The following is a 71,793-nucleotide window of genomic DNA, read 5'->3' as shown; positions in this document are numbered from 1 at the left end:
CCTGCGTGATGATACATTGAAGAAATATAAAACTTCCTCTCCATGTTGACGGAAGACCCTAATTCAAATATCTTTGCCTTCATTCTGTATTTTTCCAACAAAACATCCTAAATTCAACGTGTTCTTATCCTTTAATACTTTTTTAAATAAAATAACTAAAAACCAGTTTTTACTATTCAAGTTTGTTTTTAAAACAGTCATATATAATTTTTATTATTATTTAAATAAATTTTAGAAAGTATTTTGTTTACATAAAAATAATATTTTCACTTGCATATTGTGACACAAGTAATACTTTATGTCAAGGTTGAATTTATAAATTTTTAAGAGAATACGAATTCATAACGTTTTATGAGAATGAAAATATAATTTAAATATAAAATACAAATAAGATATCTAAAACATATAATAATTTAAACTTGCATAGGTTCTCTATCGGTTTATCATGCGTGATAAAACCTACTCAATATTAAAATAGGCTATCAAGTTATATTAACTACAAAATTATATTTAAAATTAAGATAATATATTTTGTAGGATTTATACCAAATTTTTTTAAAAGGAGAGAAAACCATCTTTACACACGTTGTACACGTATTTAAGAAAAACACCACAATCGTTAAGGTCTCGTTTAACTTTGTTTCTGGCTTTCGAAGTTTCATTTATGACAGGGAAAGCTGCTACCATAAACACTTTGCTGTTTGGGTTAAAAGTTGTTCCGGGTATCAAACGTCAATTTAATGGCAAAAACAAATGGATTATTAAGTTAATCGTAATTTATATTTTCACTGTGTAATTAATTTTGTATTTTTTTAACATAAACAAGATATTTCATTTATCGAAGTCGTGTCAACAAACGTCTTGTCAAATACAGTCTGAATAAATAAAATCGTGACTATCAAAATAACATATAACAACGGTCACGTAGAGATAGCCTATAAAAAAAACCATTAACAAGTGAAGCAATGACGTACAAAAACTGAACACACTAATGGCTTCGTGCATCAAACATGTAGGACAGAAATTTGAAGAAGAACCAAAATGGCCAACGGAAAAAGCGATATCCCCTTAATATCAATTCCATCCGGCACCTTTATACGATAATCAGTGAACCGTCTTGAACAATGAACAGAGGAACCATGCATCGGGAAAGCAACAATCATGTATTTAGATAAAATAAAAAACCAAGAAGAAACCAAATAAAACCCTACATCGAGAGTCCAAAAATACCAGTATCCATAATACCCTTTACTAGAAAAAGGGCTGAGAGTATTTATTAAATAATCACATACGATATGTATAAAAATAAAGGTAAACTATTCTTTAGTACCCTCAATTATTATTTTTGTTCCATTTTAGTCATTTAATATTTTTTTAAAAAATATACCTTACATTATGTAACGTCCCGAATCCCAGGTTACAAGTATTAGGTAACCCGAGATAGGTCTCGGTTTAATTCCTTAGCTTGTAGGAAGCCTTAACCCAAATTCAAGAGTATTTGGGTTTGAGGTGAGCCCAATAGTGAATAAAAAGGGTGTTTTTCGTTTGCAGTCATAATTGGAGGGACCAAAGAAGCAATTTTACCCTTGTTCAAAAATAAGGCTGAAATCCTTAATTGCTTGGTGATATTACATCTGATACACCATCTTTTTCTCAACTCTCTTTTCTCTCTTCTTCCTCTTCAAATCTTCATCTTCATAGCTCTTTCTTCCTCTCCAAGAACCAAGTAAAGGTAAAAACTTGGTAGTTTCGCAACCCGTTCAGCAACCTAAAGGTAAGAATCATGATCCTTGTATCCTAAGCTTTGTATCAAGCTCACAAAACACTCATTCACCATAGTTACAAGAAACAAGTTTAGAAGAGTTTTAGGAATTAGATTGTTCGAACTCGTTTTTCAGATATTTCTAGCCTTAGAGAATGTTTTAAAACCCTCCTTAATTTTTAGCAACAATTAGTAACCATTGCATTTGGTTTTGTTTAGTGTAGGGGGTTAGAGAAGACTCCAAAGCTAAAGGAAAGGAAAAGCTTACTTTGGGTTGAGTATTTGAAGTTTCGAGTAGTATATCATCAAAGGTAACTCACTCTTGACTCAACTATATCATATGTAATTTAGATGACATGTAGTAGGTTGCATAAGCTTGAAGCATTCTCATGGTAGATTTCATGTTTAGAGTTATAAACACATTTAAAGTCCTATTTATGCTCATGTGTATCTTCATAAAACATTAATAATGTTTGGGGACCTTACTAAGGTATTTGAGATAATAGAATAGGAGTTTTTGTATATATTTTATGTTCTCTACAGGTTGAGTTTGATATTAGAGGAAAAGTATCAAAATTCGTTCTTTTTCTTGGGTAAACTCAAGAGTTTCTATGTAAGAGTATCGATACTCTTTCAAGAGTATCGATATTTTGGGTCATAGTTTCGAAACTCCTAGAAAGTATCGAAACTATGCAGTTCAGAATGTTAAAAGTATCGATACTTGTAGAAAGTATCGAAACTTTTTCAAGAGTATCAATACTCTTGGGCTAGTATCGATACTTTCAGTCTGTTTTGGACAAAAATGTCAGTTTTTAAGGGAATTAGACTCGAGGTACCCTAACACTTCAGTATATCCTCAAATAAGACTTCAAGCGAGAAAATAATTAATATCATAATAGTAGAAATACAAATAGCTAGGTTTACATAAACTAGCTTTGTTTGACGCTCGAGTTCCTTTTAGCAGAAATACGAAAGTGAGTGGATCCAAGTCAGTGCCACAGCACTACAACAACCAACTGGGCGTTAGATACCGCAAGACTCGATGGAGTAAATCGGTGGGTGTAAGTTCTGATGCAGAATTCTGGATCTCACCCAGGAGTACCCGATGGTGCTTCGACAATGCTAGAGTGGTGCGTGAGCTCCAAGATGTAGAATCCCTTAGCTGCACAATGATGCCAACCACAAATTAGCAGTCCAGTAGTTGTATACTCAGACTTATTGTAACACCCCCAACCGTATACGAGTCCGAGGTGTCACATTGAATTTCAAAACTCTGTCCTTTAAAATCCACTAAAATCTTAATTTCATCATTTAAGAAAATGAGTATTTTACATTAATAATTATAATCAAATTGTTACTTTAAAACCATCAGAGCATATTCAATTTAAAATCTTATAACTACATGCCAACTAACTCTATAAGCAAAATACATATGTTCAATATGTTTCTGATATGATAATCATAAGGAAAATACTGACTTGTCTTTATTTTTCGCTATTGCACTCTCGTTTCTCATACCTACGTGTGAAACAATCACACGCTAATATACTCTAATCTATCATTTCTTAAATCAAAAGAAATGTCTATTTCAATTTCCCTTTGAAGTGCATCGATGCATTCTACAGTGTATCGATGCATCCCTTAACATGTGTATCGATGCACTCCTTATGCATCGATACATTAATTGCATTCGATGTTTTCATTTTTAAGGGTGCATCGATGCACTTCCTGTGCATCGATACACACTGAACAATTTCTGGAAATTTACCCTTGATGCATCGGTACACATTAAATGTGCATAGATGCACATAGCCCAGAACTGTCATTTTAGCACGAAAATCGTCAACTCTTCCCTTAATTCTTCTATTTTAAGCCCTATTATGTCATTAAACTCAACTACCATTACTTGAACCAACTTATATCCATGTAAATCATCTTTAACCTCGAAATCCTATATTCCTTATGAAATTCAAGAATCATACTCAATTTCTAACATGTTCCAAATTCCATTTTATTACTTCATATCTCTTAATTAGATTGATGACAAGTCAAATTTAACTTCCAATTCAAGTTATGAACTCTATTCCAATATTTCTTCTAAAAACCTCAAATCTTTAATCCCTCCTAACTCCATCATACTTTGATTTTAAGATAACTTAAGCTTTCCTTAAGCTTAGTTATCGTCTAATAATAAAAAATCAATCTTAAATTTAACCAAAAACCCAATAATCAGAAAACTCACATTTGACTCTTGGTTTTCACGTATGAAGGAAGAAGAAAGATGAAGAGAACTCTGGAACTTCTTTTCCCTCTTCCCACGTGGTTCATTATCTTATAAGGGAAAAATAAAAATCTTCCTTATCATATGACCATTTTGCCCTTTACTTAATCTAAAAATTACTAACAACTTTTATGATTTATTTCCAAATAAATCATTAAACTAATCCATTGTTCTACTCTAGTCACCAAATTCTGAAACTTTACAATTTGATCCCTAACCTGGTATTGAGGATGTTACAAATCTCCCTCCTTTTAAAGAAAATCCGTCCTCGAATTTTCACTGAACATATCAATAAGAACATATATTCTATTGTTCTCATGTTACTTCCTTTACTTAATATTTCATTCCTTAATTTCTTCAACTACCTTTTTCCTTTATACATTTATCTAGTGTTACTTATCATATAAATAATAACCCATAACCTCAATCCATTTATGTCTTTTCTCTCCTTCGATTCTGCATTTTCCTTCGACCTTTCTAAAATCCATATAATGTCACTCATTATAGTAACATCCATTTTCATCACTCAACATCATACTTCATCTCTAACTGCCTTACAATAATAACCAAATTCATTTTCCATCATCATTTAACCAAAAACACGACCTTAGATCTTCTTCAAATGTAATTAAACATATATTTTACGGAATCAAACAATCTTTTCACATCACCATGTACATTTTCTTACTTCTATATCAAAATTATCATCTATGCTTCCATATAACCTTTATCGTATCTGATCTTTTAACTCAATCCCTTTTATTTCTTTACTCCATTATTTATTTATTCCTTATACACAAATCATACTTTTCCTTTCATGTTCACATACTCTTGTCCTATCACCTATACTCATCTCTGTGTATCAATCTTCATTGCATCCTCATAACTTTGATAACCTCATTTACTTATACAGAACTTCATTCTTTATCATTTCTTATACTTGCGTTTTCCTTCCTTAAGGTTTTATACAAATACTTATCTCATTCTCGACATCATAGCTATCTGATTAGAATACACAACTATATTCAGATTCACATCATAATTGATTAACTCAACTTTACCTTTTCTTCCAATATTATAACTCTACCACCTTTACTCTGACAGTTAGTCAATAACATTTGTCTAATCTAGGGCATAAACCCTAGTCAACCAATCACATACATCATTTCCAATCGAAATTATCTCAAAATTCGTTTACTTAACTTGTTAATTTCACCTCCATTCTCATACATCCTATAATTTCCGTTGTTCAACTAAACATTCTGACTTACTTTGTCTTATAAACTGATCATTGATATACCCATTCCTAAACTCTTCTTATCAATCCTCAGCTTTACTCAAATATACAAATCATTATTCCCTTTACTATACTACAGTATTATAATCCAAATATACAACTGTATCCAGATCCATTTTATATTTGGTTATCATATCCTAACAATATCTTATAATTTTATACTTCCAGTACATTCCCATTACATATTCTTGTTAGCCAACGCTAACTCTTTCCTTCTTAATTGCAAACCCTTATCATATAAACACTCTTGCTTATACATAATGTTATCCCTTCGTTTCAAACTCATAAGCTCTGACTTATACATCTTATACGTTTGACACTGATGCACTTATTCTTGAACTCTTTTAGCAATTCTCACTGCATCATTTGATCTTTTAACGCTCTTATGGTGACACTTGTTCACCATATTATATCTTATCCACGTAATAACAAAACTAATCTATATCGCTTTTCTGATTCAAAACAAAAAAATCTTCTATCACTATTCTAATATCATTTTAATCTTCTGAAATCAACCTTTAATCTTATAAGACACTTTCTGAGATTTCCGCTCTTCATCCTGCCTGGCCAGGGCAGGTGAATTGCTATCACCAACATATTTGTCATCTATCGATTTACTTTACTTTGACAATTTCTATAATCAATTCATATGTATTGTATTTGTCCCGAATGACCACTCCTTAAGAACCATATACATATTCCAGTGGATCAAATCTATCTCAAAAGACCCTGTAAATGTTCCAAATGATACATATATGTCCCGAAAGACCACGTAGAACCCTCGACTCTTGGCTTGCCAACTATACCTATAGCTCTCATATCGTATACCATGGGCATTATTCTTATGTTTCATATGTTTCTGTATTCATGTCATTTCTCTTGTGATCACATAACTCATATCATTTACCATGTCACATGTACATTTGAATCTATTCATATATATCATTTATCAAATCATATAAACATATATACTTTATGCATGTATCATAATAATTCTCATGTATGCATGTTCATAACTATTGTGCTATGAAAATCACCATAGGAATTAGACTTATCACAAGTCTTATTCCATTGTACCATACTTCTAATATGTTCTCACCTTGGCCTCACTAAGTTTAGATCCCCTTTTATGATTTCCTTTCTTTCGATCGAATCTTAACTTTATGATCATACCGGAACTTGTTCGTGCTCGATATCTACATGTTTATACATTGATACATATCAGTATTCCATGGATATACTCTAATCTATCATTTCTTAAATCAAAAGAAATGTCTATTTCAATTTCCATTTGAAGTGCATCGATGCATTCTACAGTGTATCGATGAATCCCTTAACATGTGCATCGATGCACTCCTTATGCATCGATGCATTAATTGCATTCGATGTTTCCATTTTTAAGGGTGCATCGATATACTTCCTGTGCATCGATACACCTTGAATAATTTCTGGAAATTTACCCTTGATGCATCGGTACACATTGAATGTGCATCGATGCACATAGCCCAGAACTGTCATTTTAGCACGAAAATCATCAACTCTTCCCTTAATTCTTCTATTTTAATCCCCTATTATATCATTAAACTCAACTACCATTACTTGAACCAACTTATATCCATGTAAATCATCTTTAACCTCAAAATCCTATATTCTTTATGAAATTCAAGAATCATACTCAATTTCTAACATGTTCCAAATTTCATTTTATTACTTCATATCTCTTAATTAGATTGATGACAAGTCAAATTTAACTTCCAATTCAAGTTATGAACTCTATTCCAAGATTTCTTCCAATAACCTCAAATCTTTAATCCCTCCTAACTCCATCATTCTTTGATTTTAAGATAACTTAAGCTTTCCTTAAGCTTAGTTATCATCTAATAATAATAAACCAATCTTAAATTTAACCAAAAACCCAATAATCAGAAAACTCACATTTGACTCTTGGTTTTCACGCGTGAAGGAAGAAGAAAGATGAAGAGAACTCTGGAACTTCTTTTCCCTCTTCCCACGTGGTTCATTATCTTATAAGGGAAAAATAAAAATATTCATTATCAAATGACCATTTTGCCCTTTACTTAATCTAATAATTACTAACAACTTTTATAATTTATTTCCAAATAAATCATTGAACTAATCCATTGTTCTACTCTAATCACCAAATTCTAAAACTTTACAATTGATCCCTAACTCGGTATTGAGGATGTTACACTTGTGCCACTTGTCATTTCATTTAGTGAATGCATATAGTATGGTATATTTTTATTAAGTGCAACAGGTTCTTAGGGAGCAGGTCGTGGGGAGCTATCGTCATCAAATATTCCAGTGCATCAGAGCAGATTTCCAAAGTTCTTTCAGAGTACATCTTGAGTCATCTTTAGAGGGCATTTACTGTTATTGTCCGTATTATAATTTCAATCGTAACTCTTTTTGGTACTCAATATTTTGTATTATTTTTGTGGATGTATTTTGAGAGCTCCCCATTAATTGTGAACCCAATTTATTACTATGTTATTATATTACATTATGGATGTTTAAATTTCAGAGATTTACAAACAGTTTTAAAAGAAAATTTTTGGGTCAATATTTCGGTAGTCCATTGTAATATTGTAATCCATGGATTTTCAGGTATAACTGGACTAGGGTGTTACACGTTAGATATTAAAAATTAATAGAACTGGTGACATAATATTTTTTTCATTAATGATGTGATATTTTTTATTGGGACACGTTAACATGATCATTAATTTTTTTTAACAACATGTGATCAATGAAACCAAAACTAAATGTTAAGTATGATTTTTTTAAATGTTAAATAAACCAAAATATAATAAGAGTAATATTTAAGGTAGTGAACATGTAGTTTACTCTCAAATTAATTTTAGATTATTTCTGGATTTGTGCGTGCATGTATGTCGTGTGCTGGGGTCAAGCTAATATTCTTTTTAAGATTCCAGTTTTTATTGGATGTCTAACTTACACTATTCACTTGTGATACCGAACATTATAAAATATTAGGATTAAATTACTTATAAAACCCCAAAAGCAAATTATAATTTATAAATTAGCCCTAAGTTATAGCATTTCCTTTTCTTTTATCATCTCAGTTTTGTCATAAATTGCTATGTCGTTTTTTTAATTTTATGTTACCGACTTTTAAAAAAAATTCAGGGTACTTTATTTTAAGGAAAACGTTCTTTTAGAAAATATTTTTTTAATTTTTTAGTGTTTGGTTCACGGAAAACAAGTCAGTCAATGTAAAACATTTTCCTAATCAATATAATTCTCTTTGTATTTTATAAAAAATGATTTACGGCTTGATTTTCAGTAAGTCATTTTTCTAACCTTTTCACTTCAAAGCATAAATGCTCAAAATAATATTATTTTATGTATTTAATGTTGATATAATATTTTAATATCATTTTAATAAAAATATTAATTATTAAAATATATATATATTAATTAATATTTTTAATATTATAATATATATTCAGTTATATTATATAATGTATATATTATATTCTTATTTTAATAATGTATAATAAGTATAAATAAATTTATATTATTATTAATCTCATAATAGAAATTTTATTTAATTATTAATAATGAATAATATTATTTATGTATTTAATATTAATATAATAATATAGTAATATTTTAATAAAAACACTTCAAATGTATTTATTAATATTTTTAAAAATGTAATATAATATTTTTATTTCAATAGAATATTTTTATTTTAGTATTTTATTTATAAATTTATAGAAATAATATTTTAATAATAATGATGGCATAAATAATATTAAATAAATTATTATATTTTTAAAAATAGTAATATTAAGTTTTTATAATTAATAATATCCTTTATTATATTTGATATTTATAATAAATAAATTTTAAAAAACTATTGATTAATAGAAAATGATTTATACATCTCTCAAACACTATAAAATATTTTTCAAAAATATAATTTATTTTACGGAAAAATGTTTTCTTATAAATGTGAAACAAACTGATCCTTAAATCGTGAGTTGGAAAAAAATAGTAAGAGATTTTGATACCACGTATGAATGAGTGGATTTCGAATACAGTTGTTGAAAATGGGTTAGTTTCAGAAAATAGGTGCTGATTAGTCAACTTCATCACATGACCCACTTTCTTGATTTAACTCGCGCGCCTTTCCCTGCGCCTTTCTTTATTGCCACCAACCCTGACTCTCTTTTTCTATATAAAAATATTCCCTATCATTTCACCCTTCTTCGGCCTGGCCACATGCCCCCTCAATTCCAGCTTCTTCTATTTTCCTTTTTTACCGCCATTACCAAACAATAATCTTCTTTTACCGCGACTGTAATAATGAGTTTTGGTAATAGCATGCAAAATCCGTCACTCACTCACTAAATCCACCAATACATGTCAGTCTACTACTCAATTTTAACATCGTTGAATTTGATTCTATTAAAAAAAATTAGGGTTTAACCTAAGTTTAAAAAAAATAAATCTAAAAAAATATGTTTAATTTGGTTTAAGTCCAAACTTATGTTTAATTTTAACTCAAATTTGAATCTATTTTATACGTACTAAGCATCTTATATTAATTTTTAAGAATAACAACATATAAACGTTAATATAATTAATAATTTATTTAAAAATTAAAATTTCAATAATTGTATTATTTTTTAAGTTAATCATGCTTTTTGGATCTACTGTTAAATAATTTATTTTATCTTATTAAAAATTCGAATCGAATTCATTTAAATTAAGTGTTAATTAAATTTTTAACTGAATGAAAGTGATATAATTTATAATTTATCTCATTTATATATAATCCTATTAGTTAGGATGATAACTTTAGATAATAAAATGAAGCATAAACAAAGAGAAAAGAAATGTTGGAAAGCACAGCAGCACCAAACCTTGGGAGTGCAGACTGTGTGCCTTGTCACGACATTAAATCCCAGTTGCAGATAAGAGGTTGAAATGACATGTTTGACGATGATTGCGCCTCGTCAGCTACAACGCAGCTAAGCTAAGCGAGACCATGAATGCCGTGCTATTATACTACACATGTTTTTCTGGCTGCCCAACCCTATTTGTCATTTCTCACCACCTTATTCCCAGAATCTCCGTTTCCTTTGACAAAAAGAAACCATCTTTCATTCGTTTCCTCAACCCACCTAACCTTAACTTAAACGAAGACTCCTACTTAATCGGCGTTATTAAAAGAAAAACTCTCGCTTATTATTTTATTGGAAAAACTATCACAAGCAGCATTAATTGCAAAAATACCTTCTAAATTGTTCGTAAGACTTGTATTATGAAACAAGGTTAAAGATTATGTTTTTTACAAAAAAACGAGTTTTATGTATTTATTATGTTATTTATCTAAAAATTAAATGAAGTTATATGAAAATTTGACGGATCTCGCGTTCCGTAAAAAATGAAGTATTTAAAATGCGAGATAATTTTACGTGTGCAGTTTGAGAGTACTTTTTTAATTAGTGATGTTTAGAGGTGGTTTGTCCAAAAAATTAATTTTTGAGAGCTTTTTTTTAATGAAAACGCCTACATAATTCATCTTTAGAGATCAACATAATATTTTATTATAAAAATAAATTTTTAAATATTAGAATATGATGGATTTATAAAATTTTGAGGATAAAATTAAATTATTAATAAAAAAATATATAATAATTTAAAATTTTGAGGAGAATAATTATTTGAAGCGCTCTCCTCGAGACATTCATGTTGGTCATAGTCAATGCAATTCTTGCATCCTATTCATAGTCATGATAGGCATTAGTCTAAGTGAAGTTATAGTGGTGGAGCGTGAGATACAACTTTCCAACTACCGTACCTAACCCTATCTTTCTATTGGAAATTTTATGCCTGTCTAGGCAAGCCCACGTGGGTAATTTTGATGTTAATTTTAATATAATACTAAAGAAATATCATCTTGAAAATGTTAATATTTTTTTTAATATTTTTGATAAATTATTACCTAAAATATTATTTTTTATTGAAAATGTTAATTTTACTACTTAATTTCCGGTAGAAAAAAAATAATGTTTTAGGTATCGTTTTACCGAAAATGTTAGACCTTTTAGGTAGCAATCAATATTAACATTTTCGGTAGAAAAAAAAATAATATTTTAGGTAGTGTTTTATAAAAAATGTTAATTTTTTTTAATATTTCTAATAATATATTTTTTAACTGTATATTAAGACTGTCGTACCGTAAACATCCCGCCCATGTGAAACCGTAGACTCCCTTTTCATCTATTTCCATTCCCATTCGTCATGCACAATAAACACAAACATCGTGAAACCGCACATATTTTTTTGTTATCCCACTTTAAAAATCCATTATTTTTCTTTCATTTTTAAACCACGTGTTAATGTACGCCTTGACGTCAATGTGTAGACTTAATGTATTAGTCTATATTGTGAGTTTGTGACCACGACAAATGATTTATTCGGCCGTATGTAAAATAAAGAGTCGTTCAGTTTAATCGTGAGAATAAAAAAGAAAAAATAGATAAAGAGAATGATTAGTTGATACATAATACTATAGGACACTTACACTACGCCTTATGTTTTTAACATATGTTTAAAAATGCGACATGTTATCTTATGATCGAAACATTAAAGGTAAATGATCGGAACTCATAAATCTGTGTATAATAGTATTACGACGTGTCTTAAATTTTATTCGAAGAGAAAAGATAATCGATATATGATGCAACGATTTTGTCCATTCCCCACGTCTCGAGTCTCGAATTGTAAGCTATTTCAACATAGAAGACTTGCTGTGGCAATTCTAGGAATATGACCAATTCGTTTCATGATGAGTCAAGAAAGATAAGGAGTAGTCGGTGTATTTTCCATTAGATATAAACAAACCGTGAATGAATTGAATTTTATTATTATTATTATTATTATTATTATTTGTGAATACTTATTATAATTAGTGCTCTATACATTAAATAAAATTTTGATTTATTTTATTAATTGAACTTTGATGTGTATTAGGTTAAATTTCTACACGATATATACTATTTATAGATATAAATATAGAGTTACTTTATTGAAAAATTATAGATTTATCTCTTTATTTATATACTTTTTTGTTCTCTCAGTCTTGTATTCTTATTTTAACTGCTTTATTTCATAATTCAAGGAATTTTGACAATAATACAGCTCTTCGTATGTGAATCTTAGCTCAATTAATATTTAAAAAGCAAAAATATAGAGTTGGGTTTTGCTAGCGGGTTTTAACTGCTATTGGGGCTTGTAATATGATCTGTCAAAACAAAATAAATGTTTATATTAATATTTAGTTTAATATTTATATATAATATACTTAAATTATTTATTATAATTAAATATATATTATATTAAGGCTAAAGCATACAAATGATCCTCGATTATAAGATGTTGTTTTATTAAGTTCCTCTATTATTAAAAGTTACAAAATAATCCTTTGACTATATAGTATTTTTTTGTTGAGTCCCTCGACCATTAAAAATTATAAAATATTTATCCGACTATTTATTAGGTTTCAAATTCATAATTTTACGTTAAATTCCTGACCTGAAATGAGTATCTATAAATTATTATTTGATAGTAAAGGCGAAAAGTAACTTAGACTTGACAATTTACAAGTCTCGTGACAGCTATCCGGTTTACATCCTTAAATAAAATACAACCCAGTTCACTAGGTATACAATCAATAAAATGGAACCATTTTACTCTTTCCCCAAATGAAATGCAACCCAACTCACTAGCTACTCAATCAATACATTGTAACCTAGGAATGAATCAAGGGAGACCGGTGTGTAAAAATAGTCGTTCTTTAAAAAAATTTAAATTATCAAAAAGAACAAGGCGTGTATTCTCTAAAAAAAAATTAAATTATCATTCATTTTAAATGTATTCTTTCTATTGGTAATGTAATTTTTGCCCCCTAAAATTTTTTAAGTTCATTTCTCTTTAATGTCTCTAAAATTTTATAAGTTGACTTCCCTTAAATTTTTTTTTTCTCTTAACATAAATCCCACCTCCATCCAAACTGTAACCTACTCTTTCTCCCAAACTAGTTTGGCCATAATATATACACCATGAGTCGAATATATTATAATCATGTTATTTAGGATGGACCTAGGCAGGAGAGTAAGTGGAGTGGTCGTCTTCCTAAAAATTTAAAATTATCATATATTATAATTTGTTTCTTACCCCTAAAATTTTATAAGTTCAAGCTTATCCCGCTGAAATTTTATAAGTTCCCCAACATAAAATACTACATCTGTCTCGTATGTTAATTTTCTTTTGAAAATTCAAGTGAATTATCACATCAATACTATTAATAATATTTCGTTGAAAAAACCAATACTATTTGTAGACACTAATTTTCGTCCATATTTTTTTATTATTTATATATATGTATATATTATATAGTTTAAAATCATTTTGAAAACTATATAATATATGGTTTTCTAAAAAGAAAACATTTTGAAAATATATATATGGTTTTTGAAAACATATATATTATATAAGTTTTGAAAACATATATATTATATAGTTTTTTTTAAAAACATTTTGAAATATATATAATATAATTTTCGAATTTTTTTTAAATATATATATATATATAATATAATTTTTAAAAAATCAGTTTGAAAAATATTTATAATATATAGTTTTTAAAATCATTTTGAAAACTATATAGTATATGATTTTGAAAACCTTTTTTAGAAAGTATATATATAATATATATTTTTAAAACATTATTTGAAAATATGTATTATATGTTTTTAATTTTTTTAAAAACCTATATAATATATATATATATATATTAAATATTCTTTTTATTTTTTATTATTATTTTTTAATTCATTACTTTTTCAGGGTCCACTGTTCGAGTATGGTCCATCAAAAGTCCAACTAGAACGGGCATGAACCAGCCCAGCAAGGGATTAGGGTTCCCAGTCTCAATCAGCACCGCATGGGGAAGTTACACAGTCAAAGGGAGAACGATAGGCCGAGATCCCCGGGATTGACCCATCTTGGGATGACCGACCAACCATGAACAGAACGACGTGAGGCTCGAAACATACGAGAACACCCCCATATCATCGGAAACAGTCCCCATCGAGGCTGTATAAATAAACACGGAGGATCATCGAGAGGGGGGCCAATATCATCAAAACCTATCAACCACGATACCAACAGTGTACACCATCGAACATCACAAAAACCATCGAAGAGCCACAAAACAAAAAACCTCACGAGAACCATCTCTCGAACCAAAAACCCACTGGCAATAGACAACATCGAACAGGAAACCGAGAATAAAACAGTGACTACAACGAACAGTACCAACGGGAAACAACACCAAACATCAACCATTGACCAGCAAACCCAACACAGAGTACACAACAGAGAACCAAATATCATCTGAGCAACAACCACAACCAAATAACACGAGAGCCGAAGCAAAACCAAAACAGAAAACTGTCGCGTATTGTGAGTACTATAAAATATACGCAAATAATGTGCAAGTATACACAATCGCTCAAGTAATATAATGATGAGTGAGTATCGTCTCCACAGGGATTGGGTGAAATCACAAAAGTCTAACCAAAACAATGCAATATTCTATCTAAGTATAGTTAGTCTTGATATATACAAATGTCACGGCAATGTATATGTGTATGCTGGTGGATGCGGATTGATGGTGTAGCAAATGGAAATGCAGTGGCAATGATGGATGTTTAATATTGAGTATGGTGAAATGTCAAGGCAATGAGAAATGGTAAAAACAGTAACTAAAAAGATAAGTAAAATAAGAAGAAAATAATCCTCACGTGACAAGCTTCCAATGAAATGAATTGTAAGGATTGGTCTAAGGTTGCTAAACTTATTTCTCAAGTATATTTAAGCTATCTTGTCTTTACTTACTCGACAGGGCTTTCCTAAGGTGTTCAAAAGAACCTAACAGAATAGGATGCCAAGGCATCTGCTCTCACTCAACGATGTTGGACAGCCTACCCTATTGATAAAGACACCCTTTTTAGTCGTTGAAATCCTATCCTAGTCTCTTCCGAGATCTAAGGGATTAAGTTATAATATTCCTAGGCCGGTTCAAAGCCCCTTGAAAATACCATAACCCATTGCTTATGAGGATCTTATCTTGCGTTTCTTCCGAATACTTACAAGTATTTTTAGTTTAGGATTCTTCCGAATACATATCTTTTATCTAAGAGATGGACATTTCCATGCCTCTTACAAGCCTAGATGGTGAAGCATTCATAAGCAAAGCAAATAAAGAACCAAAATAAACTTAAATATACCATTAAAAATAAAGTTTAAACAACCATTCAACCAACCACCACCAAATAAGTTAGTTCATGGTGGGGTTCGAAATATCTAAACACAAAGTCATGAAAATTCGTTCAAACAACCCACAAAATAATATAAAAATAGCAGCAAAAAGGGAAGTGAGAAGAAGCCTTCAACGATCCACCGGAGGTCTCCTCTCGACCACCACGAACCACCTAGCTCGCTAGCTCCTTTTGGCGCCTAGCTTGCCACTCCTTGGAGCTTTATCAATGGAGGAATATTCCAAGGAAAAAGAGAAAATAAAAATCTGAATTTTCCTGCTCTATGCGTGTGCTCACTCCTTTTTTTTCTTATCTCTCCCATGAGGTGTCATATATAATAAATAAAATATCTAGGGGTAATGATGAGTTTGTTGGGTGCAAAATACCCATCATACCCCTAGAATCACATTTTATGCATGAATCTTATCCTCCAAGTGGCAGTGGTCCATTGGCAGCTCTGGAAAACGGTTACAGCAGTCCTTTACGTGCAGAGATAACTGTCCAGTGCCAGCTGTCCTTATGCAGAAATATCTTTTTGTCTTTTTCTGCGCCAGAAATACCAAGGCATTTCAATCTGCTTTAGCAACGTGTGATGCCGCGGCATTACTTCCCAAAGAATCCTTTTCCTTGCTATTCCCTGCACACTATAGACAAACTGTATCTTTCCCTCAAACAACATCATTAAGAAATAAAATAGCACAACCACCACAAATGCAACTATATGCAACTACATGATCCTAAAATGACTAAAATGAGCTTTTAAACAAACAATAACTTAAGTGAAAAAGGCTTTAAAAGTAGCCTTTTTAGGAAGTTAACACACCCCCAAACTTAAGCTATTGCTTGTCCTCAAGCAATGGATAGCAGTTACATAAGCATAATGTCATGGCAAAGTTCGATAGTAAAACAGCAGGACAAAATTGAATTTCAACCCTCAGAACGATAGGCTTCAACATACTAGACTTATCAAGAATTCAAGTACTTTTCCCTAGGTCAAAATCCTTTGTGGTAGTGTGTGTGCGTGATTGTATCCAATCTATACTTAGTGAATTTAGACAATTTCTAATCAAGTCCCCTAGTTTTTGTCAAGGCATTTACTTATCATTAAGCACATTTTTACTCCCTTTTCTTTGATTTTTTTTAAACTGTTACGAAGGGAGTCAGCTCATCACCTACTCTCCCACACTCTAGATGAAAGGGAGCATACCTTCCATCCCCGAGCTAGTTAAGTAGAGTCATCCTGTGACTTCTTTCATTCACTCATATGCCAAGGCTTCCATTTATTAAAGAAAGTTCCAGGAAATGCCACGGCAAAGAGGAGTGTCCCTCTACAGCTATGCTTAAACATTTATTCACAGTTTCATTTCTAAGGGAGTTTGTTTTTGATTTTTTTTTAAACACCATACTATATTTCAATGCCAAGGCTAACTAAAGTTCATTCATAAAAATTTCCTAATTTTCTAAGTATAGAGAACATACAATCGTGTAAATATTTTTCACCAAGCATCAAGCCCTAGAGTGAGTTCTATCATTCTCAACAGTCATTTACATTCAGATTCTAGCCTAACAAAATTATCATCATCGGGTATCCTCAAAACATTTATCTAACTATCCTACCATTTACTGATGCCATGGCATAATACTATGCTAATGCTATCATGCATATGACCTACCAAGAACAATACCTCCCCCAAACTTAAGGGAGCTTGTCCTCGATGCTTTAAAGAAACTAAACTACTATAAACTATATGTTATGCAATGAAATGCACTAATGAAATGGATGCAAGAGAGGTACCTCAATGTTACGGATGATGGTGCTTTGGAGTGCTAGCAGCTCCTCGGTGCGCTTTCGGATAGGTACTGGGCTGGACTCGGAAGAATGGAGTAATAGTGCGCAATGCGTCCAGCTGTGGTCTTGGTGCGGCGGCCACTACGTTGTACAGAGAAGGATTGGGGCTGGGACGGGGCTGGGTGTTTCTTCGACAGGGACAGTGGGGATATTCAGGAGTCTTGGATCGGTGTGTATCAGGAGTAGGGTCATCAGCAGGAGGATCAGGTGCATCGTGCTCAGGCTCTGGAGAATGCCTCGGCATTGAATGCCGGTAAAATTTCGTATGGGAATCCAGGAAAATTCCGTTGTCCGTGGGGAATGATTTCTTGAAAGAATGATTCCACCAAAGCATCTCTATGCTTCACATATCCAAAGAAGTTACGGATGTCACCGTGTAAAGCATGCATTTGAGCTTGAGTCTGCGTCACAGCTTCCTCGAGAGCAAGTAACCTTGCCTCGACATTCGATTCTGTAGCACCTGCAGATTGCTCATGAACAGGTTCGTTAGACTTGGGATTTTCAATTCCCAACAACAGTGGAAGTCTAGCCCTAGTGATGCCCGATAATCCAGGTAAAATTTATCAAAAGCATTTTCCTCAACCTTTTTCTTACGACATAAAGCGGTAATTAAATTAGGAAACACCAAAGCACTTGCCTTTTTACCCAAACAGTCGTGAACTTGCTGAACAATGATATGACCCACATTGATCGAACGGGATACCATTATAGAATGCAAAAGCAATAAGCGTGAAAGTGATACCGTTGTGTTGTGGGAGGTGGGCATTAGTTTATGCTTGAGAAAGTGATTCCATAGCTTTGCGCGCGGCTGAAGACGTTCCCGGTTGATTGAGTATCTACTCGTCTGGCGACCATTCCACTCAGTGTTTTCGAAACAAAGGTCCTCCAAGATCCCATCGTATGTGTTGCTATCTGCTTCCTCTTCGAACTTGGCATGGTTATCCACAACATCCTGCAAATAAAAATAACGATAGCAGTGGATGTAAAACGATTTGCTTACCTCGAACGAAGATGGAGTGTTGATTGGGCTTGGAATGTTCGCATAGAACTCCTTAACTAATGAGCGTTCACCGAACCAGGATGACGGGAAACTTCTACCATTTGAGCGGCGCCACGATGTCCATAACATCGGGTCCAAAACCACCATCGGTTTCCTCGGTAAAAATAAATCCTAACTCAAAAAAGAGTTTTCGGTTCTTGAAGTTTTGGAACCGAGCCTTAGCCTCATCGTTCTCAAACTGTTGCCAAGCAGTCGTGTCGGTTGGAACTAGTCTTGAGCGCACCATTTTCAGTGTTTTTGAAGTAAGAAAAATGAAAAATGAAGAGCTTTTGAAAGCTTTAAAAACTTGGATGTATTTCGGCTATGGAGAAAACAAAGAAAGAAGATGAATGAAAGAAGAGAAAAGGTAAAGTTAAAATGAAAGAGAAAAATTAATAATGAAGATAAAGAAAAAGTTAAAATTTGGGAGGAAAAGGGGTGATAGGACGGTTAAGAGAGAAATTAGTGGGCGGGGGTTGTGCGTATATGGAAGGAAAAACTGCCAAAAAGCAATGATGATGATGGGACAAAACTGTGGAAAGAGAAAAGTAAATGTCAGAAATTAAATTAAATAAAAAGAAACAAATCACAAGAATATCTCTCCAATTAATGCTTTGTCATTTCCTCCCTTTGGTAACTGCTCCTTGTACGGTTTGCAGCAGTGTGGTCCCTACAAATCAGATCAAAAATTAATTACAAAATAAAATAAAATAAAACTAAAGAAAAAACTTGAATGTTAAATTTTATTTATGCACAGACACAAATTCAATGCCGAGGCATCAAATTTTGGTTCTCCTCTGGGCATGCTTCAGTATCGTGCAGCCGTAACACGTCCTTGTTGTGCGGTGGTGGAATTCCATTGTAGGCTTTCAGACGCTGGCCATTGACCTTGAAGATCTTCCATTGTCTATTCTCTTGATGTCACAGCTCCATGGGGATAGACATAATGCACCTCAAATGGCCCTGACCATCGAGATTTTAGCTTCCCAGGAAAGAGTTAAGTCTGGAGTTGTAAAGCAGACTTGTGCCCACATGAAAATGTCGTGGCATCAGTTTTTCGCCACTTCTTGGTTTTCTCCTTGTATATCCGAGCATTCTCATATGCTTGTGCTCTAAACTCTTCCATTTCATTAAGTTCTAATAATCTCTGCTCCCCAGCTAGTTGAGCATCGAAATTCAATCGCTTGATAGCCCAATAAGCTTTATGTTCAAGCTCAACCGGGAGATGACAAGCTTTACCATATACTAACTTGAAGGGTGACATCCCCAAAGGAGTTTTGAATACTGTTCTGTACGCCCAAAGTGCTTCATCCAACTTTGGCGACCAATCCTTTCGCTTTGGGTTCACCACTTTCTCTAAAATTTGCTTGATCTCTCGATTAGATATCTCAGCCTGGCCATTTGTCTGCGGATGATATGCCGTGGCAATCTTGTGTCGAACTCCATATCTCAACAATGCCTTGGCAATCAACTTGTTATCAAAATGGGTTCCTTCATCACTGATGATAGCACAAGGTACTCCAAACCGAGTGAAAATATACTTGTGCAAAAACTTGAGTACGGTCTTGGAGTCTTTGAAGTTGCTATTGCTTCCACCCACTTTGACACATAATCCACAGCAAGCAATATATAATTCCTTCAGAAGATGGAATGGTCCCATGAAGTCGATGCCCCACACATCAAACAGCTCTATCTCCAAAATATTTTGCAGCGGCATCTCATGTCGTCTGGAGATGTTTCCAGTCCGTTGGCATCGATCACATCCTTTGTAAAATGCTTGGGCATCTCTAAACAAAGTTGGCCAATAAAAGCCTGATTGCAGGACCTTAGCAGCAGTCCTTGTTCCACCAAAATGGCCTTCACTTGGGGCCGAATGATAATGGTACAAAATATCACTTTGCTCCTCTTCAGGTACACATCGTCTAATGAGCTGATCGGCACAATGTTTGAACAGATATGGCTCATCCCAAAAATAGTGCCTTACATCGTGCTTGAACTTCTTTTTAACCTGACTATTCAAATCAAAAGGCACAATTCCACTAACAAGAAAATTAACAAGGTCAGCGTATCACGGGATTGCCGCGGCATATAAAATTTTCTCATCAGGAAATTCCTCTTGGATATCTACAGTGTCATGGCATTCAGAATTGTTCTCTAGCCTAGATAAGTGATCATCAACTTGATTTTCAGTTCCTTTTCTATCTACCACCTCTAAGTCAAATTCTTGCAAAAGTAAGATCCACCTAATAAGTCTAGGCTTGGCATCCTTTTTGTTCACTAAGTATTTTATAGCCGAATGATCAGTGTGAACAATAACTTTAGTGCCTATTAGGTAAGGTGTAAATTTATCAAAAGCAAATACCACGGCAAGTAATTCTTTCTCAGTGGTGGTGTAGTTCAATTGTGCTTCATTTAAAGTACGGCTAGAGTAATAAATAACATGAAAAATTTTACCTCGGCATTTCCCCAAAACAGCTCCTACGTCATAGTCGCTTGCATCACACATCAGCTCAAATGGTGATGTCCAGTCGGGAGGGACTACAATGGGTGCCGAGATCAGTTGTCGTTTCAGCTCAGTAAATGCGCCAAGGCATAATTCGACAAACACAAAGGGTTGGTTTTGTTGAAGCAATGTGCACAAGGGTTTAGAAATCTTGGAGAAGTCTTTGATAAACCTTCTATAGAATCTAATATGTCCAAGAAATCTTCTTATTCCCTTGACCGTAGTTGGTGGTGGCAACTTTTCAATCACTTCAATTTTCGCCTTGTCTACCTCAATACCCTTGTGTGAAATTTTGTGGCCTAATACAATGCCTTCAGTCACCATGAAGTGATACTTTCCCCAGTTTAAGACCAACTCAGCCTCCTCGCATCTCTTGAGAACTTTTGCTAAATTGCCGAGGCATCGTTCAAAATCATCCCCATAAACAGAAAAATCGTCCATGAAGATCTCCAGAAAATCCTCAACCATATCTGAAAATATAGCTTGCATACAACGCTGAAACGTTACCGGGGCATTACAGAGTCCAAAAGGCATCCTCCTAAAGGCAAAAGTACCATAGGGACAAGTAAATGTAGTCTTCTCTTGGTTCTCTGGTGCGATGGCAATTTGATTGTACCCCGAGTACCCATCCAAAAAGCAATAGAATGCTTTGCCGGCCAATCGATCCAACATTTGGTCGATGAAAGGTAGAGGAAAGTGGTCCTTCTTCGTAGCTTTATTGAGTTTTCGATAGTCCATGCATATCCTCCATCCAGTCATAGTGCGAGTGGGTAATAGCTCATTATCCTCATTCGTAACCACCGTCGTGCCTCCTTTATTCGGAACGCATTGGACAGGGCTCACCCATGAGCTATTGGAGATAGGGTAGATCACTCCAGCATCAAGCCATTTCAGAATTTCTTTCATCACCACTTGCTTCATAACAGGGTTGAGTATTCTTTGTGGTTCAATTGAATTGCCGTGGCAATCTTCTAGTAGAATCTTGTGTATGCAGATCGTGGGACTAATGCCTTTCAAATCGGCCATAGTCCAACCAATTGCTTTCTTATGCTGCATCAAAACACTTAACAAACTTTGCTCTTGGTTAGCAGTAAGGTTAGCGGAAATAATCACCGGTAAAGTCTCATCGCTACCTAAGTAAACATATTTAAGATGCCCTGGCAAAGTCTTAAGTTCTAGATTGGGTGCATGCAATAATAAAGGCTTAGGAGAAATGAATTCATCAAAATTCAGAGGTTCAAAATTCATACTTGATCTAACTTGTACTAAGCTAGATTGCTCCTCCAAAATTGGAAAGTCGTCGGACTCCACTAAGCTTTCATCATCCACCCAATATTCATATTCTGCTAGCTGAATGAAGTTGTTCTGGCAAAGATGTTCAGTCTCTTCTTCAATCACTGAGTTCAATTCAGAAATGCCTTGGCATTCTTCAGTGTCATCAACATATTTGAGCGTTCTAAAAACATTGACAGTCACACACTGCTCAGCCACTCTCATGGTGAGTTCACCTTTTTCACAGTCTATCAAGATACGTCCAGTGGCTAGGAAAGGTCTTCCCAGAATGATTGGTGCCTTGGCATCAACTTCACAGTCCAGAATAAAGAAGTCGACTGGAAACACAAACTTGTCCACCCTTACTATGACATCCTCGACTCTCCCTTCAGGTTTAACATAGGATTTGTCGGCAAGTTGTAAAATAACTGAGGTGGGTCTTGCATCTCCTATGCCAAGCTTCAAGAATATCGATTTTGGCATTAAGTTGACACTTGAACCAAGATCACATAAAGCCTTTCTAACAAAATTAGCTCCAATTGAACAAGGAATAATGAAGCTGCCCGGATCATTTCTCTTTGGCGGCAACTTACTCAATGAAGAACAAAATTCTGTTGCCGTGGCAACAGTCTCTACTTTCCTCTTCTTGGTATAGATGTGGAGCTGATCAAGAATGTCTACGAACTTCTTGAACTGAACTTCATCATTGTGCTTCTTCAATCTTTGCGGGAAGGGTGGGGGAGGTCTAGCTTACTTAGCTGTAGGAATAGAATTTTCTTTTGCCTTGGCATCAAAATCTGGTACCTTGGCAGAATCCTCCTCCTTGTCCTTCTCAGAAACTCTATCATCTTGTAATTCAGCTTCAGTAGTGGGATTAGAATCATATTGTTGTGGCCCACTATCCTTGACTTGTCGATTGATTTGTGTTCCACTCCTAAGAGTTAACACATTGCAATGTTCTTTTCCAGGCCCTTTAGTGACTTCAGTATCACTTGGCAAACGTCCTTGCTGACGCTCTTGCAATGTCGTAGCAATCTGACCAACTTGACCTTCCAAAGCTCTCAGAGACGAGCTATGGCTTTGAAGTAAGGCGCCTTGACAATGAAGTAAAGCTCCTTGATTCTTAATTGAAGTAGAATGGTCTTGCAGCATTGTCTTCGTAGTAGATATGAATTCTTGAATTGTAGCTTCTAAGGAACTTATGCTTGCTGAAGATGAAGCTCCTTTGTTAGTATTATGCCATGGCATAGCATTTTGGTAACTTTGAGGCTCATTGTGATTTTGCTGCCTAGTAGGTTGATTAGCATTGTGGGCTCTTTGATTTCCCCATGAAAAATTAGGATGCTGACGTCATCCAGCATTATAAGTGTTTGAGTAAGGATTGTTGCTGCCTCGATTGTAATTGCCTACAAAGTTGATGGACTCATGGTTGGTTGGGCATTCTCTCTCGTGATGATTGCCTTGGCATAACAGACATGCCAGACTAGTTGTTTTCACTTCCTTCACATCAGTGGAACATTGTAAGTTCTTCAATATATTAGTAATAGCGGAGAGTTGAGCGGACACCGAATCTTTGGCATCTAACTCGAATGCTCCAGGTGCTCTCCTCCCACTCTCGAGTCTTGAGGAAGGAAATTGATAATCATTGTTAGCAATTCTGTCCAAGATAGCAAACGCCTCCGTAGGTGATTTATCCAGTAATGTCCCATTTGCCGAGGCATCCAGTAACTTCCTCGTGGGTGCATTGACTCTATTATAGAACATGACTACTTGAGTCCAATCATGAAAACCATTATTTGAACACTTTCGAAGCAAACTCTTGTAACGATCCCAACACTCATACATGGATTCGTCGTCGCCCTGGAGAAAAGATGATACTTCATTCCTTAGCTGCGTATTCATATTCGGTGGGTTGTACCTCAATAAGAAGCTCTTGCAAAGGTCGGCCCATGATTCCATCGAACCTGCTGGTACACCACTCAACCAAGCCCTTGCTCGGTCTCGCAATGAATACGGAAAAAGCTTTAATTTCAGAAAATCCTCATGCACTCCTTCTTGGCGGAAAGAATCACAAACTTCCAGAAAATTGCGAATGTGCTGCCTGGCATCTTCAGTTGGCATACCCCCAAACTGCCCAATGGAATTCAACATGTTGAACATGACTGGTTTCAGCTCGAAATGTGTAGCTTGAATTTCGGGTGCCACAATCCCAGGATTCAGATCATCCAGCATCGGATTTAAATGATCTCGAATAACACGAGGCCTGATAGCAGGTTCAACATTGTTTAATGCCTCGGCATTCTGATTTCCGTCATCTTGACCAATGCCTTGGTTTCCAATCTGATACATATTTCTTTGAGCACGTCTTCTTCTTCTAAAGAGTCTTTCAATCTCAGGTTCTATTGGTTCCAAAGGCTCTTCAGAATTTCTTCTAGGCATACACTAAATAAACCTGAAAAATAAAACAAAAATATCAAGTAAACTATACAAAAATAAAAATGCAAAACAAAATAAAATGCTCTGGCAAAATTAAATAACTTCAGGCTGCCAATCCCCGGCAACGGCGCCAAAAACTTGTCGCGTGTTGTGAGTACTATAAAATATACGCAAATAATGTGCAAGTATACACAATCGCTCAATTAATATAATGATGAGTGAGTATCGTCTCCACAGGGATTGGGTGAAATCACAAAAGTCTAACCAAAGCAATGCAATATTCTATCTAAGTATAGTTAGTCTTGATATATACAAATGTCACGGCAATGGATATGTGTATGCTGGTGGATGCGGATTGATGGTGTGATGGTGTAGCAAATGGAAATGCAGTGGCAATGATGGATGTTTAATATTGAGTACGGTGAAATGTCAAGGCAATGAGAAATGGTAAAAACAGTAACTAAAAAGATAAGTAAAATAAGAAGAAAATAATCCTCACGTGACAAGCTTCCAATGAAAATGAATGGTAAGGATTGTCTAAGGTTGCTAAACTTATTTCTCAGTATATTAAGCTATCTTGTCTTTACTTACTCGACAGGGCTTTCCTAAGGTGTTCAAAAGAACCTAACAGAATAGGATGCCAAGGCATTTGCTCTCACTCAACGATGTTGGACAGCCTACCCTATTGATAAAGACACCCTTTTTAGTCGTTGAAATCCTATCCTAGTCTCTTCCGAGATCTAAGGGATTAAGTTATAATATTCCTAGGCCGGTTCAAAGCCCCTTGAAAATACCATAACCCATTGCTTATGAGGATCTTATCTTGCGTTTCTTCCGAATACTTACAAGTATTTTTAGTTTAGGATTCTTCCGAATACCTATCCTTCATCTAAGAGATGGATATTTCCATGCCTCTTACAAGCCTAGATGGTGAAGCATTCATAAGCAAAGCAAATAAAGAACCAAATAAACTTAAATACCATTAAAATAAAGTTTAAACAACCATTCAACCAACCACCACCAAATAAGTTAGTTCATGGTGGGATTCGAAATATCCAAACACAAAGTCATGAAAATTCGTTCCAACAACCCACAAAATAATATAAAAATAGCAGCAAAAAGGGAAGTGATAAGAAGCCTTCGACGCGCCACCGGAGGTCTCCTCTCGGCCACCACGAACCACCTAGCTCGCTAGCTCCTTTCGACGCCTAGCTTGCCACTCATTGGAGCTTTATCAATGGAGGAATATTCCAAGGAAAAAGAGAAAATAAAAATCTGAATTTTCCTACTCTATGCGTGTGCTCACTCCTTTTTTTTCTTCTCTCTCCCATGAGGTATCATATATAATAAATAAAATATCTAGGGGTAATGATGAGTTTGTTGGGTGCAAAATACCCCTCATACCCCTAGAATCACATTTTGTGCATAAATCTTATCCTCCAAGTGGCAGTGGTCCATTGGCAGCTCTGGCAGACGGTTACGGCAGTCCTTCACGTGCAGAGATAGCTGTCCAATGCCAGCTGTCCTTATGCAGAAATATCTTTTTGTCTTTTTCTCCGCCAGAAATGCCAAGGCATTTCAATCTGCTTTAGCAACGTGTGATGCCGCGGCATTACTTCCCAAAGAATCCTTTTCCTTGCTATTCCCTGCACACCATAGACAAAATGCACCTTTCCCTCAAACAACATCATTAAGAAATAAAATAGCACAACCACCACAAATACAACTATATGCAACTACATGATCCTAAAATGACTAAAATGAGCTTTTAAACAAACAATAACTTAAGTGAAAAAGGTTTTAAAAGTAGTCTTTTTAGGAAGTTAACAAAAACCAAAAGAAAAACAACCAGCAATGAGCAAAACACACATGCAAAAAGAGTAAAAGCAGTAAACAACCAAGGCTACGGAGCAGGAGGAGCAACTGGGAACTCGAACGGTCGCAAAAAAAAGAAAAGAAAGAAAAAAGGTAAAAATTGAAGGTTGTTTCCTAGATCTACGCCGGTGAGGACGTTGTTTGGGTATTTGGAGGTCATTTTGGGTTGAACATTGTTTGGGCCACCAGAGTGGTGGCCGGATATCGCTTGGGAGAGGAAGCCTTGAGAGAATTGGGAGAGGGGTAGAGAAGATACATTTTGAGGAAATGTTGAAAATGAGCTGAAAATGGGTCTTTTGGACCTTTTATATACGAGGGACCATTTTGCAATTATAAGATATTTAAATCCTCTCCGCGGTCCCCATAGGTTTGAATCGCTTTACAATCCAGTCACCAATTGTAATTTGGTCTCATAATTTTCAATCTTATCAATTTGATCCTAGTTCATATTTTTACATTTTTGTGAATTGGCCCTCACTTTTGATTTTTATTTTGCAGATCATTTTTCTAATGTCGATTTAACACATTAATTCCCCATTCGTTTCAATTTAATCCCCTAAGTTTTATTTTATCATTCTTATTTTTTTTCTTTTTATGTTTTTTTAAACTTTAACTCCTTTTTGATTCCTTACTATTTCTTTAAATTATCGTTTTTTATTTTCTTAATTTTTTATTTATCAATTTTTTACTTGTTCCATTTCTATTTATTTTTTTAAACTTATTTTTATTTAATTTCTCATTATTTTTTTTCTGTTTCTTTCGTCTTCATTTTGATTTATTGTCTATTTGTTTGTTATTATCATTATTTTTTTCCCTAACAATTTTGATCTTTTTCAAAGGAATTTTAATCGATCAAAAGTAAGTAACTCGAATCGAATTTTTAAATTTAAATTTAAATTCTTAATTTTCGCAATTAAAGACAATTGATAAATTAATTGATACTGAAAGGGCGGTTGAAGGGTGCTAATCACCGTAACCGACTCCCGAGCCCGACATATTTCTGGTCAACGTAGATCAGGTAAGATGGTGTCCGATCCACCTAAATATTTTTTAAAGTGATCGGTGGCGACTCCCAACACATTTTTCAAGTCGAAACCCAATTCGGGATCCAACCGAAAGACGGTTCCGACACTATTAATAACATTTCGTTGAAAAAACAACGAAAGGACTTTTCTTTGAAATGTTTTGAGACAATTTTAGCTTAAACACAAACATCGAACACTAAATTTGACATCATGCTTGTTCTTCATATATATATATATATATATGGAAATTTAAACAGATAGTGGATTTAAGTATCCAATAATACCATTCATGTGAATTCATATAACTGATCTTGGAATCAAATATTATCCGAAAAAAACCAAAACAAATTCATGTATTCAAAGATTCCTATCTAAATTTGCCATGAAAAGTAAAGTTGATATCCACGTTCACAAAAAATCAGATTGAATATTTTCATACCACCCACTGTCATCCTATTTTTTACCCAAGGCAGGCCATCTACTTGTATTCTTGGCGGTATGAACGACGAGGGATATCAACAGCTAGCACATTTACGAACTTGAACTGGTTCGACTGTTCTTGAGACTCTACAACCAAACACATTTCTTATTTAGCGTCAGCAAATTCGATATTAAGTACAGCATTTATCGTTTATATCACATACCAGACGTTTGAAAGATCTTGTTTGTGATGTTTTCTTGGTCTTCTCCTGCTCTGGTTTGGCACAATTCAGAGCCTGCGTGACAAAAATATAGATTCTTACCAGTAGTTAAAGCTGCCAGGAAAAAAATTCAAAAGATAATATAACAAGAAAACTTGCAGCAAAATGGATCCTACAGAACCACCGTCAAACTGCACATGTTGTCGACACAATCAAAAACAAGTGACAGATGATAATACCTGAATCAGTGACTCCACACGCCGTCGCATTCGGCTGTGCATAAACCCCTCTGAGCACTAAGGAACAGAATGCAAATCATATAAATTAAACATTGCAAAAGTTTTTAATCATGCAGCATGCTGAAGGAAGTAAAAGACAATTATTATGTAGGTAATGTTAAATGACAAAATTGCATGGTGTTCCTTGAATTCCCTTTGGTAAAACATTAAAATGATATTAACCAGGAAGCAGTGTAGATATATATATATATATATAACCGAATATAATAGATTCCAGAAAGATATTGGTGATTAATCATATCATTTTAGGACATTGAAAACTACACTATTAGTAGTTTCAGTAAAAAACAGGATCCTACGTTATCAGTCTTTCTGGCCTTCTCTTGGCTTGGTACCTTCAATCAAGTTACATCTTCTGAAGAGGGCAATTATAGAGCTCCTTTTTACATCTTCTCCAAATTAGTTCTCAATAGACATGAGTTCAATCTTTTCCTTTACACAATCATTTCTGAACTTATTTCCTTATGTGCCCATACATCCTACTTCTTTTGGATTGAAGTCATACATCCTACTTAATTTGTGCTTAGACTGATATCAGCCGCCTAACATTAAGTCCTCTACGAATATTCTGAACTTATGAGCATATTGTATAATACCAGATAAATCCACCAAAAGGAATGATTTCTACATCTTTTAAATTAGGATGACAATTTGTTATTAGACAATTTATCAAGAACAAGCGTCTTTCATAGCCTTCTCAGGGACAAGCACTTTTCCCAACTCTCATGCTTAACTGCAATATATTTAAATCCGTATCATTTTTTTACTCTTTCTTTTTTAAATATAAGACATACAAGTACACAAGCAATTTAGAAGCCTAGTCTAACAACTATTATATGAACTGCTCAGTCATTAATATTTAGGCTACAAGCTCGACTTATTTGTATCTCAAATTTCAAATTGATAATGAATCAAAGAAATTTAAACAAGATAAAACTGACCTTAACGTGATAATTCACATATGCATGAAATGTTGATAAATTCCACACAGTACGGTCCAATTTTCTGCCTTCCACATGCCGAGGAAAAATAACTGCTTTATTAAACATCAGAGTTTGTCAACATTGGCAACAGAACTGAAGTGGAAAAGGATCTCCAATATTCTGGTATTACCAAAAGTAACAAATCCTGCATTTGCTGATAATGCATCATCAGTTGCTCCCTTCAGTTCTAGCGGTGGAGACTGAGACCACAAACAAGGAGGTGCATTACTCAGCCCAGCTGTACGCCTTGACTCCATGAATTCCTGAATGATGAAGAAGCATTTAGCGAGAAAAACAAGAAATATAACCACAATATCAGCATATAATTGTTGCACCCACTGAATGTACCTGGAGGAAGGAGGTTGCTAGAACAGTGTCTATTGAGTCCTTGAATCTCATTGGAAATACCACCGTCACCTTGTCTGCCTGCTAAAGTATAATTTTCTACCCAGTTAAATAACGATACAACTACAGTATGGTAGGCATGTTTGCACCACCGACCAAAAAAAAAAATCAAACAATTATTTTTACAAAAAGAGAGAATGAGAGAGGACTATCTGAGGCACAAAATAACACCTGGATAAGAGATGATAAGCGAATGAAAATTAAAATAAACTTACAAATTTATGTAGATCATTAAATTAAGATCAGGCTATGCACTTGAAACAATACCTGGGGAACAAGGAAGAAGGATTCATTTGGTCGGTGCACAAGGGCAACAAACTGATTTGTATCAGGAGCAACAGTCCTTGAAGCAAGGTGTTTTAGGATTACTCTTAAAGGGGCCCCTAATACCACTTCTCTAACAGAAGCAATCTTTACCAAAAGTGTATGTCTGTTCTCTGTAGGATATAAAAAAAGTCAACTGTCACGCAAACATGATGAATGCAGACCAAGGAAACAAGCAAAAGCTAAACTCATTGTGAAGGTGCATCTAATTAACAACTCTAATAAGTTTTCTACTGAAAGTCAGCTAAGATGGATATCTAAGCCCTTAATCCTAATCAACCATGAAAGAAGCTAAATAATAGATATAGATCACTGTTTGATATCCTCCCCTGCCACAAGTTGAACAGCATACACCCATCCTTTTGTAACAGAAAGGCCCAAATATTTTGTTTTTATTAAAGAAAAAACACATAAAATTTAATCTAGCAATGCTTGCAACTCATCTATAAACAGTAACTAACAGTTATAATTTCCTTGCTCTGTTCCATCAATTAAAAATAAAGTAATAAGGTCAGCTGATGGCTGCAGAATATTTTAAAGGTTCCTTCGTGGTAAACAGAAACTCATTGCATTTTCAAAGAAAGAGTTATATCTAGATAAGAGTTGAGTTAGTAGTTGATAAAATTCAACTATATTTCATTTGCTTGATTAATGGGGGGGGCTGTGGATATAGCAAACCTAGATGAGGCAATAAGCCCAACCAGAGAGTGCAAGCAATAAGAGCAATTACTCCATTTATGTGTTTGGATCACACTTTAAACATAGCTGATTCTATTTGCTGTGATACTGACTCCCGTAGTCACTGGACAGATTATCATTATTTGCTACGACAAGCATTTTTTTCTTATATGGATATGATAAACATTGCATATGCATCTGAAACTATCAGAAAAAACATACTACTTGATATGGAAGCTACTTGGTAGAAGCACAATACAGATATGATTGCTCTCTTAAACTAAAGCTCCTATTGTGTTTCAGAAAAGGTGTAAATATACACATATACATCCTTTCTAATCTACGACTCAGTTAGTAATATAGTGCCTTTCAACTTCAGTTATAACAGTACTTACTAAATCAAGTTTAAAACCAAGAGAATTAAGTGTAGAAAAGTCATTGAGAAAACATTTTATCAAATAGTAAAGAAGTTTAGACACATTATAGCTCTGAAGTCCAAACATTAGTTATTATTTTAAATCAAGGACATGAACCTTCAACAGGTTGATGCTAGTATTTTGGCATATAACTGTGCAAGCTCATAAAGACCTAAGAAAGTGAACTTGTTGACCTTCATCTTGAGGAAGTTTGGATAAATTCAATTTCAATGTCAGATTGAAGCCATCCCTTGGAGGATCAAGAATTTGCACGATTACACCATAAGCTGCTTTTATAGCTTCTATGGCTCCAAATGGAAGTCCACCAACGAAAACAGTTTCCAGAGGTGAGGTAGGTAGTGATAATGAAAGCTGTAGAATATGTGGATTCTTCACTGACACCTGCATATCATTTATAACTTATATGAGCATAATATAATTACAGTGGCTTTGGTCAGTTCCGAGAACCTAACCGAGCAAAACACCAATATATGGACATGAACGACTCAATTTCTTTTACATAGCTGTAACAAGGAAAAAGCTTCTAAATCACCTGAACATGGTAACGAACATCATCAAACTCAACCCAGTGGTGGTCTAACTCAATTTCCTTTTCAAGGCTGCAAAATCAACATGACAGAAATCAGCAAGCCGTGCAAGAGAGCGGAAACAATAAGCTGGAATTGTCCACGTAGCCTGAAAAATATTCAGTGGTTTCAACCGAAATAAATGTGTTTCTATACTCAACACCATCAAGTGTAATTGATATACAAATATTACAGCATGGCACATATGAGTCCATGACTATTGACAGCATGCACAGCATGGTTGCAACTTGGCACGCACCTTTAACATATAAAGTAGATCAATTTTGCACTCTTAACACTACATTCTTTGCAGGCTTGTGGCTTGTGTGAAGTGGAATCTTGTAAAACCAACACCTAGGGTAGGGGATCAGGTATGAAAACCCTATCATTACTAATTAGAAAGGAAAAAAGGAAGTCGAGTGAGCAACGCACTGCGACCAACAATGGAAGATTGGGCATCTGATGAGGAAGAGGAACAATCAAACTCCTCATATGAGAAGGCCATAAAGAATGATAAATAAATCTAGGAACTAGAAATGTAGTTGGATTCTTTGACCTGATTCTGATTGAATTCGCAACATGTATTTCAAATAATATAAACTTCGTACAAGAACTAAGATGCAATTAAAGAAGCAAAATAATAAGTAAGGCAAAAGAAATCAAATAAAACAATAAAAGTTTATTGTTCGGATTTTTATTGTTCGGATTAAAGGAAATGAAATTGGAAAAAGAAAAAGAAAAAAAAAAGACGAAGGAAAAGGAAAGTACTTCTGGACTCGATTCAGCAAAGTCTGGAGAAGGAATCGTGAATGGGATTGTAAAAGTATCATCGATTTCTTTCTCCTTCAGTCGAAAAGGATGAGGATGGCCAAATTCCAACTCAGTCTGAGTCTTTTCTTTTAGGAATTGGGATTGTCGATTCTATTGAGTAAGATGAGTTTTCCGGACGGAGGACCATAATCAAATCGCCCGTTAAATGCATCTCTCTTAAAAATGTGTTACAAGTAAATTAATGAGTAAACAGCATTGGTGGTAGCTTATGTTTTTCTATGCTCGAATTCAGCAACCATTTTGTAAAACATTTTATGTTGGTCATTTTTGTTTTCATTCCGTCTTATTTTGATAGTGACCTTGACCTGAGTTAATAAAAATAGTTCAGTTTTAACTTGACTCTTGAATTATAGACAGAATACTAATTTAATATTATACTTTATATAAAATATTAATTTAACCCTTAGAGTGCGCTTGGTTCACGGAATATAAGATTACCAGTGGGAATAAAAGATTATCAGAGAATAAGATTACTGAGAATATTGTATTTTGTGTTTGGTTGGTTTAGTAGGAATGTAAGATTACCGTGTTTGATTAAAGGAATAAAAGATTATTGGAATGTATATTTGACCAAATTATCCTTATTATATATTTATTTTTTAACAAGTTGAATTCTACTATAATATTACTATAATTAATTTATATATTTTATTTAAAAAATTTAAATTCATAAAATTTATATAATTTTTTTTGCAAAATTGAAAATATAAATAAGTTTAATGAAAGGGTAAAATTTTATTTTAACCCCTGAACTTCATTTAAAATTTTAATTATAGACTTTTTTTTATAAATATAAAATAGTTTAAGGATAAATTTTTAATTTAACCTTCGTAGAATTTTTATTATTTAATGACAAAAGAATTTTTGAAAAAAAAAATTAAGGGCATTTTAGTCCAAAACGCCTGTAATCCAACAATACCTAAGGGAAGGGGTAATCACATTCCCAATAATATACCCAAAAAATCTATTATTGATAATAAAAGATTACCAGAAATGATATTACCGACCAACTAAACAGGAGAATGAGGATTTCATTCCCCGATAATACAACATTTCTTGAATTAAATGGGGCCTTAAAGTTTATATAAAATATCATCATGACCTCTTAATCTAGTAAAAGTTTATGTCATTGATCGCAACTTTTCATCATTTTCGATAACAGTTGATTTCTATCATTGGTCATTGTTAGCTGTCGTCACGTACAATCGTGGTACCCGAAATTTTCAATTCATCCATTTTTAACCTTTTAAACACATATTCAAATATTCGTTTTACAAAAAAAAAAAACAAAAGATCAAAAATATAGAATTTTTAAAAGGGTAAACTATGCCAATGGTTATTAATGTTAGGGTAAATATTTATTTTTATCACTAATGTTTAAAAATTACAAATCAATCATTAATATTATCGTTGGTTATAAAATGATTATTCGATGTTAATCGCGATCGATAAATGTGACGAAAAACACAATTAAATTGCATCTAATGAGTTAGATCGTTGACCGCTATAATTGAATCATTTTGACATACTTCTTCTTCAACCTAACTCCATCTTCTTCTTCTTTTCACTTTTCTTCTCCGTAACGACGACCGTATAAGGTAGAAATTTAACATCATGCATGCCATTAGTTTTTAGGATAATGTTTGGGTTAATAGTAAAGTATTACTATTTTCCTTTTTCTTTTTCACTTTGAAAGTATAGGAGGAAGAGAGAGAATAGAATTGCAAAGTTCTCTATGGGGATCGAAGAAGACAGAGAAGGGCCAAGCAAACGAGTCCCTAAGCGTCATAGGGTAGAGCGTGTTCTTGATATCGAAGGCTCATGTCTAGAAAATTCCGAAGAAGACGAAAGAATCGGAAAGCGAGGAAGCATCTGAAGGAGAAGGAGAAGAAGCATCCGAAGGAGTAGGAGAATCTGAAGGAGAAGAATTGGAGGAAAGTGGAGCTAAGCAAGGAGCAATGGCTCCTCAGACTGCTCGAGATGGATCTATTTCAGTTACATTAACTGACCTGACCCTGAAGTTCTTGATTGTTCCATCTGTTACGAGGCCTTGAGTATCCCTGTTTTTTCAGGATGGTGTTTTAATTATTGGCTATCGAGTGATTTGGGATATGGGTTTTCTTTTCTCCGGTGAAAAACGTTCAAATTTTCGGTTAATTTCTTTGTTTTATGGCGAAAGGATTGGGTTTTTGGAGTGGGTTTTATTTTTTGTGGTTGAAAAAGGTTTCATATTTCAGTGTTTTCCCTTTACTATGCACCTCCGTTTTTTATTGGTGAAATGCTTCTAAAATTTGTTTAATTTCTTAATTTTGTCAAAATGGTTTTACCCGTTAGAGTAAGATTTTCAAATTCATCGACGTTTTCAGATTATATTTCTTATTTTCTTCATTTACAGTTTGTGATTCTCTATTAAAAAAAACTCTCCACAGTGATAATGTTTGGGTTAATTGTAAATTTGTTTGACTTAGTTTCTGTCCCGATAAAGGAAGCCTCATTGAAGCTGGAAATTGTCCGCCTTATACGGTCGTCGTTATGGAGAAGAAAAGTGAAGAAAAAGAAAGAAGAAAAAGGTGGAATTGGATTGAAGAAGAAGATCAAGTCAAAATGATCCAACTGTGGTGGTCAACGATCGATCCAGTTGTATTTTTCGTCATGTCTAATAACAACTGTTAACGTTGAGGGACTATTTTGTAACAAATGATAACATTAATGCTCAATTTATGACTTTTTAAACATCAATAGTAAAACGAACACTTACCCTAACATTAGTGACTATTAGCGTCAAATTGATTTATTTAAAAATCCCATCAAATCGTAAGGATTTTAACTCAATGATTTTTTAAAAAAGGGTCCAATTTGAAACTCAACATTCTTAGAGTAGATCTTGAAGTTGCATTACCCAAAACAAGTCACCATAAGCGTAAACTTAGTAATGACTTTCCTCTTGTTTTAAGAAGCTAAAAATGGCATGTATATGGGGAAAATGTTAAACAAATGTTTATACATGTCTTTTTTTTTTTGGCCTATTATGATCAAACCTAGGCTTTACACAATATGATGTAGTGATGGACTGATGGTTGCAATAAGGATGTTGATGCTACGAGGAATGTGATGACTAGTTGGTCAATTGCATGCTATACTTTATTTTGCTTAAATTAGTGGTCTTGTCATATTTTACCATGTTCATGTATTTAACGAGTCAAAAATAATTTCATGTAGATTTTGAGTATACAAACTTATGGAAATAGATGATGGAGTTTGTGGTTATAGCATTTAGGAACCCATAAGAGTTGCATAAAACTACTTAGCATGCTAAAATCTCTCAATCACTCAGTTACATATTTTAAACAAGGTTACATGTCACATTCAATGCTTATGCTTTTGTTATATTTTAAGTGATTGCATATGATTTAGCCATGGTCAGGACATGTTTTTGATGCCTTTAAAATATAAATTTCTACATAAAAATTACAACGCATTGATACCTACCTTCAAGGTATCGCTACCCTGCATAATTTCAAAGTGTAGATTTTTTTTAGAATCATTAAATGATATCGATCTATATATAAATATACTCATATTTATGTATCAATACAATGAGATCATGTAATGCCTCGAATCTTAGATTAGTAGTTTGAGGTTGATTTAGGAGTGTTTTAGATAAACCCATTAGCCTTGAAGGGAAACTTGGACCAAGTGAGATTTGGTTTGAGCTTGGATTGGGCCCAATAGATGATAAAAAGGATACTTTTAAGTGGTAACCAAAGTTAAGAGGACCAAGGAAGCAATTTACTCCCAAACTTTCCCGAAGGCTGAATCCTTTTAATGAAGGATGATGTCAATGTGGGAAAAGCTTGATATCTTATTTTCCCAAAGCACTTCTTCTTCATCCATTTAAACTCTCTTATTCCCTAACACCTCAAAGGAAAGGTAGAAGCTTTATTCCATTTCAAATCTTACCCAACAACCTCAAAGTAAGAATCTTAATATCCTCATTCCAAGTCCTCATTTACAAGTTTTGGCTATGGTAGCCAAATGAGAGTTTTGTAGGGTTTAAGAAAATTTTAACTATCCAGCCAGTTTTTGATGGATTTCCCTTATGATGTCTTTTTAAATCCCTCTTAACTTCCTAAATCAGTCAATAACCCTTGCACATGATTTTTGTATAGTGAGAGAAATTGGAGAAGACTCCAAGTTTAAAGGAAAGGAAAAACTAGCATTTGGTTGAGTTTGGGGGCTTCGAGAAACTTAAGTCATCATTGTAACTCACTTCTAACTTAACTTTACTACAATGTAGATAAATTAGGTATGTTTGTTAGCTTGCATGAGTCATGAAGCATGTTCATGGTAGATTTCAACATTTGGTGTTTTTCAGCATGTTTATGGACTTATTATGACCCCTAATATCATACATAAAACTCTAATAATGTTTGGGAACCTCAGTAGGACTCTTGGGTGAGTTAGAGAATTATTTTTGTGCCCAAAACATGACATTTTTGGGCTTGGATACCGGTACTGGAAGAACATTACCGATATTGTTCATCAGACATTTAAAATAAGGGGATTTGGGCTAGAAGTATCAATACTCATACATTAGGTATCGATACACAAGGTAAATCCCAATAAGGGTATCGATACTGAGGCATTTTCTAAAACATAGAAGCCAAATTTAGTATCGATACTCATGATGGTATCAATACCACAGACCAGAAGTATCAATACTCAAACTAGAGTATCGATACTACCCATTTTCTCTTAGTTCTCAATAGCCAGTTGATATCGATACTAGAAGTTAATATCGATACTTAGGGGTTAATATTAATACTGAAGTGGCTTAGTATCAATACCCAAGAACAATTTTGAGTAAGAAACCCAAGGGTTTTAAGGGATAGTTTTGAGGGACCCAATAATACCAAAACATCATAAAATAAAACTTTAAGTGAGAACAATAATAAACTCAAAACAACTAGAAACAATAACAACTAGAATGACATAAAACTAGCATTGTCTTATGCTTGAGAAATAATCAGGACGCAACAATTACTTTAGCAGACAACGATCGTACGATTCAAATATATCCCAGTAAGTGTTAAGGCACTTCAGTTGCTAGCTGGGCGCAGATGCCCCAAGACTTGACGGAGTAAGTTGGTCGAGTGTACGTCTCTGATGCAGTTTTAGATCTCACCCTAGATATGCAAGGGTAATTTAAGAAGGCTAGAGAGAGGTGTGTGCTACGAGATGCAGAACCCTCAACCACACCATGATGCCTACCTCAACATGTCATGTCCGTATCTATGCCTTCATACCTATGCCACTAGCACACTCACGGCATATGCATTTCAACTATATTGTATAACCTCCCATAATTATAATTATTATTTGTTAATCTATTATTATTTATTAATTTTTTATAGTTAAAATTGTTTAACTTCAATATTTTACTATTTTTAAATAAAAATGTGAAAAGAATTATATTTCAAAAATATTTGATGTATTAATCTTTTAAATAATTGTAATTAAAATTTTAAAAACATAACTATTAAAAGCCAATAATTGATAATTTTAACAGAAGAGAAGAAGTACGCATAATATATATAATTGATCACATAAAAGAATTATATAAAAAGAGGATAAAACATGGAATAATTAAACTTCCAAATTTCATTTATCCAAAAAAAAGAAAGAATTTGAAATTAATCAATGGGGTGGCATTAATTTGAAATAGTATTAACAAAGTATTAATGCAGAGCAACAACTGGATGCGATGCTTCATAACTTGGCTGGCACAGCGTCCAGGACTGGAGCACTGCATATTGGGCACTTTCCACTCCTCCATTGTAATTCAATCCCACATTTCAGACAAGTACACATGTGCCCACATCTGAAATTAACACACAATATCTACTTTAATACCTCATAATATCTCGTTTTACATTTCTAAATATAAAGGATGGAAGACGTACGAACAGACATAAGATTTTAAATAAATAGATTTAATTATAGATTTTAATATATATATATATATATATATATATATATATATATATATATATTAATAACATTATTTTTTGTATGATGTAACACAAATAAAAATTAAAAGTATATACTATTTGAATTTTAGGTGGACATATATGCTTACCCTAAATTTAATGTGGATTTGTGAATAAATTTATAAAGTTTTAAAAACAATAAAAATAAATTATTAATAAAAAATCTATAAAATATTTCAATTATTTGAAAATTAAAAACTTTTAAAGGCAATTCACTGAATCCATGTATGCATGATAGGTTAGCTTTGTATATTAATTTGAACACATTTACCTGTACAAAAATGAGTCCACGTGCATTTCGTAGCAAATACAACAACTACGTTTCCATGGTATCCTATTTGTTGAATTCTTTGCTTCCTCTTCAACTGTATAATTATTTACTACTAAGTCAATATCCGAATTAGATTATGTATGCCTGTAGATATGTAAGAGCATGATAATATAAAATAAAGGGTAAATGATCTATTTGGTAACTCGCCTATTATTTGGTTTCTATTTTGATCAATCAATTATTATTCTTTTTAAAATCCTATATTTTTTTAATAGTATGAAGTGATTACAAAGTAGTATAAGTTCAGAATCTTTCTTAAACATTAATAAAGCACACACCATGTAAACGCAACTACTCGAATTTAGAATCTTTAGGGTGAATAACATTTTTTTTAACCACTGAGATCGCTTCATAATAAGTTCTGATTTTGATTTTTTAACGGTACGCTTAACATGTCATAAGATAATAACACAATAGCATAAAAATAATAAAAAAAATACTACGTTAGCATTGTCGTTAATTTTACGAGTGACCAAATAAGACCATTTGCACTAAAATAAATAACTAATAATTATCAAATAATGAAATAAGTCTCACCCGAATGAACTTTCCAATTAAAGGAGAGGAGTTGAAATTTCATCTGCTTGTCCATGCAGCTCAGCATCGATTTCCTAAGCTCACTCATCTCATGGCGAAGTTGCTGGATATCCCCTCTTAAATCATATATGAGTCCCATACCCTATATCTTACATCAATTAATGCAAAACCAGCGAGAAATAATACGCATGCAACCAACATTAACATAATATCCAAAAACAACTCACGATTGAAGAAGACGACTGTCTAGCATCCTGATAACAATGAGCCTGAGACTGTTGCGGTGGAGGTGAAAACTCAGACGCACAGCGCTCATAATCGTTACCAGTTTCGTTACCATCTTGAGAACTCCATGACCTCAAAGCAGACGGTGAAGGCAATTGCAAAGACGATGATGAATGATCATAGTAGTTATTGGCTTCATGACATTGATGGCTGCTTAAGCTCCTTTCTTCTTCTTCTTCTTCTTCTTTGTCGTCGTCGTAGTCTTCTTCTTTACAAGACATCGGTTGGACCGTTTTTTCCTTACCCTCCACCTCTTGCTGATTTTGAGCTTCATCTGCTTGACATTGTGCCCCAGAAGTCATTAATCGATTCATTCTATCCACGAAATCACTGCCAAGTGAAGTTGAATCGTAATTATCGTCAACGACTTGTTGATTTTCAGCTCCATCTGCCTGCACTTGTATGCGGCAAGTCAATAGCCGGTCCATGCTTTCTGTGAAATCACTGGCAAGTAAACTTGACACTCTTCCCCTACATGTCATGAGCATGGGAATTGGAAATCAATGCTAAATGCTCATATTTCATCTTATAATCACGTTTCATGGTTATGTATGCATGTGAAATATCATGTACCTTTCAACGAGCTGACGTATCTCTCCATTTTTTGAGGTGGCGTTAAGCACTTCTTCGTACCATGCTTTCCTTAAGCTTTCCCAGTGACTTTTGGGCCGAGATATATCAGTAAACCAGTCATAATCATTACTTTCAACGAAATATTGTTGGTAATGATCCTCTTCTTCTCCTGTTACCTCATTCTCGTTACTGTCATTAACGTAGGATGTTGATGATTTCACTACAGTACACTCAGACCGAGAGTCTAGGCCAAGGTACTGCCGATCACCGTTACCCTCTCCTTCACCTATCTCATTGTCTATGCTACTATTCATCGATGTCGGTGTTTCCATGGTTTCTTGCGATTCAAGAGTAAGATGATGATGATGCTGGTCCTTTTCTTGCTCTGCAACCTCATTTTGAGTTATTGTTTTTGCAGTTTCTTGCGAGTCAAGTAAGAGATGTTGTTGGCCATTGGACCCTTGCTTTTCGGCAACCTCATTTTCCAGTTGACCCTCCAATGGCGTCGTTGCCTTTGCAGGGCCTGATATCTGTTGTATGGCATCTGAAAGTGGCTTGGACTGTTCATAAACATCTCCATTTGTGTTCATTGTTGAACGATTAACCGGATATGAACTCTGATCTCTCTTTTGGCAATGGGTATCTTCTCTTTGCTGGGGCATGCAAGTGGAGTTTGTGTCATTCTGAAGGAATCTCGAAGTAGCTGAAACATCCGTCGGTGTCCTGAGATGCTCGGAACCAGTACTAAACTTCTCCCTGGAATTAGTCCGTTGATAAAAAGGGGACAAGAGGAAAATCTGATTGAATAAATGCGTTTGGAGGCCAAAACTTACTTTACTTGAAAGTAAAGCTTAGTTGGATGACATATATTCATTTGTTAGCTTGAAGCAAGCCAAGGAAGCTATAGCATTAGTGATACCTGAGTTGCGTAATGGTAGGCCATTGTGGGATTCGGTTCCGGTGAGCCCTTGGTGATTGTAGACGACATCTATCTTGAATTGTCTGGCAGCGTTGTGGACTTTTAAGCTTTAGCGTCGACTATGAGAATCGAAGCATTATCAGTTGGAGTGAATGAACTTACAAATGAATGAGTATTCTTGAAGAACAAAACACACCTGAAGACGGCCACGCTTCGGAAATTTCGAAACTGGCTTGCGTTTCACTAGTGAATCCAACTCCCTAATCTTGTCTCGCTCTTTCCGTATGAGCAAATCGTTGAATGCTTGTCGCCCGCGTATTTGGGGCGAGCTTATGGCCACTGAGAAACACCACTGCTCTGCTTGATCTGATGTTGAACAATGCTTGTGGTCGTTATTGCCACGTTCATGATCATCCGCATCTTCCCCTCCATTTTTCAATTTCTTGATGATATCCACAATTCTCACTCTTTCAGTTTTCGACGTGTCGAAAGTCCTGATACACGAAGAACAAGATGCTTCACTAGCCGCCTCCCAAACTGTTAAAAAAGCCCTATTGTTTGTTCGGTTCACATATTTCTCGTCAAATGGATCATTTGTTGATAGTCCTTCCATGGCATTATTCTCGTTAGAGCTTACACAAGTACCTGTCCTGCTAGTGTTGGAATCCATGCTTTGGCTTTGATTCTGGTTCGAATTTATGCAGTTGGATGACTTGGATCGATTTAACGACCTGGCCTCCCATATTTGAACAAGGGAGGAAGCGCCGAGATTGTGCTTGGCCGACGTATTCTCCCATTGACTAGGTGAGTTTTGAGCATTTTTCCTGGTAGAAGCCGACGGCATTGGTGTTGTTGGTTCTGTAGCTTCATTCACATGTTCTCGGTACCTCATACTCACCCATCGCTTGAGAACCGGAGGCGGCCTAGGGATGATTGTTGAAGCAGAAGGGATGTTGTTTTTCATGTCGTGCTCCTGCTGCTGCTGATTAGCATTGGCTTGTTCACTTGTGACCCAAGAAACAACATTATTGTGGGAGATTTGGTTTTTTGAACCATGAGGGGAAGGCAGAGATACGTAGCCATTGATGTGATCTCGAACCAAGTCATCGAAATTCTTGTCGAACATGGCCTGCACATTTCTGGCATTGCTCTCTCGGCATCGCTCTTTACGGTCGTGATCCCTCAGGACACAACCGAAAGGCGAAGAGGAAACAACCTCGAGCTGGGAAGATACCATATTCGCCGGAGTCGGATTTGATTAAAGTTGAAGGGATATTGCCATGGCCTAGGCCAATTAGGCCAATGCAAAGAAGCATATATGGATGAGGATTTGGACAATCGGGAACAGAAGACAACTCATCGGAATTTGGAAAGTGAAACTGAAAGACAACGGAATGGTGTTAAATTGTTAGTTTTTTTTAATGGCTATGCATGTGAACCATTGGTATGCCTCATGGTCTTAAATCCATACTAAATTTACCTATAACAAGACACAGCTCCACCTCCCTAAACGTGGGTTTTTACTAATAAAAGTTCATTTAAATAAGTAAAACAACCATCCTATTCCTAACCTATGCCCAAATCAGGAAATGCGTATTTTATACAACAGATATGCGAGGAAGGCTAACGTTTCCATATTTTTTATAATTAATATTTTATTTATGTATATAGTTCTATATATTTCCTCACAAAAGTTTAAGGAAAATTAAAAATAGTTTCGTCAATTAAGTCACCATACTAGTGACAGATCTAAAAATTAAGAAATAAGATCTAAAATTTTAATATTCCAGAAAAAAATAATTATACAAATTTTCTTTTTTTTTAATTCCCATTAATTAATTAAATTAAATATCTTTCTAAAATAATGGGTGTATAATTACTTCCATAAGGAACCACATACATCTCCCCTACACCACATGTGATAGCTGCTAGAGTGTCCATTATCTTGTTTTGATCGTGTCTCACATGTCTCTTAATCTTATCGGAGAAATTCATAAACTTTTCTTGAAGTGACTTAGAGTTACAAATAAAAACACTAGATATTTGAATTATCAGTTTTTAGCTCGAGCTCAATCTTATTAGAGAAATTACCTCATTTGCCTTGGTTTTAACCCAGCTGGATGGTGGCTTGATCCACAAACACTTATTAGAGGCACCAAACAAATCATCACGCTTTAACCTTGCGTCGCATACATTATAATTACCTAATGCAGTTTCCATATTGGATGGAACATTAGAAGAGAAATAAACTCGAGTCTTCATAATACAAACTCCATGTCCAGAACATGCACAAAACTCCATTTGAGGACATGCAATTGGCTATGAGATGCTTCCGCAAAAGGGACCAAATCGTTTACGAAAAAATATGAGATATGCTCGAAATACGCCTAATCAAATGTATTTATTTTTCGTTCATGGGTTTCCCCGTGAATGGTGATAGAATGAAAAAATCTCTCTATATACAAACAAATAAACTAATAAATCGATAAAGGATCACCTCATCGAATTCCTTTTATAAGTTTAGAAGGATAAAACATCTCATCGTTCCATAAAAGTTGCATGGAGGCTCGAAATAATGCTCCTACCCGAATACAAAACTAGACTGATTTTGTATCACTCATTTTGAGAGGGAAGGATCAAGTCCGTTAACGATTACCATGACATTTACTTTATATAGCACAATACGTATATCTATCGAGGCAAAACTGAGATTCTTACTGGGAAAGATTATATATCAAAGTTATGTAACAAATCAACCGTCAGTGGGAAGGATGATCACAAGCACACTATTCTTTTTTGTTGGGAAGTCCTTAACAAATTTAAGCCATTAATATGTCAATATAATAAAGGGTTCATAGTCAGTTTGATACATGTACTATATGAAACTACTTAATGTTATATCAATCGATTTTTTTTCTATTTTATACATGAAGTATTTTACTGTAAACTATTTTAATTTGCTTACTTCCATCACGAAATCTAATGTGGAAATAATAGACCAGTCAGAAATTGATAAGTAACATTATTTTTTTAAAGAAATATTCATTTACTTAAGGTATAATAACAAAAATAGTCCTTAATGTTTCCTAGTTTTCAGTTGTCATTAATCTTTAAATAATATAAAAATTAAATACTTATTTAAAGTAATAATAAAAAATATTCACACCAATCAATGGTAGATGTGTGGCATACTATTAAAAAATATTGACCTAAACAACAGCAAGATTAATCCTCAAAGTTTCATTGATTTTTCAAATTCACCCTTAGTGTTTAAAAATTTAAAAAAAGGTCAGATATTAATAGACCGATCAATGATTGACATATGAAATAATATTAAAAATTATTATTTTTATCTTCATTTTCACTTGACACGTTCTTTTTTTCTTCCTTTCATCAATTTAGTCCTTGATTAGGAAAATATCAAGAATTACTGAGTTCATCCTTACCAAAGTTTCAAAACAGTCCCTTAGTGTTTGATTTTTTTTTTCTTGAAAAATATAAGGAAAAAAATCTTCATTCTAGTTATTACTTTTTAGTTCTTTCATTCCCAAACTCTTTTATACTAAGAATCTAAGCTAGAATAAGTTTCGCTTTGTCAAATAATGCCTTATAACTCAAATCACCATTAAAATAAATAGCCCAGTGTAATGATATAAGAATTTTAGTCTTGTCGTAACCGTTTTTCGTCCGAGCACGAAATATTTATTTGGCGGGAAAAATAATATGGATAAAAAATGATTTTAAAAAAAATGTTTTGGGAGTCGCCATCGACCTTTTGGGTTAGGTAGGTCGAATACCTAAAAATTATCTTTTAAAAGAGTTTTTAAGAAAACATCAATTAAAAGATAAATTGATCTGCGTTTAACCAAAAATTCATTCCTTTTAGAAATAAAAAGGGATTTGTGGTCGGTTACGTTTAGGGAAGGATTAGCACCCCTACAACGCCCAAAATTGGTACTTATTAATTATAAATTGTCTCTATTATTAGAAATTTAAAAATTCAAAGATATATTTAATTTATAATTTTGTTTTTTTCAAATTTATAAAAATATTTTAATATATAAATATATGAGATATTTACTTATTTAGAAATATCAGAAAAGGGCTTCTAAGTGCTTTAAGACAACTCTTTTCTTCTATATTAATAAATAAATATCAAAATATGATTATTTTTCTTAAAAGTAATTTATAAAATTAAATTTATAAATAGGATTTTTATTTAAAAAACTAATAAAAATAAATAAACAAATATTATTTATTATATATATCTATATGACTAAATAATAATAATAATAATAATAATTAAAGATATTTAAAAATAAACATATAAAATTAAAATAAGTAATGACTGAAATAAATAAAATTAAAACTAGGGTATTAAAATATAAAAAAAACAATAAACTAAAATTAGGGATTAAATTATAACTTGTTAAAATTAAATGGTCTAATTTAAAATGTCATAAATCTAAGTGCTAAAGGTGCAATTTATCCTTAATTAGTTATTCAGGACTAAAATATAATTAATTAAAATGATAAGGGACTAGATCAGTTATTTACCTTAATATATATAAACACTGATAATGACTAAATTATAAATTAAATAAAATTTGAAGACTAAATTAAACTAATCAAAAATTGCTTTCAGTGACTAAAATACAAAGTTACATTCTTGGAGTGACTGCGGGTATAGTTTACCCACGTGAGAAATTACACAAATACCCTCCCCAAAATGGTGTCATTTGGGAGAGGGTTTTTTAAACCCCTAAATGGCTGACCCTTCGGGTCAGCCTCTCATTTTCTCCCTTTCTCTTTTCTCTCTAAAAATGAGAGAAGAAATTATCTCTCGTCTCTCTCTTGCTTCTTCCCGTCGGAGGTTGGCCGACCAACGACCGACAGTCTTACTCTACCATCGACCACCACTGCCAGCCACTGTTCACAGTGGCCGGAGTTAGGAAAATTAGCCCAAACCGTAGATCTCTACGTCCTAAGGTCGAATACGGCCTCTATTTATCCTAAAAACCCTTAGAAATTCCTAGATCTAGGATTTTACCTTCGAAATCCGAAGGTTTCCGGTGATGTTTCAAGTGCCTCCGATGACAAAGTAAGCTCTCTCTTCTCTTCTCTTTTCCTTTTTTTTTTTTATACTGGTTCGTCGTTGACTGGGATCGTTGGTAGTTTTTTTTTCTCGTGGTGTCTCGTTTATGTTTTCTGTCCTTTTTTTTTTTTTGCAGGATCCGGTGGCTTTTATAGCCACCACGGAGCCATGCTCGGACTGGTCCATAGGGGGAAGTTCAGAGAGTCACCGAGCTATGTGGTGACTCACCCCATAGCCGCGACGTGTGGGGGGCAGCTGGCCTTCTGGAATCCTCTGTTGGCGTCGTGGCAGCAAGGTGTCGTCGTCGTGGGGCAGTTGGCAGTGGAAACGTCAACAACGGCAGCTGGATGTGGAGGTGACGCCTCGTGGATGTTCTGGAATCTTGAAGGCGGCTGGGGGCTAGGGTTGAGAAACCCTAGCTGAAACCCCAAATCAGTTCAGGGTTTCCATTTGGGTCTGGGCCGGTTCTGGTTGGGCCTGAGATTTGTATTTGGGCTCCCGGAATCTGGGCTTGTAATAATTATTTAATAATAATATAATATTATATATAATAATAATAATTTTAATAATAATAATAAAAATGAAAAAAATTAGTGTTTACAAGTCTATTTATAAAATTACCGTGATCGTATTTGGATAATTTATATCATAGAGGATCGTTCAACTTTCAATTATACTACAAACCTAAAATGTAAGAGTAAAATATGAATGAGTTGGTTTAAAATTTACAAATATGTAATTCAATTAATAATATTATAAATAAATTACCGATGGTTAAATATTAAATAAAATAGTAATGTAATATAATTTTAGTCTTTAAGAAAGAATGCAATATAATTATTGGGTTTAATGGTTGAATGCATAATGTATTAATTAATAGCTTAAATTGGTTGAAGTTTCAAACATGAAATAATCAAGTTTAAAAATTTTAAATCCTCATATAATTTAAATATTTTTATTAAAAATTTTATTTGATATCCTTTAAATTTTTAATATAAATTCTAAAATTTATATCTCTAATATAAATTAGAGATACCCAAACTATTATTTTTATTTCATTTTGATACCTAATTTTTATGTTTTTTCAAATCGTACCTAATATTTAGTTTATGTTTCAATTTAGTACCCAATATTAAAAATTAACATAATTACTGACGTGGTAATTTTTTTTTTATTCAATAATAAAGTTTATATACTAAACATATAGTTTATACTTGTAATTTTAATTTTGGTGAGCAGTTGAAATGTAGCATTGGCAAAGAAAAAACGGTAGTTCTGATGACTTAGTCCACCACCCACTCACCCACCTCTCTTCCTCTGTCGTTACCTTTACGTCACAGTTTGATTTTCCACAAACTAATTAAACCATCAGCTTCTCTTCCAAGAGGTAAACTCTCTCTCTCTCTCTCTCTCTCTCTAATACCATTACCCGATCTTTTTTAATTTCCTGAAGAAAACAAACAGAACAACTCCATGCTCCATAGCTGTTGCTGTTGTATTAGCATCCATGCTTGTGCTGGGTGGGGTTTCTGCAAGGTTTGTGGTTGAGAAGAACAGCATAAGGGTGCTGTCTCCGTTGAGTCTAAGAGGAAAGCACGATGGTTCCATTGGTAACTTCGGGATACCAGACTACGGTGGCTTCATTATTGGCTCTGTGGTTTATCCTGACAAAGGAGCTAATGGTTGTGAACCCTTTGATGGTCTACCCTTCAAGTCCAAGTCTCCTCGCCCCTCGGTTGTCCTTCTTGATCGTGGAGGTATTTCTCCATCAACAATATTGTTTAAATATGTGTATAGTTTCTTTTTTTCTTATATATTTCTTGCCAATCTTTTCTTCCCACTTTTTTTATGCTGAATTTGTGTTATTTGACTTGCTTTCTTAAGGATTTCATTCGTTTAGTACTCTGTTCTTTTCTTCCCTAACCTTTCTGGATTTGCATATGCACATGTTTCCATGATTGATTGCTTCTGAAAGAACAATACTTTTTCCAGCAACAACTAGGTGCAGTTTGTATATATGGGTGACAAAATTAGTCACTAATATTTATACGAATAATCAGTTTGACCTATATTTTTTTTGGACCATTTCAATCTCAATGTTTCAATTTTTAATCAAAATAATTCATGATTGATAAAAACTATTAGTTGAGTAACTATAAACACATGTTACTTGACGTGATATTTTCACATGTGTATAATTAATAACGTGTTGTATGCCACATCGTGACTTTAGGTGAAGTGGCACATACTACGTCATCATTTTGAGTGACGTGACAAATATCACATCAACAATTAAATACATGTAAATATATCACATCAATAATATATATTGATAGTTAATTATCTAACAGTTTTCATCCAACAAAGTTATTTTGACTAAACTTTAAAAAATTAGGATTAAAATATTCTAAATAAAAAATAAAAACCAAAATGATCGTTTTTACAAATATTGAAGGCTCATTTTGTCATTATAGCTTTTGCATATGCCATTCATCATCGAATCATAATTATTCTTGACTTGTTATCTTGCACTTGTAGAATGCTACTTTGCATTGAAAGTATGGCATGCCCAACAGGCTGGTGCTGCAGCAGTATTAGTTGCTGATAGCATAGATGAACCTCTAATAACCATGGATTCTCCTGAGGAAAGCAGCGATGCAAACGAGTATGTCGAGAAGATGGGAATCCCGTCGGCTCTGATAGAAAAGTCTTTCGATGGCAACCTTAAGGAGGCCTTAAAGAAGCGTGAAGATGTGGTGGTGAAATTAGACTGGAGAGAGTCGATGCCCCATCCCGACCAGAGGGTCGAATTAGCAAAGACGAGTGCGGCGTTCGTTGCAACGAGCAGATGAATTTTCTAAAGAATTTCAAAGGCCATGCACAGATACTTGACAAGGGAGGCTACACTTTGTCACACCACATTACATAACTTGGTATTGTCCTGAAGCCTTTATCTTTAGCAGTCAGTGCATAAACTGAGGACGATATTGCGCTTCTGATCCGGAACAAGATTTCGGGGAGGGATATCAAGGGAAGGATGTGGTGTTCGAGAACCTGAGACAGCTCTGTGTGCACAGAGTTGCCAATGAGATCAAGAGGCCTTGGATTTGGTGGGACTATGTCACATATTTTCATATCCGGTGTTCAATGAAGGAGAAGAGATATAGCAAACAATGTGCTAAGGGTGTCATGAGTTCTCTTGGTAAGTTTTTTTTTTCTCGATCGGATTTTCGCGTATCATCTACCATTCTTGCTTGACTGGCACGTATGCTTAACCAGATTTGCCTACTGAGAAAATCAAAAAGTGCCTGGGTGATCCTGAAGCTGGTGTCGAGAATGAAATCTTGAAACAGGAGCAACAACTTCAGGTACACCTTTTTCTTCTTCCATCTTAAATAGAAGCAAATATTAAATTTCTTGTTTTTCTACAATCTGTGGAATTCAGGTTGGCCGAGGCTCTCGTGGCGACGTTACCATTTTGCCGACATTGGTCATCAACAACGTTCAATATCGAGGTTTGTTATATAGCATGTTGGTGGATGTGATTCGCAAATTTCCTACTGAATTACTCAAATGATGCTGAGGTTATTGTGTTTACCTGCTATGAAGGAAAACTGGAGAGAAGTGCTGTGCTTAAGGCCATCTGTGCCGGATTTAAGGAGACTACGGAGCCTTCAGTCTGTTTAAGTGCAGGTACATTCTACACAGCCAATGAGTATGTTTACATTCAGGAATGTTTTCTTTTCTCTTGTTTAATATCGGCTTCATGTTGTTTTAACAGATGTCGAAACTAACGAGTGCCTCGAACGAAATGGCGGGTGTTGGCAGGATAAACGAGCTAACATAACAGCATGCAAGGACACATTCAGGGGAAGAGTATGTGAATGTCCCATTGTGAAGGGCGTGCAGTACAGAGGAGATGGTTACATATCTTGTGAAGGTGCAGCTTTTCTCCCTTGTGTAAATTAGATTCAACACCGGCAATGCGTTTACTCGATGACTACTTACCCTTTCTTATCCGTTTACAGCCTTTGGACCGGCTAGATGTATGATTAACAACGGAGGTTGCTGGTCCGAAACAAAAGATGGATCAACTTTCTCTGCTTGCACAGTTCAGTTATTTGTTCCTTACTGGCCGTTCCTTTCTCCAAATGATTTTTTATTATTCTGCTAAAGCCACTCCATTGTGTAAAGCAGGAAAACCAATTAAGAGGTTGTCAATGTCCACAAGGCTTCAGAGGGGATGGTCATAAATGTGAAGGTGCTTTTACCTTAACTTGTTTCTCAAGTCTTCTCTTCTCCATTACAGTGGAATTTGTTCATCCCCCATCTGTTGTTCTTTCTTCAGATATAAACTAGTGCAAAGAACGAAGCGCCTGCGACAGTTGCTCCTGTAAGAACACTTGGGTTTCATATGAATGCAAGTGCAAAGGGGATCTTCTCTACATAAAGGAGCAAGATGCTTGCATAGGTAAAATCATGAATTCAAGTTATGACAACGTTTTTTCTTAAACGACATTACCGATTGTTGTTCATCCTTGTTACAGAGAGAAACGAGTCGCGCTTCGGGAGGTTTGTCACCTTCCTGGTCCTGGCAGCCATGACGGCTGCCGGCGTAGCTGGATATATTCTACAAATATAGGCTCAGGGTAACTGAACTTGACATGCTGCTGTATATGTATCATGGTATGGTTAATGTTTATAATGTTGATTAATTTGTGTGTGTACACTTGCAGTCATACATGGACTCGGAGATCATGTCACAGTACATGCCGCTTGACAATCAGCATGGCAATGAAGTTCCTAGTGAGGCACAACCATTGCGATGAAGCTCAACATCATAAACAACGGTAAGTGGCTACTCTGTTTACGGATGGAGGATGTTACGAGCCATCGACCGTCGGAAGTATGGATTAGCCCTCCTCTGAACTTTGAGCCATCTATACATATACATGTATACAGCTCTTATGAAATTACAAAAAGAAACACTTGTTTAACTTCTGAAGTTACAAGCAGACCCACCATGAGTATTTGTCGTACACAAATTTTCCTTCACATAGAAGAGAGTCCTCTTTTGTATACTTTTAGCAGCTGTTCTCCCCCTTTGTAGTTACTGTTGTTTTGTGTGTGTGTATAAAAGAGTTGAGAAGTAAACAAAGATCGACTCCTGTCAAGAGCTATAATAGATAGGGTCAGGGATGATTAAAGTTTCACTCGATTTATAATTTTATGAACTCGATTAGTTTTAAAGAAAATTTTAAATAAAATTTTGAATCATAAAATAAGAATAGAATAATTCAAATTTTTTAATAATAAGTGGATTGATTATTAAATTTGAGTTATGTCTCTCAACTTTCTATGATATATCGCATATGAACATATATATATATATATAAAACCTTTTACATTAGAATCAATTAGTACCATAATAGTATAAATATGACAAAATAGTACACGAAACTCCTGCACTTTAAAAAAATGTGACCCTTACTATTTTTTTCTTTCAATGTGATCTACCAACTAAAAAAACACGTGGTTCTTTGACCAACGCTTTCTGTCATTGACTAACATTAATGTAAATCATTTGACATTAAGATGCTATAAGTCAACCATAAGTTTCTACAAAAATCATCCCCATGATTCTTTTCCTTCCCCTTTAACAACTGCTCATACAACCGAAAACTGATTATTTATGTCTCTACCAACAACTACAAACAGTATTACCTTTACAACAGATTTGATAAACCATCCATGTCAGCACGAGATAACGAATTCGTTAACCAATAATGAAAAACGTTACGTGAATTTCAGTAATAGATTACGAGAGAGGGGTTGGTGACATTCTGCATGGAATACGGTTGTACATAATAATTTGATTTTTAAATATATAAAAAAATTAAAATATTGGATTACTTTTAAAAATTATAACAATTAAAACATGAGAAGAAAATAAGATAATCTAAATAATCACGGAAAATGAAGATAAAAATATTAAAATATGAAGAAAAAAAATCTATCCCAAATGAATTATTATTTATTAACGTATAAAGAAGCATAGGACCCACAATGTTAATAACTCAAAATTTATATTTCAGTAACTAAATTTTAAAATTAAAATTTAAAAACAATTGACTTATCTTCTCTCTTCTGCATCACTTTGCAAAGGAATACAACACAATCACATCTGCCTCGGTCGCCATAACCCACCTAAACATTGATCCGAAGAATTTGAGGACCTTCTTCCCAATTCACGAGGCATTAATCCCAGAGAAATCTCAAGATGCATATTCCACTCCTCCCAACTAAAACGCCATTCGACCGGCAAGTCTGCTTTCCAGGATCCTTCTGTCTATTGCTGCATCAATAGAGCTCATCTGAAATCAAAATCCAAAGAAAATGATCAGGGCAGGAACCATGACAATCCCTCACTTGGATAATAAAAACTTATTCGTTCGAAGCTTGGTCCTCTGATTGTATACTAAAGATACCAAACTTTGTGAAAGAAGCTGACCTGGAATAGTCTGAATTCACCATCAATACTATTTATTTGAGTAAAAATCTGTTGGGTATCATCTTGTTCCACCCAAAACCCCACACTTTGAAATCAAGCATAGGGAGAATGAATAGCATTGAATAAAATCCAATTTTTAAGTGATTATGTACAAACATACGTCCAAATTCAGCTCTTAAACGAGTTCAATGCTAGACAGAAGAAATTCTTAAGTGGATTGCACCATGCTTGTCTAAATTGCACTTACCAACAGCAGGGGGAAAAGGCATAATTGCCCACTTGAATATTGACACACAAATTGCTTGCAAAGTGGAACAATCATATTTTAAAATAAAAGTAGATGCCCGTCAATCAATGGGAATACTTGAGGAAAGGGCTCGAATGGATCCTCCACAAATTGTGTTTCTTTTTTAATATAGAGGAAGTAAAAAAGGAATCACATGAAAATACCTCATCAAATACGTAACAAGTGCATAAACAACTGAATCTGAAAACATGAAACATAAAGCCTATCCATCTGGTTAGATGCACAAACCAAGTCCATATACTAGAGAGATAGTTATGACTTACCTGGCTATTTTCATCATGCACCTGATATTTGGCTAATGACATTCTTCTCTCTTCCTGCAAGTATATAAATTAGAATCCTCTAATAACATTTTGCAATCAACATCTAGAAAAAAGCAAATAAAGAAACTTCAATTAAAAAGGAACTGACCATGGACATTGCCTCGTCATCCCAAACTAAATAAACCTCATTTACTGCTGGCAGGACAGCAGGAGCTTTATTTGCAATAACAGGGGGTGGCCCAATAGATGGACCACCGGTATTTGGACCAGAGGAATAAGAATGAGAATTGACACCAACTCCACCTATAAGAAAGAAAATAAAAACTTAAATTACAAAACAGATGAAGTAGAAGTAATACATCAGGGAAGATGACAAGGATTAAAAAAATTATGTCAAACACATTGCACGATCTAACTTCTTAAAATATTTGAAAAATGGATCCAGTCTATTGAACAAAGCAACACAAACTATTTGGGGGTGGGAGAGAAATTGTGCTGTTTTCAAAGCATGTAAAGCACTCAAGATAGATCCCTTAATCATAAGCATAGTGCTCTGCATGCTTGCATCAATCGTAGCACGACAACTTTCTTTTTCTATTTCTAATGAAATTATAAATGCACGGGAGTGACAGTGGTGGGCTAGCTACCTTACCTGCCACGGTTGAGTTGTTGTGTCACAAGAGAGAACTAAAATTATTTGCTTAGAAAGGGTACTTTGATTTTTTAAATGGTCATCAACCCTATAATGGACAGCAAACACCAAAGCAATTCTGCTCATAAGGTCTAACAGTTTTTGCCTAGTTTTACTATCTCCACTTTACCACTAAGTTTCTTAGTCTTGAACACCGAGTGCAAATTAGTTTTATATAAGCTTGTCGACAAGTAACAATGTAGATGCAATTTTTTATTCTAGTCATAGGAACCGTCACAGAAGCACTACCACTTGAATGCGCTTCGATTGAACTTTTTCCTTCTGCAACACTTGTTGGCAAAGAAGCAGAAAATGGTGAGCTCTGAGTAGGTACACTATTATTGACAACAGGGAACAAAGGTTGGTATACAGGAAGTGTAGGTGTTGATGTTGGCAAACCAGGTGGAGCAATTTGTGAAGGTTGGAGTAAAGGTGATGTTGAAGGCACAGCCAAAGGAGGCCTCACACTTTGCACCGGAAATAATGGCTGCTGCACATATCCCATAGGTGCAGATTGAGGAACTGAAGCCGCAGGATGTTGTGGGAGCCAATGTTGTGGACGAGGAGGCACCGTCCAGCCAACAGGAGGTACAGGCACTGCAGCACTATATCTGAGGCAAACAACACATTAAATGGTCAGATTAACTACATGAACAACTTTTGAAGATGAAGAATATTCTAACACACATGACAAGAGCCACCATGAAAGCAACAATGACATAAAAATCCAATTATTCTTAAATAATGCCAATTCTATGTTTCAACAATTCTATTCCATAACCTAAACGTTTCGCAATAAATGGAACAGAGTTTGCTACGATAAAAGCTGAAAGCGAACATACACTGGCTGCACTGCCCCTAAAGTTGATTGAGGAGGATATCCAACACCAAGTGGCCCTGGCATCAATCCTCCCACAAGCTGAGCAGATGGGACACCCAGTTTGGCAACTTTTGATGGAGCCTCTTCTTCTGCAAGAAATTTTATTTTATGAATTAGGAATTAGGAAGACAATAGCAAATAAAAAATCAGTCAATATTCAACAGCATCAAACTGTTAGTTAAGACATCAATTACAATGTGAACACTCCAAGCACAAGCACATCTCGAAAATATTTGCAATAAAATCTAATTCACATAAAGGAGAATTAGTGAAAAATGCAGAAATCTGCAAAGCTCATTTTATACACATCAGTTCCGCCTGCAAAGTGATTTACTTACCTTAGAAAAAATTAAGAAGCCTATTTCTTTCTCTTAAACAAAAACGTGCATCCCCATTCAACTTTAAAATGTCCTTGATTTTACTCACCTATGTTATTACGATAATATTTAAGAAAGGCACCTTCAAGCTGCCACTTTTTAATACTTGTTTATTCTTCCATAAGAAAAAATGAAAAACAATGGTTGGGTGCAAACAAAAAAATTATTTTCAGTGAAAATTATATATGAAAACCAGAAAGCGTGATTTAGATCAATGCACATCCATTGTGTTTTGCTTACTCCTTCACAGATACATTTTATTTACTACATGCTTTTTCTGCACTAGAAAATTTGAAAGAGCAAATGAAAAGCAAAAAACACGCAAGTATAAATTGTCGAAATTAGATGGCATTTAAACATACAAATATTATACATAAACATGCACTTGTATGTTTGTGGTCAACAACTCAAGCTATCATCATTTGATGTCGAACATGATTATAAATTATACATCTATATGTTTACCTTCTTCTCCATAGTGAGCAGCTAGTACATCAGGTGGGATTCCTTGCATTCCGTATATTTCAATGTCAGTTGAATCTCTGCCAGGTTTTGCATTGGGAACCCTTTAAAAGAATTAATGTCGTCAGTCTAATGCAAAGCTCACTGACAGAAAAAACATTGTAGGCTCCAGCCTTTACTTATAGGCAGCTTTTGAAAATTGAATTTATCTTGTGCGCAAAAAATGCATTGAGAAAAAAATATAGAGAAATAATTAACTAGTTATCTATCCTTTTTATCCTGTGCGCCAAAAGTGCATGGAATGCAACTTCTTCTAGAGATCAATAAAACTGGGGCAAAGAACTAGTAGCTACGCTCAAGAATATAAGTTTCATTGTGTTTCTAGATCCCCAAATTGATTTATTCATCTAAAAGCGGAAGGTATTCGGGAAAATCTTAAAAGGCAAATGCCAAAGTACAAAGAACTAAACCCTCGAAATTTTTTGCTTTGTTCCATCCTGCAATTATTTTTCCTTCATTGATCTTGGGAAAAAGTTTCTGGCAAACCGAAAAAGGAAGCGCTTACATAATACTCCATAAATCTATTGAAAAAAGAAAATACTATTGAGAAAAGAGAAACAATATCCCCTAAAATTAAATGGGGAAAAAAACTTGTGAACCCGAAAGAAACCCTAAAAAAAGGAGTATAATTTAGAGCGGAAAATAAGAAAAAAAATATTAAATGGAATAGAGAAGCAATTGGAAAAGGTGTAGGAGTGGAGTAATATTAGGATAGGGAAAAGGAGATACTTGGTGACGGACTCCTTGTGAACCTGGAGAACATGGATGGCCATACCACCGGCGGTGGAGAGCTTCTTGTGACAGACGTGGCACTTGAAGTGCTTGGCCTTCTGGTGCTGCACCAGGATCTTCTCGTCGTCGAATTCTCTGTCGCAATAGTAACACCATACCTTGGACGGAACTCTTTTCTTCTTCTTCCCCATTTTAGGTTAGGGTTTTTCTCTGATCTGCGATTTCTCTCTCTCTCTCTCTCTCTCTCTCTCTCTCTCTCTAATCTATTAATTTATGAAATTCTTCTCGTTTCAATGGATGGGTTGGGTATACATGCATTAAGTTGCGGGTGGGTTTAGTTTTATTTCATTTATTTATATATTTATTTTCCTAAACTATATAATATTGTATAATTGTCACGTAAGATGTGGGGTCGGTTTAAATAGATCGGGTAGGTCAATTGAACCGAAAAAGAAAAGGCCGGGTGGCTTGGCTCCCATCACATCTTAGACTGTTCGTTAGGGTCTATGTCGTAATCATCTGTTAGGCCTCCACTCAACCCAACTCTTGGTCAATTTCTGTAATGGTCTTTGTGCTATGCAATTTTGATCGATTTAGTCCTTCTATGTTTTGATCTTTTTCTAGTTCATTGCTTTCGGGATTGTCCGGATGCCACCTGCATTCTTCAATTAGCAGGTATTCCGACTTACTACTTCATACATTTTAGTTGTAGGCCGGAGAATGAATTGAATCCTTACTTTTAACATTGTTCATTATCGATTTATCAATCTTGTTATAGTATTATGAGCTCTATAAAACTGTCGTAATCAATTTATTCAGGAAGACATCTCATATTTGTATAAAATTCTATTATAGAATGTCATGTGCTGCAATATGCATTTCTCCAGGCCACCATCCTCCATGATCAAGATCAACGTGGGTGGTTTCTTCTCTCTCACCTCTGCTTTTTCCTTCACTTGGGTCCTAGCCCGTGACAAACATGGTTATGTTCTTGTTGGCCATGCTCGACCTCTAGATGTCCTTGTTGCTGCATGTGTGGTGGAGACATAGGCTATCATAGTTGGTATTCATTTAGCTCATTCAATCCTTCTCCGAAAGGCGACGAGTAACCAACGAGACCCCCAAAACCTAACCGGGAGCTTACCCATCTTAAAACTCGACCCCAAACTAATGTGCTCAATATCCCTAGCCGGAATACCCGAAGTAAAAATTCACTCTTCATCACATTCAACTTTAACCGAGACATCTCATAAAATTTGTCAAGGATGCTCTTAATTCCACAAATGGAGTCCAGAAAAACCTTTTGAGACAATAAATAAGTCGTCAACAAAATAAATGTGAGTCAAACCAATCTTCTTGCACTTGGGATGATACTTGAAAATTCCATGCTCAGCACCCAAATCCAACAGCTTTGAAAGAATATTCATGGACATGAAAAAAAGGTAAGGGGATAAGGGATCCCCCTACCTAATGCCCTTAGCCCCCTTAAAGAACCCCACAGAAAACCAAGGGGAGGTCAAACAAGCCCCAATTCATCCTCTAAATTTAGCAGGCAGACCCAAAGCCTCCAAAACACCTAAGACGAAGTTCCAGCTGAAGCTGTCAAACGCTTTTTGAAGGTCAACCTTCAACACACATCACGGCGACAAAATTCTCCTAGCATAGCCCTTAACAATCTCCTAAGCTTCCTTAACAATCTCCTAAGCTAAAAGCGTGTTATCAACTATACTCCTACCCCTTAATGAAAGTTGTTTGATTCAGAGTTATCATATCCGGAAAGAAACTAGCAAGTTTGTCAATCAATATCTGAGCAATAACCATATAAACAATAGAACAACAAGAAAAAGGGCGAAACTCCTTTATACAGCAAGCATTAAGAGTTTTCGGAATAAGAGCAAGGGACGTTGTAGCAAAAGCATGGAAGAGGTGGGAACTTATTTGTGTCATAAAATCTTTCTTTGATATCTCGAAAGTTATTGTTGAGAGTGACTCGATAAATCTAGTGTGCCAATTGATTCATTGTCCTCTCAATTTATCTATGGTTAGTTAGTACTTAGTCGAGGCACAACATCTGCTCGATGCCAATAGCCTTTCTATTATGAGTGTCCGACATGCATTTCAAATGTTGTTCATATGGATTCCGTATCTGGCTAATGCTACAAAATATGGTTATCTATATATATATAAAAAAATAAACATTTTTATGATGTGTTACTCCTCTTAGAATATTTTTTAGGTCAAACTCCTAATCAATAATTTATTATATGGACTTTGACCAACAAGCGCACATTTCACTCGATAAGATTCTTCTATCTGTCGCCATAAAATTATGCATATCCTACTCAATAATCATCCTATCCAATTTGGAAAGACCATTGTTCACATCATAATGTCAAGTTACCTAGTTTTATGAATTTATATCAATTGTCTAGCATAACATGTGGGATTTCAAATTTCAAATATAGTAGTATGAATTGAGTGATTACACACACGTATAAATGTAACATTTATGAATCTTTTTGAAATCATAGATCTATTAGATACTTATGTTTAGTAGTGAATTTGGAATTCCTAAAGTAATGTCAGCAATGAAAGGGAATTCCATTGTTCAAATTTCAAGGGTTCAAACTTTGTAAATGAAATTCCCTCCACCAATTCAGATGCTCATGTTCAATGGCACCAAAATTAAATTTCAAGGGAAACATTTTTTTTAGAAAAGGATACTTGGATTATTAGCTACGAATAGCATAATAAGTAACTCTATTTTTCGTTCTATGAACACATGTAAAATGAAAAAAGAAATTACGAGGCAGAGAGTCAATACCAAGGGCTTTATGAGGGTTAATTTGAAAGAGGGTCAATACAAGTATTATATTATCATAATTATTATCGGCAAATAGATAAACACGATTTAAAAGGAAAAAAAATAGAAAACACTAAGATTTACATAAAATATCAAAAAGGGAAAAACCACGAGCAGATAATATGAAGGAAGAAAATACAATAGGATTTGCTATTATTTTTTAATTCTTACCCTTAGTATATATTTATATGGATATATACTTAATTACAAAAGAAAACTAAACAGTATAGAAATCTACTTTAATAAAGTTCTCTACTTTTAATAAAACTATGATTATTACTTTCCCAAATTTAAATATTAAATTATGTCACTTTAAATTCGAGTCAAATTGGATACATATCATATCAGATCGATTTAATAGTTCGACTCGGATCAGATTGAGTATTACCAACACTTGTTTCCAATACAATGTGATTATTCAGGAAACAATTAACAATCATGCACCTTAAAACAACTGAATTAGCAACCAATTGCATTAGTATTATACGATTAAATATGTCATAATTAAAAGTCAATCTACAATCAATCGCGATTATTGCAATTTTAAGCAAAACATTCAAAAATAATATCACTATTTAAGGCTCAATCCCACATAGTATTGGGAACAAGTGTTGGTAATGCTCAAATCCCACATAGTATTGGAAACACTATTGGGAATAGTATTTAAGGCTTGGCTTTCCCACTTCCTTGTTGAGTGATAGAGAACAAGGGAGACTCTCGCGCGCCGCCGCCGCCGTCCGTCTCGGGTCGGGTCCTGGTCGTGGTCGTGGTCTTGGTCTTACGTGTCTTCGACACGTCCGCGCGGATACTATCTTTTTAGAGAAACAAAATATTTTTTTAACTATCACAACGAATTTCGAAAATCGCAATTGTAGACTATCGTAACGCGAAATGGAAAATCGCAACGCGATTTTAAACTATCGCAACGCGAACTGAAAAATCGCAACGCTAAATGCAACGCGAATTTGCAATAGTGGAGATCGCAATGCGAATTAGAGATCGCATTGCGATTTTGTTGGTCATTTTTGCAAATCCAAAAAAAGTTGGTCAAAATCATATATTATCTGAGATTTTTGATCACTGAGGTTATTTTCTTAATTATTAATTACTTCGGTGGTCCATCAATGGTAAAGCATCCATCATTTTACTATTTATTAAATTATTAAAAATAGATAACAATAATGATAATAATAATAAATTATTCATTCACTTAGATTTAATTGGGTTAAAGTCGGAATGAAGTTCGATCGGATCGAATATGGGTAAATTAAATTCAGCTTGTTTTCAGTTTGGGTTGATTTTGGTTCGGGTTACTTTCGGTTTGAGCTTCTTATTAGTTCAACTAAAATTCGAGTCGGTTTTGATTCGATTCGGTTTATTTCGAATTTCAGATCAATTTTATGTCATCATATTCGGGTCTATATCAGATCTCGAATCGGATAAATCAATTTGAATATTCAAATACGAGTCAAATTTACCAAGTCTAGGTCTAATATAATCAAATTCTATTCAATACATAATTTCTAATCAATACTCAGCCAGTAACTATTATCAAAATTATTACTCTAAATGATTAATTTTCCCTTAACAAACTTACGTAATTTGAGTGAGATAGACTATTCTTGTATATTAAAATAATATGGGATTGCACGAATCAAACAACTTTAATGGTAAAAGAATTGTTGTTATTCTATAAGGTTTCGGGTTCGAGTACTAGGAACACTAGGGGTGTGAACGTTCAATATCAAATAGCTGAGAGTTATATTTCAATAAATGTCGTCTTATACTTAACCCATATTAAAAAAATAGCATGAATTAATAATCAAATTCATTAATAATCATGCTATTCAAGGTTTAAACAATCAAATGGGGGCAGTCCTCTGGTAAAATTATATATTAATGTGTTCGGTAGAGTTGATTTCTAAGCTATTGGGTGGAACCTGAATAAGCCATGCATTTGTTGTTGGCCACAAAATCCAATCCATCTTATTTTGTTAACAACTGTAATTGCATTACTCCACTCCGCTGGTGGAAAAATAGACAACTGGATATGTATATACGAAATTGTTGAGGTTTTTTTTTTTTATAAATAATTTAATATGATTATAAGATAATATTTTTTTTAATTTTTTAATTGTTGATAACATATATATATATATATATATTTTACATACATATTTATTCGAACTTAAATATTCTAAAAATATTAACGTTTCATTTTATTAATGAAGACATTTAATGGGGTTAACTTTTTTTTTAAGAGAATATAATTAATGGAGCTTACTTTATTGATTAAGGATTATAATGTTGTAATACAAAAGCATTCCTTAAATATTTGTGCTAAAGTGCGAATCTAGTCACCCATGTCATGAATCACACACTGCTACCATGCACTCATTTATTATAATATTATAAATATTTCTCCATCACATCACCGTACATTACCATTTACAATAGATAGACCACAAATTTAAACCTCATGGAATTTCCAAACAATCATAGTTATAGTTAATACTAAGATACAATGTCAAAAAGTATTAGTGTTTTAAAAAATAATATATAAATATTATTATTATTAATATTTTAAGTTTAAAAATTAAAAATTAATATATTATCTTTTTGAGTTATGAATTTTTTATGTTGATTATTAAGTAGTTTGTTTCGCCTTGTTAAGAACTCGAGTCGAATTTGAATTAGGGTTGAGTCAATTCAATTTGAGTGTTGACATAACTTTGATCGATTCAAATTCAAGTAACTCGTAATCTGTCTCGTTTCATTTTAATACCCATCTTAAAATAGATCAAAACTGATGATTTAGGTATTAAATGTGTTATGTTTTTAACGCTGGAGTATTAAAATGACACAAAAACTAAACGTTAGACATTATTTTAAATAAAAAATTAAAAATTTAGATACTAAAATAGACCAAAACTGATAATCTAAGTACTAAATGTATAATTTATCCTTAACATACGACGGAAGTATAGACCAACTCATCAGACTGATTGCAAGTTCATTATAATCAAATTACATGCTTGAGGAACATTTTTGTCTTTTTACAACATCATAAAAAGTCATGCTTAGAAATTAAATTATATTTGCCAAATTAACAATCAACTCATTTAAAAAAAATTATACAAAATTTTTAGTTAATAAATTGCATCAAATCTAAGTAAGAAAGACCAAATTGAAAATGAAGAGTGAGATTGTTAGCCTAAATTGTGAAAAACAGACTACGTATGGATACATGATCTAAGTGTTTGATAGGAATGCAGAAACAAATTTCATTTAGTCCAGAAAATTGAATGTTTGCTTAATTCATTTTTCATATGATCACAATATCAAGACATATATATATATTTAAGCAAATATTAATTATTTGACAATAAATACTTAAACACCCCTATAAATAGCGTATTCAAATCCGAAACCCTTAAAAATAACGATTATTATTTAACCACGAGTTCACTTAATTATTGTACAAATCATAATTTTAAGTATGCAAAAGTTTTGATAAAAGCAATTATATCCATTGTTTATAAATTATAATTTTGTTTATATTTTTATTTTTGTTATTTCTTCATAGAATGTCGGGGAAAAAGGAATTGTTCGACATTTGAACTTACGTAATACCAACCGAGACCTGATATCAATTAATTGTTTATAAATTATATTATTTTATTATGGGCAAAATTTATTTTAACTTTCAATCTTTTAATTTTATCGATTAAATTATCTATATATTGCAAGTTAAACTATCAATCACTAATATTTAATGAAAGATTTGATATGATTGACTGAAAATAATATAATTATACATTTAATCTTCAATATCTATATATTTTATTAATTTAATCATAATTTCTATTTAATTTCATAAATTTCATCCTTAAATAGATGATGATTTATATCACCATCCAAATCTTATGCAACATGCTACATATTAACATATATTTTACAGATGCATCCAATAAAGTTTTGTACTTTGTAGGGTTTATTATACATGTAACTTGCTTTTCATTGAACTTGATAAGCACATACTTAACTTTTTATCGTTTAATCCAAAAAATGAAATAATAATAATTAGGATTAATTTTGTATTATATGAAAATTAGAAAAATAATTATGAAATAGTTAAAAATGAACCAAAAAGCCACAAAAGGAAATCCTACTCATGACGGCACACATTTAACAAAGTTTATAACCCAACCCAATAACGTTTGCACGAGTCCAAACATCTAATCTGAAAATCAATCGTCACCGTTGATTTCCTCCTATAAGAAAACTCACTAGGGTTTTGATTATACCACATTTCTCTTGATTCATCAATTCAGCCAGGCTGCTTGCAAACCCTCGAGTTCAAAGCCATGGTAACACTCATCCTCTTGACACTCATTGTTCATTTTATTTTGTTTTATGATAATTTAGCTTCGCGTATCTGTATTTGTATCTCCTTGCGTATATTATTTATCTTCATTTTATACTGTCAGATATTTGCCAAGGTTTTGTTTGCGAAATGAATCAATCGAATCAGTTTAAAAGATGTCGTTTCGTTTAAACTTGAAAAACTTAATGTTAGTAAGCTTCAATACAGTGTAAAGTGTTTTTGAAAGTGAAGAGCATGGTAGATGGGAATTATATAGGTTCTTTTGCTTTTTGAGATGTTTATGGTATATTCTGTCTGAGTTTTCTCGTTTTTTTACTTTTATGGTGCAGCCTTACGTTAAAGCTCAAAAGTCTAAGGCTTATTTCAAGAGATTTCAAGTTAAGTTCAAGAGAAGGCGAGGTATTATGATAATGCCTGTTCAGATTAGTGCTTTTCAGATGCATTACTTGGTTTTGATCTCTTAACAATTGCTTATATCTTGTAGAGGGCAAGACAGACTATCGAGCAAGGAACCGTCTCATCAATCAGGACAAGAACAAGTACAACACCCCAAAATATCGTTTTGTTGCTCGATTTGTATCCTAATTTCAGACTGATGTTTTTCTCTGCATTATCATTTGGTTTGCAATGTTGGTCCCAAACAGCAATTGTTTGTGTTATTTGTAATGAATAATCTGTCGGTTGGTTTCTTGAGATATACTCTTAAGATAATAGAGTGGTAGACAATTTTCTTAGGCTGCTAAATGTGCTGAAAAAAATTTCATTATTCTTTATTCGCTATGTGGTTTTTTATCCTACCTTTTAGGCTGCTAGTTAATATGTTAACCTTAATACATTTATTAGACCAACAAGGATATAATTGCCCAAATTGTACATGCTAATATTTCTGGAGATATAGTTCTTGCTGCAGCTTATGCACATGAGCTTCCTCGCTATGGACTTGAAGTTGGCCTTACCAACTATGCAGCAGGTATAATTTACATTCCTAGACATTAAAATGATATTTTTCTCCTGGTTGTGGATAGTATCTTATTCAATGATGTACCAAACACAGCTTATTGTGTTGGACTCCTTTTGGCTCGCCGAACACTGAAGCAGCTGGAGATGGATTCTGAATACGAGGGCAATGTTGAGGTATGTCATGATTTCTAAAGGGTGGAGATGTGTTGTTTTTTTTTTTTAATTTCTGAATGATAGTAAGTAGTTGAAATTGCTTTTGTAACTTTCTTACAGGCAACTGGGGAGGACTTTAGTGTTGAACCAGCAGAGACCAGGAGGCCTTTCCGTGCTCTCCTTGATGTAGGCCTTGTCAAAACCACCACTGGTAACCGTGTTTTTGGTGTTCTCAAGGTATGTTGGAATCCATTTCTACACAATTTACATGGCCTTGGGCCAAACTTTATTCTTTGTTATTTCTTCCAACTATTGTATTCTTTAAGTTACTCTCATCCTAGATAGCTTTCATTCAGACCCACATGCTTTTTTCTATGAGCATGGTTTTTTTCTCGAGGTTAGGCTGTTAGTGAAAATAATAATTTTGTGCTGTGGGCTAACATAAGTGCTGCAAATGATTATTTTAGTTTTTATTTTAAATATAATAGCTGGACCATCTCTCTATTCGGTTTTTCCATGTAGTTATTCTTTGCATTTCCTTCTAGGGAGCTTTGGATGGAGGGATAGATATTCCTCACAGTGAGAAGAGGTTTGCTGGATTTAACAAGGATAGTAAGCAACTTGATCCTGAAGTTCACCGCAAATACATTTACTGTGGCCATGTTGCTTCATACATGAGGGTGGGTTTTGTTATTTCGAGCACTGTTTTATTTAACATGCATGTGCAAGGCTCTAACTTTGTCTAGTTGACAGACTTTGATTGAAGATGAGCCAGAGAAGTATCAGTCTCACTTCAGTGAGTACATAAAGAGAGGCCTTGAGGCTGAAAGCTTGGAGGGAATGTACAAAAAGGTTCATGCTGCAATTCGTGCAGATCCAGCAGCTAAGAAATCTGAGAAGCCACCTCCCAAAGAACACAAGAGGTATAACTTCAAGTTATTTGATATCTCCTGGCAATGCATATGTAAATGTTATACAGTCAACTAAGCCAAGCAAGGCTGAAGCCTCCAATCTAGCTTTTTTATAATTCCCTGAATGTTGAGATATAATTTGGCTTTCAAGAATTTCAAGTCTGATGGAATTTGATCTGCGTACAATAGGTACAACCTGAAGAAGCTGTCTTATGAGGAAAGGAAGGCCAAGTTGATTGATAGGTTGAAAGTTCTCAATTCAGCTGCCGGAGTCGAAAATGATTCAGATGATGACGAGTAAGACTCGGGAGCTGATAATGTTGCCTGAGGATTGGGATATGCCGAGTGGACTTGAAATTAAGATATTGGGCTTGTTTTACCCCTTCTGCTTTTCTTGTGCTGCAATTTACTTAGAAAACCTCGATCTTTGCTTGCTTTTTTTAGGGATGATGACGAACTGGCTATTTCTGTGTCGTAATCTTTGTTGTGATTGCCTTTCAAATGGATTTCCTTTGCTATTTTTTCATTCACGCCTTTTTTTCAAGTAGCTATTATCGATGGAAGTTTTAGGAAAGAAGATAGATTTGTAGGGTTTAGTTGGTTAAGTTAGTTGAATTGAATCTGGTTTAGATTTAATAGGAAAAAAAAAGGGAGAAACCGAGTCAGGTTCTTTCAGGTTTCGATTTAGTTTGGTCTCTACATGTTTTCTTTGATTCTGAAGATAGATTTGCATGTTTTTTTTTAAATTTATTTTAAACCTTATAAGTGTTACTTATGATTATGTAATTATTATTAATAATTTTGATAGTGGTGGTAAGATAAAATAGATAGTTTTGTTATTAAAAAGAATATTAATATATAGTAACAATAATACAAATTGGTTTTGTCAATAAATCAAATGCTTTAATAATATCTTGTCACTGGTAAAAGTATGACAATGTGGTAATAAAATTCGTTGATCTAATTGTGTTGTCCTTTAACGGAATGAAATGATATGTGTGAAAATTTATACTATAAGAATAAACCATTACAAAATACAACTATTATATGTTGTCCACATATAATAAAACTTAAATCAGATTAAATTTAAACCAATAACCCACATTATATTTAAGACGCCCAAAGTTCTCGAGATCTCAAAGTTATTTAAATTTAAAAGAAATTGAATATTGAAATTCAACTAACTTGAAAACTCTCGCACTTTCCTCAATTGGACAACTAAAATGAAATTTAAAATTGAGACAAAATTAGACAAGTATTTGTCTACATAACAAAATCATAAGAAATCACCTTATTCGAGGTTGCCTAGGGTCAACATTCTATCTAGATAATTTTTTTTTTAGTATGAAATAATTATAAGATAACACACGTTCAGAAAATTTTTAACCAATTGATAATAAACATGCACACCCTATAGCCACCAGTAGCTAGTTACAAACATAAAAATACAATGGGAAATCATTCCATCACCACATCTGCATCATCATCAGCATCCTCCATCTGTTCATCATCACTCCCCCACTCTCCTTCCTGCAGCCATTGTTCTAGTTCGTCCAACTCCTCATAGTCATGCATGTATGAACCATCCAAATTGTTCCACGGATTGGTCCCTAGTTCCTCGCCATGGCAAGCGACATGCAAGTATGGTCTATTCCTGGCCAAAGCATCTACGATATCTCTGTTTAAACTCCCCATCACACCTAGCCATCTCAATATCGGAAAATATGGTTTCTTCAACCATCGGAATGAAAGTTGGGTAATGCCACCACAGTTGTAAAGATCCAACAATCGCATATTACTACCATGTCCTCTTTCATCGTCTACCTGCATCGAGGCTAGTGCCATGACTGAAGTATCACCTATGAGTGGACATTGTCGCAATCGAAGTTCAGAAATTGGAACCCGACTTTTTGCAAGAGCTAAAACTCCATTATCAGAGAGATTAGGAAGATTCGATAGGTCCAGCTCTTGCAATTGCAGTTTAGAAGAGCCATCAAATAGCACCGAGATGCATTTATCTGTAAGTTTCTTGCATCCTCTAACAGATAACGAAATCAATGAGCTAATAACGCCATGGCGTAAGTATGCGATTCCTACATCAGTTATATCGGAGTTGTCCAACTGTAACATCTTCAATTCGCAGAGAGAGCTGATAGCATGTAGGGCTTCGTCCCCAAGGTTTTTGCAGCCTCTCAAGTCGAGAACTTTGAGATCAGTGTTGCAGACTAAACTCCTGATGGCATGGTTGGTGAGAAGATTACACCATCTGAAGCTAACATGAGTCAAAGAAAGGGAAGTTGCAGCAATGTCATGAAAAACCAGATCGGTCAACTGGGATCCGTGGCAGACCTTAAGCTTGTATAGGCTTGAACAAGCATGCAGAATTGTCTTATACCCTGAATCCGTTACACGACAAAAGCCACCAAGGCAAATGCTTTCCATGTTTGCACACTTGTCAGCCATAAGTAGGATCCCGAGATCATTAACTCGCTTAAAGTAAGTACTGAGGAACTCTTGGCTCCTAACAAGAGACAGATGTTTTAATCTTCCATGCTGATTGATTGTTGAAGGCCGGAGTTGGTAAGATCAAACGTAACTCTTGGTTCTATGACGGGTGCATCTCGAAGTTCCAAGTGTGTCAATAATGCGAGACCTTTCGATATCGTACTGACCATCGTATCTGTAATACAATCTACAGCAAGCGATAATTTTTGGATGCTAGGCAATATTGATGGTTGAATTTGATTCGGATACTGATGAGATCCAACATTAGGGCTAAGCAGTTCAGTCACCATAACTGAAGAAATGTAGCCAATCTCAAGAGAAGTGAGTTTTTCCGAAGCTAAAGCCCAAACCCGAGCAAAGTTATTCCGAAGAAATAGTGACAAGTCAAACATCAGATTCAATTCCTGGCACATAGTTGAAAAGGAAAAGGAATACTTATCAAGTGGCATGCTTCAAGTAAATAGAAAATATGCATAAAAATTCTGCCAGTGTACCGAGTACAATTTGCACATAAAACATATACAGTTTTAATGCCAATAAGCAACCAATTATCAGAATCATCAATGAGAAAGCAAATGCACCCACCCTGGTAAATTTAGGAACTAAATGAATATTTACTTTCAATCAAACAGTTTTCAGTGCCAATAAGCAACCAATTATCAGAATGGTCTATGAGAAAGCAAATGCACCCACCCTGGCAAATTTGGGAACTAAATAAATATTTCCTTTCAATCATCTATATAGATATGAATGATCTATTGGCTTCAAATATGGTAATCTGAAAGTATCAAGACAAGACATATAAGTTCATTCCATAGAAAGGCTAAATGCATTTCCATATATTCAAACAGTAAAGCTTGGTGGTTTCTTTAGAAGTCAATAATCCCATGTTGGTAGGTATTGAAGAGATTATTTCTTGAAAAAGACAGCTTAGCGGAATTTAAAGCCATTCTGGAGATTTGTTGGGACACGGAATTTCAAGCCATTTTGATGATTGGTTGAAATTAGAAGATGATCAATGATGGTTGACAGATTGAGTGTTGACAAGTGAGAAAGAGCTTGCACTATAAAAGGGAGACTCTCGTTTGTTCTAGGCAAAGGGAGTGAGAAGAAGTGCGAAAAGAAAAGGAAAGGGAACCTTTGAGTTGCTCTGAATGCTTTCAGGGCACAGGGTTTGGTTGTGTACCCACCAACAAGGCAGTGGAAACTACATGTGATCTTCAATGAGTGATTTTTGTAGTGAGGTTTATCCATTGCTATGAAGTATTCCTTGAAAAGGCCAAGCATTTATTGCCGCCGCTTTTAGTCCAAGGCTAACCCTTAAGAGGTGCTAAACTGGCTTTCAAAACCAGGCATACAACATCATCAACAGAATCATAAGCAGATGTCTTGAATCTAGAATTTTTTTTTCTCTGAAAAGTAGGAAACTACAAATTCTAGGTCTTATGAAACTCTTCCCTTCGAGCTTTCTCATTTTCTTCCTGATTAGTTGCCTTTGATCATTGAATTAAAATACTAGGGACTTATCTAGTCTAGACCAAAATCACTAACCGGTTCCATCTTTATGATTAACAAAAATTTCAATTAACCTTTCATAGACTTCTACACCGTTCTCATTCATAATCATTACTTTCACAGACAAGCCTTCGAGAAAATTGCCAACCTGTCTGGTTCTATCTTTACGTTTAATGTATTAACAATATTTCCTTTAATCTTGCACTAATCTTTTACACCTTTTGTCTCATTCATTACCTTCAGAAATAAAGCCTACAAGTAAACCACTAATTGGCTCCATATTTAGGTGTAATGTATTAACAAAAAGTTGTCTTTAATCTTTCATTAATCTTTTCCTCATTCATTACTTTCATAAATAAGCCTTACTTCTAATTGCGAGCAGCCACTGAGTAATTCCTCCAGATCAGAAATAAGTACCCTCCGACCCCTTTTCTCGGCCACTGACCCAAGTAGAGAGACCTGAACGAAAGTTGACATATAAAGCTAATGATAACATCTCTTTAAGTGGTAACAAATCGGCATCATAAATCTAACACCAAAGCTTTCTGCAACAAAGTAAATAGTATCTAACAAGGAAAAAAATATATATTTATATTCACCATGAAAAGATAAATGCAGGCCTCAATCAAAGTATATGTACCTTATATCCTTGCAACGTGATCCGATTTCGGAGAGTACTTTTCCACTAAAATCTGAACAATTGTGCAAGCAAAGTTCATGTAAAGAAGGTCGAAGTAATAGCTCAATGGATGAATCATTAAGCTGACCACAATCTAGCTTTAAGCTTTTAAGGTGAGGATTTGGTGGCAACAATGGCTTCATTAGTCCCATAGACGGTGAGATCTCCTGCCAAATTGTCAAAAAAAGAAGAAGAGGTTTTTCATTTGATTATGGTGGATCCGGCAAATGTTGTCATTCACAATCAGCAGAATCCAAATGAAATGACAATGAATTTCTTTCAACGAGTAAAGAGACAACTAAAGATCCAAAATTTCGATGCAAATAAACGGGGAAATGAAACTTACAAGGATGTGAAAATTGGGAAGAAAAGAGAGGATATGAAAAGCACAGGAATTGAAAGTCCTGCATGTGACGGCCAGTGAGCAGATGGAAGAGATGTCGAGCTTGGTCATGATGGTAGCCAAAAGGGCCGTCGGCAACTGATCCAGGCTCTCCACGCTCCCACTCGCCATCCCCTTTTTATCTTTCAGTTTAATCTGTTTCTTGAGATTTTTTTGACTAAGAATTCGATCTGGGTATCTGAGTATTTCCTATTTTGACTAAGAACTTGATCTCGGTGTTTGGGTATTTGCCATTTTCTTCATTTTTCTTAGGGCAGGCAGGAGGAGGAAGATTCACGGAACAAGATGAGGTTCTCGAAAACTACGGCGCATGTTAGATGTCGCCTCCCAACATAACATGATAGATTGGTAATATTATTTTAATTGATAAACTACACATTTAGTAACCTACGTTGATTCCATTTTAATCATTTAATTATTTTCTATTTTATATTAAACATTATATTTCTATTCTATTTT

General features: G+C 34.2%; 6 protein-coding genes and 1 pseudogene across 9 annotated transcripts; 2 read left to right on the top strand and 5 right to left on the bottom strand.

Moving 5' to 3' along the window:
* Window positions 1-28,233: 28,233 nt before the first annotated feature.
* Window positions 28,234-33,001, bottom strand: LOC120119846 (actin-related protein 2/3 complex subunit 2A-like). Its single transcript, XM_039139646.1, has 10 exons — window positions 32,823-33,001; window positions 32,021-32,087; window positions 31,662-31,869; window positions 30,317-30,486; window positions 29,993-30,070; window positions 29,775-29,907; window positions 29,603-29,694; window positions 28,602-28,658; window positions 28,366-28,437; window positions 28,234-28,288 (listed from the first exon to the last, which is right to left on the bottom strand). The coding sequence occupies exons 1-10, from the start codon at window positions 32,882-32,884 to the stop codon at window positions 28,253-28,255; spliced, it is 975 nt and encodes a 324-aa protein (XP_038995577.1). The 5' UTR covers window positions 32,885-33,001; the 3' UTR covers window positions 28,234-28,252.
* A 5,653-nt stretch (window positions 33,002-38,654) lies between these two features.
* On the bottom strand, window positions 38,655-42,817 carry LOC120120081. Its single transcript, XM_039139823.1, has 7 exons — window positions 41,777-42,817; window positions 41,581-41,699; window positions 40,662-41,417; window positions 40,031-40,559; window positions 39,804-39,945; window positions 39,207-39,300; window positions 38,655-38,766 (listed from the first exon to the last, which is right to left on the bottom strand). The coding sequence occupies exons 1-7, from the start codon at window positions 42,815-42,817 to the stop codon at window positions 38,655-38,657; spliced, it is 2,793 nt and encodes a 930-aa protein (XP_038995754.1).
* A 5,327-nt stretch (window positions 42,818-48,144) lies between these two features.
* LOC120119682 lies at window positions 48,145-51,652 on the top strand (annotated as a pseudogene).
* A 1,022-nt stretch (window positions 51,653-52,674) lies between these two features.
* Window positions 52,675-57,207, bottom strand: LOC120119683 (protein SUPPRESSOR OF FRI 4-like). 2 transcript variants are annotated; one of them, XM_039139485.1, is made up of 7 exons: window positions 56,956-57,207; window positions 56,170-56,270; window positions 55,290-55,416; window positions 54,681-55,058; window positions 53,905-54,061; window positions 53,757-53,810; window positions 52,675-53,049 (listed from the first exon to the last, which is right to left on the bottom strand). In XM_039139485.1, exons 1-7 carry the CDS (start codon window positions 57,147-57,149, stop codon window positions 52,978-52,980), a joined length of 1,083 nt encoding a protein of 360 aa, XP_038995416.1. In that variant the 5' UTR covers window positions 57,150-57,207; the 3' UTR covers window positions 52,675-52,977. The 2 variants fall into 2 exon arrangements, with proteins under 2 accessions (XP_038995416.1, XP_038995417.1); XM_039139486.1 differs by having other exon boundaries at window positions 53,905-54,059; window positions 54,697-55,058.
* Window positions 57,208-64,115: 6,908 nt separating this feature from the next.
* On the top strand, window positions 64,116-66,734 carry LOC120119684 (60S ribosomal protein L5-like). Of its 2 annotated transcripts, XM_039139488.1 has the most exons (9): window positions 64,116-64,191; window positions 64,538-64,607; window positions 64,693-64,784; window positions 65,052-65,178; window positions 65,263-65,342; window positions 65,442-65,558; window positions 65,867-66,001; window positions 66,075-66,244; window positions 66,422-66,734. In XM_039139488.1, exons 1-9 carry the CDS (start codon window positions 64,189-64,191, stop codon window positions 66,531-66,533), a joined length of 906 nt encoding a protein of 301 aa, XP_038995419.1. In that variant the 5' UTR covers window positions 64,116-64,188; the 3' UTR covers window positions 66,534-66,734. The 2 variants fall into 2 exon arrangements, with proteins under 2 accessions (XP_038995419.1, XP_038995418.1); XM_039139487.1 differs by lacking the exon at window positions 64,116-64,191 and having other exon boundaries at window positions 64,529-64,607.
* An 888-nt stretch (window positions 66,735-67,622) lies between these two features.
* LOC120119680 (F-box/LRR-repeat protein 10-like) lies at window positions 67,623-70,698 on the bottom strand. The gene is given in 3 exon segments (XM_039139482.1): window positions 67,623-68,796; window positions 68,799-69,141; window positions 70,619-70,698. Coding segments are annotated over 2 exon segments (1,437 nt in total). The 5' UTR covers window positions 69,130-69,141; window positions 70,619-70,698; the 3' UTR covers window positions 67,623-67,690.
* Window positions 69,224-71,573, bottom strand: LOC120119681 (F-box/LRR-repeat protein 10-like). 2 transcript variants are annotated; one of them, XM_039139484.1, is made up of 4 exons: window positions 71,278-71,573; window positions 70,893-71,098; window positions 70,589-70,711; window positions 69,224-70,477 (listed from the first exon to the last, which is right to left on the bottom strand). In XM_039139484.1, the coding sequence occupies exons 1-3, from the start codon at window positions 71,443-71,445 to the stop codon at window positions 70,621-70,623; spliced, it is 465 nt and encodes a 154-aa protein (XP_038995415.1). In that variant the 5' UTR covers window positions 71,446-71,573; the 3' UTR covers window positions 69,224-70,477; window positions 70,589-70,620. The 2 variants fall into 2 exon arrangements, with proteins under 2 accessions (XP_038995415.1, XP_038995414.1); XM_039139483.1 differs by having other exon boundaries at window positions 69,226-70,711.
* Window positions 71,574-71,793: the final 220 nt, after the last annotated feature.

The sequence above is a fragment of the Hibiscus syriacus genome, unplaced genomic scaffold, assembly GCF_006381635.1.
Source record: "Hibiscus syriacus cultivar Baekdansim isolate YM2019G1 unplaced genomic scaffold, ASM638163v2 tig00110332_pilon, whole genome shotgun sequence".
Lineage (NCBI taxonomy): Eukaryota > Viridiplantae > Streptophyta > Magnoliopsida > Malvales > Malvaceae > Hibiscus > Hibiscus syriacus.
This window is presented reverse-complemented; position numbering and strand designations above follow the sequence as displayed.

What these genes read in the sequence shown, in the direction of transcription:
- LOC120119846 (XM_039139646.1), bottom strand. Translation starts at nt 32,884, where the DNA reads ATGATACTTTTACAATCCCATTCACGATTCCTTCTCCAGACTTTGCTG. An exon ending in CAAACTTCCTCAAGATGAAG is followed by an intron (nt 30,487 to 31,661) that starts GTCAACAAGTTC and finishes TATATCCTACAG; the next exon opens with AGAACAGACATACACTTTTG. An exon ending in CAAGATCTTTCAAACGTCTG is followed by an intron (nt 28,289 to 28,365) that starts GTATGTGATATA and finishes GTTTGGTTGTAG; the next exon opens with AGTCTCAAGAACAGTCGAAC.
- LOC120120081 (XM_039139823.1), bottom strand. Translation starts at nt 42,817, where the DNA reads ATGGTATCTTCCCAGCTCGAGGTTGTTTCCTCTTCGCCTTTCGGTTGT. An exon ending in ATACGTCAGCTCGTTGAAAG is followed by an intron (nt 40,560 to 40,661) that starts GTACATGATATT and finishes CATGACATGTAG; the next exon opens with GGGAAGAGTGTCAAGTTTAC. An exon ending in GACAGTCGTCTTCTTCAATC is followed by an intron (nt 39,946 to 40,030) that starts GTGAGTTGTTTT and finishes TGTAAGATATAG; the next exon opens with GGTATGGGACTCATATATGA.
- LOC120119683 (XM_039139485.1), bottom strand. Translation starts at nt 57,149, where the DNA reads ATGGGGAAGAAGAAGAAAAGAGTTCCGTCCAAGGTATGGTGTTACTAT. An exon ending in CACAAGGAGTCCGTCACCAA is followed by an intron (nt 56,271 to 56,955) that starts GTATCTCCTTTT and finishes ATTCTTTTAAAG; the next exon opens with GGTTCCCAATGCAAAACCTG. An exon ending in TGCTCACTATGGAGAAGAAG is followed by an intron (nt 55,417 to 56,169) that starts GTAAACATATAG and finishes AATTTCTTGCAG; the next exon opens with AAGAAGAGGCTCCATCAAAA.
- LOC120119684 (XM_039139487.1), top strand. Translation starts at nt 64,529, where the DNA reads ATGGTGCAGCCTTACGTTAAAGCTCAAAAGTCTAAGGCTTATTTCAAG. An exon ending in TAAGTTCAAGAGAAGGCGAG is followed by an intron (nt 64,608 to 64,692) that starts GTATTATGATAA and finishes TATATCTTGTAG; the next exon opens with AGGGCAAGACAGACTATCGA. An exon ending in GTGTTTTTGGTGTTCTCAAG is followed by an intron (nt 65,559 to 65,866) that starts GTATGTTGGAAT and finishes ATTTCCTTCTAG; the next exon opens with GGAGCTTTGGATGGAGGGAT.
- LOC120119681 (XM_039139484.1), bottom strand. Translation starts at nt 71,445, where the DNA reads ATGGCGAGTGGGAGCGTGGAGAGCCTGGATCAGTTGCCGACGGCCCTT. An exon ending in TTCCCAATTTTCACATCCTT is followed by an intron (nt 71,099 to 71,277) that starts GTAAGTTTCATT and finishes ACAATTTGGCAG; the next exon opens with GAGATCTCACCGTCTATGGG. An exon ending in TCACGTTGCAAGGATATAAG is followed by an intron (nt 70,712 to 70,892) that starts GTACATATACTT and finishes ACTTTCGTTCAG; the next exon opens with GTCTCTCTACTTGGGTCAGT.